Consider the following 69,866-nt stretch of genomic DNA (forward strand, 5'->3'; position numbering starts at 1 on the left):
GGGTTCTTTCTCTCTTGTTCCACAATATCAACATGCGCTTCTGCCTCATAGCCCAACATGGCTACTTGAGCTCCAAGTATCACATCTATATTCCAGCCAGTAGTGTGGAGGAAAGCAGAAGAGCGATGGTCCTTTCTTCTAAGAACATTTTTTCTCGTGTTTTATTCTTTTAACTTTATCTCTTTTTCACTTCATTCCTCATTTTTCTCTACCCTGGGGCAAGCTGTCTCATTCCTCTCCATTTTCCACTTTTTATCACAATCTTCTGCAATCTCCCTCTGATCTTGAGAATGGAAACAGGAACAGAAGAAGCACGGTAAAGAGCAATTTTGCATTCCAATAAGCAAGATATTTAGCAGTTTGCAAGAGATTTAGTCGTAATTGGAGCAGAATAAGAACAAATAATTTCCACTTCAACAGTTTGCTTATGCTCCCTCTTATCCTTACCTTCTTTTTCTTCTTTTTTTAAAAAATTATTTATTGGGGCGCCTGGGTGGCTCAGTCGTTAAGTGTCTGCCTTTGGCTCAGGTCATGATCTCAGGGTCCTGGGATTGAGCCCCGCATCAGGCTCCCTGCTCAGCGGGAAGCCTGCTTCTCCCTCTCCCACTCCCCCTGCTTGTGTTCCCTCTCTCGCTGTGTCTCTCTCTGTCAAATAAATAAATAAAAATCTTTAAAAAAAATTATTTATTTATTTGAGAGAGAGAAAGAGAACACATGCACACAAGCAGCAGGAGAAGCAGAGGGAGGGGGAAAGAGAGAATCTCAAGCAGACTCCCTGCTGAGCGTGGAGCCTGAGGCGGGGTTCAATCTCACTCACAATCCGGAGTTCAGAACCTGAGCCGAAATCAAGAGTTAGATGTTCAACTAACTGAGCCACACAGGCGCCCCCTTATCCTTCCTTCTTTCCAAATCCCTCAAAAGCCACATCTCTACGTGTTTGCAGCTGAATCTCACGCAAAAAAGTTTCGGGCATTTCAGTTGACCAGTTGACCCATGAGAAGGCAGCTCTGAATCTGGGAGTTCTTGCTACTCCCAGAGATAAATTACATGTGTGGGTTGCTTCTCTTGGGCACACACTTCTCTGCTCAGATTCAGGTACACCACAGCTCAGGCTGGAATAGGCTTTCCGGCAGTTAACAATCCTAAGTAAAATAACCTCCTTCTAATTGTGAGTCTATTATATCTGTTGAAATCATCAAATATCTTCAAATGTTTTATTATTTTTTTTCCTTATCTAATGGCAACCTGACACTTACTCGTTCTTCCCCCATTCTAAACAGCCAGACTGGTTCTTCCAACCTGGGCAGGTTTGAGGCACCATCTTGCTGAGACTGTGGGAAGCTATGAATCATGGAGATTGGGAGGGAAGTCAAAACTGGAAGAGAAGCTGGGGTACCTGGGTGGCTCAGTTAGTTAAGCATCTGCCTTGTGCTCGAGTCATGATCGAGCCCCATGTCAGGTTCCCTGCTTAGTGGGGAGTCTGCTTGTCTGTCCCTCTCCCTTTACCCTTCCCCCCCCCCACTCATGCTCTCTCTCTCACCCAAATAAATAAATAAATAAAATATTTAAAGAAATAAAAAACTGGAAGAGAAGCGAGTGAGTAGTCTAGGCCCAGGGAACACCCAGAAGTCAGCAGTCAACCTAGACCCTAACATTAGAAGCCAGGCAAAACAGTCAGGGAGCTAATGATGATCAAATACACTAAGGCAAGAGGGCAGAAATGCAAGGAGGTGCCAGAGCTGAAATGGGCAATTTGTCTCCCTTCTGCTGCTTTGCTGAACACAGTTCTCTAGACCAAAAAGGCAACAGAAATGCAATGCAAGTCCTACGTGCAATTTAAAATTTTCTAGTAGCCACGTTTTTTAAAAAGTAAAAAGAAAAAGGTGAATTAAAATTTAGCAATACATTTTACGTAATCAAAGAGACCCAAAATATTGTCATTTCATAATGCCCATCAGTATTTTTTAAAAACTGATTCATGTGACTTTTTACATACTAAGTCTTCAAAATCTGGTATGTATTTTACATTTATGTCAAGTCTCTCTTTGGACCAGCCTCATTTCAAAAACTCAGTAGCCACACGTGGCCAACGGCTGCTATGTCGGACAGCACACATCCAGACCCTCCGCTCTGAGTGGGGTCCCGGAACCAGCAGCGTCAGCATCGCCTGGGAGCTTGTGAAAACTGCCGCATCTCTCAGGCAGTTCCATGGAATTAGAACCTGCCTTTTAACCAGATCTTCAGGTGACAGGCACATTCGAGTTCGAGAAATGCTACCATAGGCTAAGGCAGCAGTCCTTTAGAAGTAAATGTCATGTGGGGCGCCTGGGTGGCTCAGTCGTTAAGCATCTGCCTTCGGCTCAGGTCATGGTCCCAGGGTCCTAGGATCGAGCCCCGCGTCGGGCTCCCTGCTCAGCGGGGAGCCTGCTTCTCCCTCTCCCACTCCCCCTGATTGTGTTCCCTCTCTCGCTGTTTCTCTCTCTGTCAAATAAATAAATAAAATCTTAAAAAAAAAAAAAAAAAGGAGGTAAATGTCATGTGGTGAGTGTTTCCCCGAGGTATTAGCATCACCATAGAAGTGGCAGGGAGGGGGTGCAAAATTTCCTCACTCTTCTGGTTGGTGGCTCAGACAAAAATAATTTAACTAAATAGCATTACAGTTGAAGAACAAATAGCTCCAAGTGCAGTGGTCTAAAGAACCAAAGACTTCTCTCATTGTCTCTTCAGCTGAAGACCTTGCCGTCCAGTATGGACGCCATTTTATGGGCTCAGCCTCATAAAATGGCTTAAACACTCTAGCCCTTTGTCCAAGGCAGAAACGATGGACAGAATCACAGGGAATATGTAGAACAGAATCACTGTCACCCCCAAAATTACCCCCTTCATGGCCTGCCGAGGTGGCTAAAATCCTTACCATTTGACTTAGACCTTTGGATCAAGGCGTTACTTTGGAAACCTGAGACAACGTGCAAAGCTCATCTTTGGAAAGAGGTGCCCCATAGACATCTACCTACACCCTAGTGAGAATTAGTTTGTGGCACACAGGCAGGAGGAGAGGAATAGGAAGCCGATCTTTGGACAGGAACAGGGAAAGTACTGAGGTATTAAGTGCACAAACATTGGCCCCAAGGGAGGACGGAGGGCACATAAAGGGACAGCAGTAAGGAATCAGATGCAAATTCCACAAACCATCTTGCTTCAGTTTGCTTCATTGTAAACCACCTACATGATTGCCATGAACAAATCCATGCTAATCCCACCAGTGCAGAGGTCACTGGGCAAGCAGGGAAGCTTCTAGTCCCTCGGAGGGGGGGGGGGGTAGTGAGGAGGGGCAGGGGGTGTTCAGTTCATGTGTGTGGAATCCAGTGATAATGCTGGTGCTGGGAAGCAGAGATGGAGACAGACACAGAGGCAGAAGGAGATCTAGGGAACAGGGAGCAGAAAAAGTCAGGCGAGGCCACAAAGAAGACATGACGTGGACGTGTCATAGCTCCTGCTATGTCCGGAGGGAGAGGGGGAGGCTGTGTGGACCCACGGCCAGGTGGGCACAGGAAGCCGGGTTGCCCTTCAGGCCCTTGGCCATCATTAAAGGTGAGGACCCTGGAAGGGCAAGAACGGACTTCCCCTAGCACACATTTGTTAGCAGTGGCCAGGAGGAGAATCAAACAAACACCACTGCGAGTAAATCAGTCACTGTTTGAGCAGGTGCCCTTTTCCGAAGGAAATTGCGTGTGTTATTTTTAATATCGCTTGTCCATCTGCTCTGGTTGTTTCCTCTGGCCCAAATTGGAAGGCTCCGTCGCATTACCTGGATGGAGATTTGACCATGCAGTCACCTTCGCAGAGCTGCAGGGACGTGCTTGGCTTCTCTAATACACAAACCCCAGGAAGTATAAATAGAAATGTTGCTTTTATTTGTAGACTTAATGCTTATGGGGAAGCTGGCTCAGAGGCATAAAAGCTTACCTCTTCCAATTCACTGAACTTTGGGCCCATAATTCTTGCAGTTCAGAAAATTAAATAGAGGTCAGCAATTTATGCCTAAGGTACCGGAGGTGGAGAGCCAAAGCAGGGCTATTAAACCCAGCAAATGTGCTTACGTGCTTTCAATTTTCTCGTGTTGTTCTGCCGGGGTCTTCCACAACCAAATTGCTGCTGGTTTATGGATTGAAAAACCTCAGAGTGAGAGACAGCTTTTCTTCAGCACCTCTGCCAAATGTCAGGGCCAGTTGAGAGCCCGGGAAGCCCTCAGCCGGGACGTCTCTAGGGAGCCCAGGTCCCGAGATACAGATGGGCTGCCATTAGCATTGACTTCAGTCAGCGCCCAAATGCACCCGAGGGCCGGCTTGGGTCCAGCAGGAGTTCCATAAAATACTAAAGACTGGGCGCCTGGGTGGCTCAGTTGGTTAAGCGACTGCCTTCGGCTCAGGTCATGATCCTGGAGTCCCGGGATCGAGTCCCGCATCGGGCTCCCTGCTCGGCAGGGAGCCTGCTTCTCCCTCTGACCCTTCCCCCTCTCATGTGCTCTCTGTCTCTCTCATTCTCTCTGTCTCAAATAAATAAATAAAATCTTAAAAAAAAAAATCTTTAAAAAAAAATACTAAAGACTACCCACTCGGTTTTATACTTGTAGATTTTTTATGACTGACTTGTGTACTAGCCATACTCCAGTTGGAAATAAAGTCCTGGGAATTGGTATAAAGAGAAACATTGATGCCTAAAACCTCTAATCAATGTCAGATATCGGTCGGTTGTTAGTGACCTTAGCACATCCTTGTAAGGAGCTCCCAGAAGTGCTAGAAAGGAAAGCTCCTCAGTCTCTCCTATTAAGGCAGAAGAGTGACCAGTGTGCTTGAGAAAATTAACTGGAAATCTAGATTTTGTGGGACAACTTGGAAAAGGCAAATACTACTCGAAGAAACATCCTCGGTGCCATATTCCCAGCACGTAGGATAGGTTCTCAGTAAATACTGACGGACCCCAAGACTATAATTCCAGGCTTACAGCTGTCTTTATACCATGCTTATGAACATCTTAAATATCCTAACACCCAGACAGAGCCTTTTTTTAGATTCCATCCTTATTCAGAAAGTCATGCATCTGGCAGCCTTGGCCTTTGACACAACACACTGAAAACCAATGATGGTGAACCTTGAACATCCCACAGGGTCAAGTTGGACTAACTTACATCAACAGTAATGCAGAGCTACTGGAAGTAGGCAGGATCCAAGTTGGACCTGGCCTGCTTGCCTGCTGCTAGGAGCCATGTTGTTGCAAACACTCCTGTTTACATCAAAAGAGCTCCATATTTGCTTGGCAAATAATTCAATACAAATTAGAACATTCAGTTCCAGTTTGGCCTGGTAGCCTCATGTAGACAGAGCTAAAACTTCAGTTGCCTTTTATGAACTACCAAAGTGGCCTAAGGTACTGGGCTTGATGAGACTTTCATGTGGTCACGGAATTGATTCTCCCGGTTGGAAGCAAGAAGTAGAGATGCAAGAAACTGGAGAGAAGAAAAGTGGGAAAAGAGCTTCCCTAGCCCAAGAAAGTTCTGGATTCCAGCTCTTGAGGCCCGGTTTCTCATACCAGCCCAACCCCAGCATCTGAGAGAAGTCCATGAAATATACACCCGTAATATAGACTCATGCATTTTTCCAACTCTTAGAATTTACAAACAAAGAAATTAAGATCCAGAGATTTGAAGTGACTTGTCCAAGACCCAAAGCTATTTGGTAGAAGTCTTTGTTTCTCAGTCTCAGCCTCTTTCTACCACAGGATAATTTGAGGGGAAAAGGAGAATCTCCTACAGCCCTCTAAAGACATATCTGGGTCTTAGGCTTCACAGATTTCACAGCTCCTGACTTGAGACAGAGGTCAACACGCAAGGAAAGAGTAAGGTTTCACTTCCCTCAGTTGAAGTTACGATTCCTCGGTCTGGCCATCTCCAATCATCAGGGGCATCTTGTCTCCCAGAACTGCGGGAAGCAGCAGGGACCTGGGCCCAACTGATCTATATGCTAAGAGCAGGTAGCTCACCGACCCCTGAATAGGGCTGAATTGTGAGCCTTATCTTCTTTTGCAGTGCATGTGACATGCCCACTTACAAAAATGAAAGAGAGAAATTTCCAGAATGTGTGTGAAGTCATGTTGTTGAGATTTTTAGCCAGTTCCTGTGCATCAAGCATTGGAATCTCTCCAGGCCATTGGTATTACTTCTCCTGGCATTAAAGAAGGGATGAGAGAAGAAAAACTCTAAAGAAATATGGCACAGATGGCAAAAATCAGGGAAAAAAAAAAAGAAAACTTGGCCTCAAGAGAAAGTAAGTAGCAACGTGGATGCGAACATGCTGGTAAAAAAGGCAAGTGGCTATCTTGCAGGGTTAAAAAAAAAAAAAAAAAAAAAAAAGCCTGGTGATGGATCACCATGCTGGCAAATGTTCCACGGTATTGAAAACAGAGCTAGCCACAAAATCATTTTTTCTCCAGGTTTTTTGTTTGGGTTGGAGGATGCAACATCAAGGGCACATTTGGAGGAGATGTGTGCGGTGAGGGAAAGCAAAGCACTAGCTCCTGTAGCAGTTCTCCAGGCTGAGAGCTGCTCTCCTTCCCTCCTCCCCACACCATCCCCCTCCCCTCTCCCCAGGATCTAAGACAGTGCCTTACTAACCCCGGGTAACTGAAATGCCCAGCACTTCCAAGCACAGACCTGGGGGAATTCAGCAGAGCAGATCCAGAGTCCTCTGATTGTCTGCCTCCCCTGGTTAACTGCAGGCTGGAAGGAGAGCCTCCGAATGGGGCTTTCACACACAGGAAGCTGTGTTCTGACACTTGGATGAAGCTGACTTCTGATCATTCTGACTGATCAGAGAGATCAGTCTCTGGCTCTTTCTGAGACTTTCAGGGGCACTCTTAGAACGAAAGGGGCTCCTGGGCCCACTCTCACTTTTCCTACCAGATTTTCCCACCATAAACACACTCCATCAAATTAGCTTTTGTCCCAATTCTAAGTCACAAACTAGGGAAAACTTAAACATGTGTTTCTTTCTTTAATCCTCTGCACTGCATTTCAACAAATACTTATAGAGTGCCTACTATGTGCTAGGTTATCTTGGAGGCTATAAAAAATGCACGGCATGTGTCCTGCCCTCAAGGAACCCTCCCGTAAGCAGAATGAGTTATTACAGCAGTAACTGAATGCAGGGGGCACTTAACTGCAGGAGATCAAAAAGGATGGATCAAGGATGTCTTCCCGAGTACTTGAAGGGAGGGTGGGAGAAGGGCATCCCAGGAAGTAGGCACAGCAGCAATCGGGTGCTCAGAGGCGGGAAAGCATGGGGAAGCCCTGCTTGGCTAAAGCACAGGGTACATGCAAGAAGGTATGGGCTATCAGCCAGAAGAGGTGGATTAGGGCTAAAAGCAGAAGTCTTGACTGTCAGACTGAGAAATCTGTACTGGAAGGAAAGGAAACTGGTGCTGCAGGCTAAATCAAATCAATCAGACAAAACAAAGAAATAGTTGTGTCCAAAAGTTCATTTGAATGGACAATTGTTGTTTTCCTTTTCACTCAGTGTCTGGGGCCACTGTGCCCCTGAAGGTACCATACAATGGAAAGAAAACCACCATGTGGGCCAGACACACTGTATTCAAATAGTGATTCTGTGATGATTTAGCTCTGGACCTTTGGACTACTCTTTGCAGCCGGTATGAATTAGCTCACCTCCTTAGGTAGAAGAAGCATCATATTGCTCTCTTTTTCCAAGTCAAATTAAATCTGCCTCTGGATCTTAGCAGGCAAGAAATGTATTCTCTGTAATATCTGGGGTTGGGGGAAGGTCAGGGGATGAGCTGCCCTTCCATGGAAATGTTCAGAATCTCAGAAGATATGTGTGTCCAGAGAACATGGGAAAGGGCCTCTGTTCTTTAGTCTGTCTCAGGCACCCTGAGTTCTTAAAGTCTGAGCCCTGAGGGTCTGTTTGAAGATGGAAGGCTCCATTTTCTCCATGCCAAGCCTGTCATGATGATGTTTCATTATAGATCCCCAGCCATGGCAGTCGAGGGTGACCAACTGTCCCGTTTTACTGAAGCAGTTTGCAGGAAGCAAGTCTTTCAGTATTAAAACCTGGAAAACTAGGATGAATTGGGCACCCTGCCTGGCACTCAATGCCCAAACCAATGGCATTCACATGCCACCCCACGAGAGCCCTGGTCCACCCAGAGCTCTGTCAGGGAGCATGATAGGACTTATTACTACCCTATCTCTCTCAAAGCCAGTTCTACTTCTTTAAATCAAAGCGTCAACCTGAGGAGGCATTTCTTCTGAATACCTGGCAACTTCTTTTTTTGGCTTCAAAACAAAAAATCATCAAACAACTCCAGAAGCATGGGAGTCCAGAAGCCTGAACATACAGGCCTGACCATTCTATCCCTAGGTATGAGGAGGAAGGTGTGGGGATAAAAGCAAAGGAACAAATCACTCATTTATTCTTCTAAGAGATTAGTCCATCATCCTGCCAAATCTACGCATTGAGCGTATACTCTGTGTTAGGCCTTGGGCTAGATGCTTGGCATATGGTGGGGAAGAGATAGACAATAGCCCTCCCGTCATTGAATTTACATTTCTATCATTATTCTGAAACAAGAAAGAAGCAGGAAGAAATACCTCAATTATCCAGCTGCACACTTGATCTAGATAAGCCTTATCTCCAAAGTGGTGATTATACTACCTACGCCATCGCCATCGAGTTGTCACTATGGTGCCAAATGTGATAATGCATGGAAAGTACTCGCCACAGAGCTGCCTGGAAGGATACTGAGCAGGAGAGCCACAGCGGTGAGCTGGGCTGTCTAGACTTGCTACTGGGAGCTCCAAACTGCTTCTCTTTGATACTTTCTTCAATTTCTGCTACAGCCTTGCTACATTTCTGAAGTCTTTAGATTATGAGCTCCATTGCCAGATTCTCTTTCAGGTTATCTCTTGTAATTCCCATTTCACAGGACGCTCTGGCAAGGTACACAATTTGTTTAGGTCGCACAGTTAGGCAGAAAGTGAGAACCTGAACCCACATCTTCCAACTCCAAGCCTGTACTTACACACCCTGTCACATGGCCCTCCTGGCAGCTCCTTTGAAAGACCTCTTCCCTGAGCCCCCTGGTTTGGAGCTCTCCTGTTAGGGGCTGGGGTGACAATGGCAGAGGCTGTGGATCAAAGGCTGGGTAGCTGTATTAGTCAGGGGAGGGTCACTGCTGTAACAAGTCTCCCCAAAACCTCAGTGTTGTAACTCAGGAAAAGTTTATTGCTCCCATAGGACTCTCTGATGAGGATTCATACAATCATTCAGGGCTTTTTCTGAATCTTCTAGAGCTTGTCTGTCTGCTGCATTCAGCCTGCAGATGGGAAAAGAAAAGGGGCCCAAAGGATTATACCGGGATTCTTAATGGACTAAGCTCAGAAGTGGACCCATATTCTGTTAGCCAGAACTCAGTCACAGGGTCACACCTAACTGCAAGGAATGCTGGGAAATGTAGTGTAGCTGTGTGTCCCTGAGGAAAAGGCAACGGGGTTTAGTGAACACCCAGAAGTCTTTGCCAGGGTGGGCAATAGGATTTGAATGGCAGCAATGTCCTAAAGATGATCAGCTCTTGGAACACTCCATCCACAAAATGGAAGCCTCCAGAGACCGGTTCCTTTGCAGGATTGTTGTGAGGACTAGAGATGTGCACAGAGCTCCAGGGCCAGAGCCCCTGAAGAGACAAAGCAAGGTGTGGTGACACTGACATGACCTCAGGCTCCCCTCACCAGCTCTAGGTCTGATGATCTCTGTGACCATGGAACTACATCTCAAAAGTATGGATGCCAGTAGTCTCCCTCTCCTCATGAGAATAACAAGGAAGGTTATTTGAAATGAGTGCTGTCTCAGGGCACCTGAGTGGCTCAGTCAGTTAAGCGTCTGCCTTCAAACTCAGGTCATAGTCCCGGAGTCCTGGGATTGAGCTCCTCATCGGGCTCCCTGCTCGGCAGGGAGCCTGCTTCTCCCTCTCCCACTCCCCCTGCTCGTTCTCACTCTCTCTCTCTCAAATAAAAATTTTTTTAAAAATGAGTGCTATCTCAAAATCCCAAGATAAATGGGTACCTATTTGCATTCAGAGAAAGAGACTTTGAAGACACAACAAGTATATTGTTGGGAGAAGAGCAGAAGAGCACTAGGTGAATGCCTACAGAGAGACCATTCTTCCCTTCCCAAAGCTGCCTGTGTGGACTCTCAATGGGCCTCTACTAAGTGATCCATTTCTGAAAAACGCCAACAGCTAGGATTTTTGAAATTATAACCTTATTTTAAAGATTAAGGCAGTGGTTCTCAAACCTGGCAATATATCAGGATCATCTGAAGAAATTTTCAAAAATACAGACGGAAGGTCCTGAAATCTGAATTGCTTGATGTTTCCTGGATAATTCTGAGGCAGTCAGACTGGCAGTGTTCCATTAACCTCATTAAGAACCACTATCCTGGGCGCCTGGGTGGCTCAGTTGGTTAAGCGACTGCCTTTGGCTCAGGTCGTGATCCTGGAGTCCCTGGATCGGGTCCCGCATCGGGCTCCCTGCTCGGCGGGGAGTCTGCTTCTCCCTCTGACCCTCCCCCCTCTTGTGTGTTCGCTCTCTCTCATTCTCTCTGTCTCAAATAAATAAATAAAATCTTAAAAAAAAAAAAAAAAAAGAACCACTGTCCTAACGTATTAAAAGAAATCCTAAACATCTTTTTGACATACCTATTTATCTACTTTATAATTTGTTAAATAAAGCGGAACACTGCCCTCGTGTATAATACTTTTCAGAGTGTTGAACTATAAAAGCAAAAGCACTGGAATGTTAAGTATAGACACTTCACATTTGACAGATAAATGCTTGAACGTAGACATGGGGCCTGTCAGAACCAAAACAGTTCTATCAGGTGAGTGATTGGACATTCACTCATTCAGCCAATAGCTGACAAATTATTATTGAGCCATTTGCCAGGTACTGTGCTGGGCTCTAAGCATATAAATAGGAATAGGAAATAGTTCCTGTATTTCGGGAAGACAAAGACAAAAAAGCAACAGCCAGACTCACTTCCTGTGAGTACCCAGCACAATGACTCCTGAAATTGTAAGCTCGTAACATTTTATTGTGAGCAAATGCAGCTCCATAAGGAAGGGCCATACTTCTGCTCTCTTAATCACATTTCATTCCCCTGGAGTTAATGTGTTTATTCCATGGTGAATAGTCTCATTATTCATTGCAAAGAATATAATGCCATATCAAAGGCTGCCTTCTCCAGGAAGCCTCTCCTGATCACCAGAGCCAAAAATAATAGTTTCCTATGTGTTTTATTTACTCTAGGGTCACACCTTATCCTTGTATATGTATTTTAATGTCATCTCCCTTCCCTTATAGTGTTGACTCATTGTAATGCTGTTTTCTTTCAAATATTTTCAGGAAAAAAAAAAATCCATTGAAGTATGCTAGACATAGAGCTCTCTTTCCCCAGACCCGAGAACCAACCCACGAGAGCTAGCATGGCAGCCTGATGCCTGCACCCTCGGCCACCATGTGTTGCTGCACCACATTGCAAATGCTGGCCACTGGGAAAGGGTGCTACCATGCAACCTTGAGCTGAGCACATCCTGCAGTGGGTGTGGCTTATCCCACGTACACTTTATCTCCACCACTATAAACACTTTATGTTTATAGATCAACAGTTTTGACACATAATGACTGAGAAAATGTCTGCAAATTGTAGCACTGGAAAGAAGTACGCAAAGAGTAATATGATGTACACTGAAATTTAAATCTGGGGGCAGCTTGAGAATTCTTTAAGGAAATGGCCATGGATGAGAAAACAGAGTCAAAATCAGCAGGCTATTAAAGATTCGTGGGAGTTTTTTGACCTAATGAGGGGCCTAAAACATCCCTATTGCCTGAGAGGGCCATGAATGGACCTGCAGGAATGCTGCAGGTCATGACTTAGGAGAATTGGGAGGGGAGAGAGAATGGGATTCCACAGGATGGTGCCATGAATAACCCATACAGCTCTGACCCCGTTAGAGCTCCCCATTCCAAGAGGGCATCAACCCTGCCAAACTGGATAGGTATGATTATCTTATTTTTCCTACTGAATTGTAAATTCTTTTTTTTTTTTTTAAGATTTTTATTTATTTATTTGACAGAGACACAGCGAGAGAGGGAACACAAGCAGGGGGAGTGGGAGAGAGAGAAGCAGGCTCCCCGCGAAGTAGGGAGCCCGATGCGGAGCTTGATCCCAGGACCCTGGGATCATGACCTGAGCCGAAGGCAGACGCTTAACAACTGAGCCACTCAGGCACCCCTGTAAATTCTTTTAACACAAGATTCTATGGCTCATTCATACTTGACTTCCTATGGAATCTACTATGGAGTCATGCCATGAAAATGAATGAATGAATGAATTTCTCAATGAAACTGTATACTCACCTTCTCTGACATGTCACTTAGAAAAACAAACAAACAAACAAAACCTCACAAGTTCTGAGCACAGATAATTTTTGTCAGCAATTTTCTAAGTGTCAAGCCCTCCTCAAAGGAGACCAGTAAGACAAAGAATGTTGAGCTGGTGCTGAATCAGGCTCAGGATGGAGACAGAGGCTCAAGCTCCTCACAGTCTGACTTTCAGGGAGCAGAGATAACCTGACAGTCTCTGGGTTCCCAGTTAGGCCCCATATTCAGTTGAATGAATGAGACAAATTAGGGGAAATGTAGGGCTCCTCCAAGGGAGTAGTTTTGTCCAGGCCAGAGAACAGACTGCTCTGGAAGTTCTGAGGAGATGGTGGGGGTGGGGGTGCGGGAAGGAGGAAGGAGTTGCTGCCAGTTAATACACATCAGATGGGTTTAGACATCACAAAAAGACCCTAGTAGGTCTCATCAGCCCATTCCACAGCTCTGCAAGCACAAAATCATTTGTATTTGGTTTGGATAAGGTGTCCTAGAAAACCAGGCTGGAGATTCAGCCCACATTACCCATGGAGAAGTAAGAACACCCACACACACAGAAGGGTATGTCCTGAAGTCGTGCACATCCAGGGTGTCAGGGAAAATTCAGCACGATGACAAGGGATTCTTCATGTCAAGGCAGGACGTTGCCATGTTTGCTCCGAAGAGGCTGTTTCCCCATGCCCAAGTTTGCAAAGCCTGCAAGGCTGTTCTGCCTGTCTGTCCCTAGTCTAGGGGGGAGGCTGATGTGGGATGGGAGAGACCCTGTACCAAGAAACCCAGAAAAGAGATTCATAAACTCTTCCCTCCTCACCTGGGCAATGTAGGGGGGTTACAAAGAAAGCACCACCCCACAGGACCCTTAACGGGGCATTATCCCCACCCTCCAAGAGGAAGGAAAAAGAGGAAAGGCAGTGAGTCTGGTCTGGTCCAGGTTTATTATGTTTGATTTTCCTCTCACTCAACACATACACACACACACACACACACATACAGTGAGAGGGAGGGGAGGAAAGAGACCAACATTGGGCATCTTTGCAGGAAACTCTGTGATTTTAGTAGGGTATAAAGTGGAAGAGTGAAATGTTATTACTATAACAACTGACATCATAGCTGCTCTTTGGAGGGCAACCGTCTTTACTCAGTAAATACCCTGATAAGCAGCTTAGGACAGAGAGTGAGACATTGAGCAGAAATAGATAACTGTTCTACATGAGAAGATGAAAGGAATTTGTGTTTCCAGGCAAAAGATGGATGATGGAAGAAACTATGACACAGAATGAGGCTCGGCCAGTGTTCGGAATGACAGTGCTTGTGAAGCCCCCGTGCCCGGCACCCAAAGACATTTTTTTTTTAAAGATTTTATTTATTTATTTGAGACAGAGAGAATGAGAGAGAGAGAGCACATGAGGGGGGGGAGGGTCAGAGGGAGAATCAAGCTCCTTGCTGAGCAGGGAGCCCGATGCGGGACTCGATCCAGGGACTCCAGGATCATGACCTGAGCCGAAAGCAGTCGCTTAACCAACTGAGCCACTCAGGTGCCCCACCCAAAGACATTTTAAGGAGGACAGTCTCAGGTTCAATTTCAAGTTTGTCCTGCTACAATTTAAAATCCTCCTTTATATTCCCAAACTCCTTATTAAAATCTACTAATCACAAAAATTGCTTTGATAAGTAGAAATTGCGGCATCGAAGGGAAGGCTTACATTTCATGCTTAGGTTGACATTTTGTGAATTGAATTTTGTGTTTAGGTTGATATTATGTGAAACAGAAACAGCATAAAAGGGACAGTGAGATGACCCATAAATGGAGGAAGCAAGAGTTTGGAGCCAGTGGGAAAGAGGAGAAAGTAATCCCCTTCGAAATTCACAGTAATCCTGCGGAGCCTTTTGACCTTTCATAGCATGTGAAATTGGAGATTTGATCCAATCTCATCTAGATCTCAAGGAGAAGAGAGGACCCAGCTGACATCAAGGTTATGGACTAATAACAAAAGTCTGCATAGGCTGGGGTTCTCTGGTTCAAGTCTACTCACTATTGTGTAAACTCTAGGTCTCACCTTCACTTCCATCAAGGTCTCCCCAAATCTTTCTAGAAGTTCCTCAGGTGCATGTTGCCCACGTATGTCAGAATAAGGACTACCTGCCTTTCCTTAGTGACCCTTACTTTTCCTCCTTCCCTGTTTGTCCTGTGGGAGTGCCTTCCCACTGGCAGCTGGCTTAGGTCTTACCACAGCTGTTGCTTCCAGTTGCTGTCCACCCCCCTCCCCTAACTAAGCTGCATTCCAGGGAAGTCAATCATCTCTCTGAAGTGTGGCAATTCCACATGTTTGATTATCTATTTCTGTGTAACAAGGCACCCCAAAACATAGCGGCTTAAAAAAATAACAACTTATTATTTCTCGTGATCCCATGAATTGATTGAGCATTTCTTCTGTTTCACATGTCAGGTGGGGCACTAGGATGACTGGATGATCAAAAATGGCCTCATTCCCAATGGCTGGATATGAGTGCTGGCTGTAGGCTGGGAGTTCAGCTAGGGCTGGGGGCTGGTGGCTTTGGTTTCTCTCCAATTGGTTTCACCACATGGTTTCTTGGGATTCCTCACAGTATGGTAGCTGAGTTCCAGGAAAGGTGAGAGAAAAAGCTATAGATCTTTTAAGGTCTGGCCTCATAGCACCATCTCTGTCATGTTCTATTGGTAAAGTCCAAGAGGAAGTAAAATATGCTCCACTTCTTGTTGGGAAGAATAGAATGGCAAAGGGAGGAAGGAAGAAAGTTGTAGTCAGCTTTAACCTACCATGCCACCCTATACTCATGCTCTCTCTCCCTCCCTCTCTCTCTCTCTCTCTCACACACACGTCCTTATATTAAATCTCAGAGGCACCCTCTACTTCCAACCTCATGCAGAGTCTGTATGAGAACCACTTGGTCTATTTCTATTGGCAGCTCCCTAATCCTTAGAAACAAGTCCAGGAGAGCCTGGTAACAGGACCAGTTTACTGAATTAATCCTTCCCCAGCAAGCAGTCTCCTCCCCAAACTCCCTTGCCTTTTTGGTCACCCACCCTTCCTCCTGTGACCAGCCCATTTATCACAGGGCTTGTGTGTTCTTTTGAAGCGTTCATTTCATTGGCTTACTCAAAAAACTGAGTTCACCTTAATCAGAAAGATATGCATGTGCCATCTCTGATAAGAGGCTAACTGTGAAATGTCTCTGCTACTTATCCAGCATTGGCACAGAGATGACAAGATCTTCAAAGTGTCATGATAGCTGTAAATCACTGGAAGTTTCCCAACTCCGACTCAGTGCAGCAATTCTGCTCTCTCAAAGCGTGGCTTAACTGTCTGAACCTCAGCTACTTTCAAAAGACTCCAGATGAGTCAAGTTCCTGAACTCAATTGAATTGGTGTACTTCCAGAATTTCTGGTAGTTCTGGGAAGCTAAGAGGGTGAAAAAATCACCCCCCCCCCCAAAAAAAATCCCCAGCATGGGTACTTTCTCTGACCAGCCTTGTGTCTAGACCCAAGACCAACAAGATGGGTAGGGAAAAAAGACAAACAGAAAAAAGATAGGAGATGGGATTAGTCGAGGAGGAAGAAGAGGAGTATAATATTTCTAATTCCACCTTGTCCCTTGTCTAGAGAAAGGCTAATGCTGCTCAGGCTGCAAAGGGATGACTTTCCTCCAATTCTCCCTACAGGCAGTTAAGACTTTGGCCTTGGCCAACTGCTAAGAATGGCCTCAAGGACAGTTAAGGATTAAGCAAATTAACCCAGAGATAAGGTGCAGTCTTTTCCCAGACCAAGCTTCTCCATTCAAACTGCTCTGCTCCCCACTCACCCTAGAGAAGAACCATAGTCAAGAACACTTGACCACAGCTGGAGGGACAATGACAGAGTTTCTTTCCATTGTAGTCTCCAGCCAACTACTGACTTTAGTTTCACTGATGGGTTATGAATATTAAAAACAAAAAGATACTATCAGCAAGTACGGGGAGTTTGTGATAAATCACCATGTTTGGTTTATATTAATTGCAATTCATTGTGCAGGCAGATGATGGACATCCATGGTGTTTCCATTTTCTGGAGATTATCAGCAGCCAAATCTTCCAGGTGGAAAAACAGGAGCAACTCAGGACAGTGAATGGTGGGTTGTTGATTGCTCTATTTCATTAGTTCTTCCTATCATCCCATAGAGAGGCAAATTTCTAATTCACATGGATGTGGACCTTCATCTGGAGACAGGAACAGCAAAATAGGTTTTCCTCTAATGAGAAAAATTGTGTAGAGCAAAGCACACAGTGTTTTATGCTGTGCACCTTTGCTACTGCTATTAGGTCTCAAGGTCATGGTTTTCCCCTTCCTATCCCCCTCTATTCCTCTACCTTCTTCTTCACCCATCCAACTCAGACTCTATCTTCTCCAAAAGCCTCTTCCTACCACCTATATGAGGCAGGCACTGTTCTTTTGTGCTTCTTTGTTCCCTTGCACACCCCCACTACTGCACTTATGCCAAAGTGTTTAAGTTACTTGTTCATGTGTCTCTTGAGAAGATCAGGCTGATAAAGCACTTTGTCTTATTCTGTTTTGCATCATATATCCTAATCCTCTGTCTGTCACATAGAAAGTACTGCATCTAGGGGCGCCTAGGTGGCTCAGTTGGTTAAGCGACTGCCTTCGGCTCAGGTCATGATCCTGGAGTCCCGGGATCGAGTCCCGCATCGGGCTCCCTGCTCAGCAGGGGGGTCTGCTTCTCCCTCTGACCCTCCCCCATCTCATGCTCTCTCTCTCTCTCATTCTCTCTATCAAATAAATAAATAAATAAAATCTTTAAAAAAAAAAAGAAAGTACTGCATCTACATTGAACTGAATGGACATCTAACATGTTGTGTAACTTTCACCATCCTCTTCCTTCTCCTCAATGTTACCAAATAAGTCCTATTACTATGTCTCATAGTCATGAGGCAAAATTGAATGCATCTCAAAGAAGTTTTGAGCCTGCCTAAACTTTGCTCTCTAGATAAATGTGTGTGAACATTTATATCATTGCAATAGAATAGCAGTACTTTCCTATTAATCTCGACTTAATCTTTGAGTTGCTTTTTTTTTTTAATTTTATGTTATTATGTTATGTTAATTACCATACATTACATCATTAGTTTTTGATGTGGTGATCCACGACTCATTGTTTCCGTATAACCCCCAGTGCTCCATGCAGTACGTGCCCTCCTTAATACCCATCACCAGGCTAACCCATCCCCCCACTCCCCTCCCCTCTAAAACCCTCAATTTGTTTCTCAGAGTCCATAGGCTCTCATGGTTCATCTCTCCCTCCAATTCCCCCCCTTCATTTTTCCCTTCCTTCTCCTAATGTCCTCCATGCTATTCCTTATGTTCCACAAATAAGTGAAACCATATGATAATTGACTTTCTCTGCTTGACTTATTTCACTTAGCATAATCACCTCCAGTCCCATCCATGTTGATGTAAAAGTTGGGTATTCATTCTTTCTGATGGCTGAGTAATATTCCATTGTAAATATGGACCACATCTTCTTTATCCATTCTTCTGTTGAAGGGCATCTCAGCTCTTTCCACAGTTTGGCTATTGCGGACATTGCTGCTATGAACACTGGGGTGCATATGGCCCTTCTTTTCACTACATTTGTGTCTTTGGGGTAAATATCCAGTAGTGCAATTGCTGGGTCATAGGGTGGCTCTATTCTTAATTTTCTGAGGCACCTCCACACTGTTTTCCAAAGTGGCTGTACCAACTTGCATTCACCAACAGTGTAAGGTTACCCTTTCTCCACAACCTCTCCAACACTTGTTGTTTCTTGCCTTGTCAATTTTTGCCATTCTAACTGGTATAAGGTGGCATCTCAGTATGGTTTTGATTTGAATTTCCCTGATGGCTAATGATGATGAATATTTTTTCATATGTCTGTTAGCCATTTATATGTCTGCTCATGTCTTCTGCCCATTTTTTAAGTTGATTATTTGTTTTTTGGGTGTTGAGTTTGAGAAGTTCTTTATAGATCTTGGATACCAGCCCTTTATCTGTAGTGTCATTTGCAAATATCTTCTCCCATTCTGTGGGTTGCCTCTTTGTTTTGTTGACTGTTTCCTTTGCTGTGCAGAAGCTTTTTATCTTGATGAAGTCCCAAAAGTTCATTTTTGCTTTTGTTTCACCAGCCTTTGGAGATGTATCTTGAAAGAAGTTGCTGTGGCTGATGTCAAAGAGCTTACTGCCTATGTTCTCCTCTAGGATTTTGATGGATTCCTGTCTTACACTGAAGTCTTTCATCCATTTTGAGTTTATCTTTTTGTAGGGTGTTAGAGAATGTTCGAGTTTCATTCTTCTGCATGTGGCTGTCCAATTTTCCCAGCACCATTTATTGAAGAGACTGTCTTTTTTCCATTGCATATTTTTTCCCTGCTTTGTCGAAGATCATTTGACCATAGAGTTGCTTTTCCTGTAGGAAGTCATCCACAGACTCTCCTGAGTTCCTATTGAACTGAAGGCAGATGCTGTGAGATAGATGTATGTCCATTCTGGGAATGCTGTGCCCTTGCTCTATGAGATTAACTTAGGACTTGCCCTCATCAACCCTCTACATACCCACTTCCACTCACACACAGGCTCATAAACAGAAGTGTGCCCCTTTACAAATAATTTCTGATTTTTCTTTGAAAAGCCCACCTAAAGCTTTTCAAAATCATAAGGAACCTCAATTGGATTTCAAATGCATGGAGTTGTTTTTTAATTGCACTCAAAAAAATTATTCTCTGCTTAGCTTCCTTTCAAAGTTGGCTAATGCCAAACTTCAAGGTGCTAGAGTTTTCAGGTATCTTCTGGTGAGTTTCTTTTTTCACCTGTCAAGCTTTCCAAAATCAAGGGTGATTCCATAAAGGCTCTGCAGTCTTTCTGTTGACATTCCAATAGATTGAGATGGACCTTAGAGATTCCCTGCATTTGGGTTAAATTATCATGGCCATGTATATGAAGATTTTCAGATTATGTAAAATGTGCATATATTTTTCTAGAAGGACTAGTATATTAACACATAAATAGGTAAGGAGGTACATAGGTCGATAAATAAATAGGATTTCCCTACTAACTAGCATTCTGAGATGACTCATTCCTCCCCTCTGGGCCTATTTCTAGTTCTCTGCAATTGAGGGGGGTTGGACTAGTTGGTCACTAAACTCTGCTCAAGGCCTCTGAGTCTATGAGGTAATCAGCGACCAGCTCTGAAGTAATCTGTGATCAGCCTGATGAGGGAGCAGAAGGCTAGCTAAACTGACACCCTGCAACGCCCCAACCACACACTCCTGGGTGGGATGTGTTTGACATTCCTCCAGGAAGCTGCCAATTGTCTTAATGTTAATGTCTTACTAGAGGGAAAAACAACCTTAACTTGACAATGGCAAAAGCCTCCAGTATTTCGTAGGTCCTCTTTAGCATATGAAAGTTCTTTGAAAACCTCCCTTTTTCCCTACCCCCAACTCCCAAGTACATAATCAGCCAGCCCTCACAACCCTGGGGCAGCAGCTCTTTCTGCCCACGGGTTCTGTCCCCATGCTTTAATAAAACCACCATTTTGCACCAAAGACGTCTCAAGAATTCTTTCTTGGTCGTCGGCTCCCAACCTCACCCCACCAAACCTCACCTATATTCCAAAACTACATCAAGCCTGCCTTCCCATCCCACTGTCCCATTCTCACCACCGTTGTATCTGTATTTCCTTCTGACTTCCTTCATGGATATTCCCAAGGGAATTCTAGATCTTCTGACATCTGCTTTCTCAAATTTCATTTCTTTATTGCCCTGGAATTCTAGCACTTCTCAGTTCATGGCCCCTTCCCCTGACAGGGGCTGATCACCCTTCCATCAGTAAATGCTTTCTTCGCATTCACAAGTACAAAGACCCCGACTTCCTTGTTTCCTGTGGCAAATCATTCTGAAGTGCCCTGACAAGTTAATGTAACTTCCTTACTTGCCTCCTAGCTCACCGACCTACAGAAAAGCAGAGCCTCTGGCTCAGCCTGGCTCCCAGTCATCTGTTTCTAATTGCATCGGTCCCCATATTAGCCATAGGCTTCAGTTTCACAGCCTGGGATGAGCTGTCTAGGGAGACTGCCTTCTCCACCTTCCCCAAATGCCTCCAGCCTGAGAGTGGCTGTCATGGATATCCCCTCACACTGATAGTTTTCCTTTTAATATTTATAAACAGGAAAGTATTTTTCTCTCCCCCACTTGAAATGTATATATTCATTCATTAAAAGGCACTGACATTGCTGAGGTAATGGCCTTGCCAACAGATTTACAACAGGAACTAGCTCACTGCCTGCAGGCCTATACATTTTAATATAATTAAAAGGCTTCTGTTTGGAATCTTGGCTAATTAATATTCATGCTTTCCCCCTTCCACCTGCCATTCCCAATTTGCTGTCTTTTAGGAGATTGATCATGGCCCAATTAATCCTACCACCAGTCAAAGCAAGCAGGCAGAGGAAGAAAGGAAAAAATGCCATTGCAGTGTTGGCTTCTTAATGAGAAAAAAGCATTTTAACTAATGGAAATATTCTCTTGGTTTATGAGGAAAGTTTAGGAAGAGTCGCCTTAAACATGGGAATTTGGTAGGACTGGAAGAGTTGACCAGGGATTGTAGATAAATTGCTCACACTGGAGTGAGTTCAATTTGTGAATCTTTAAGAGCTTTCACAAGTTTCATTTGTGCCAGAAATCACAGAACAGGAACTTGAAGAGGCAGGTAATAGATTTTTTTTTCCTTAAGTAAAATAAAGTGAAAATGGTGATGAAAGTTGTCACTATTCAGTACCTGAGAAGACCATCCACACAAATAAAAGTGGTTCACCTTCAGGGACCTTTGAGAACCAATCAGATTCCTAGACATAATCACACGGTCACTTGCTTTTCTTTGCTTCTGCCATCCTTCAACACCAAAGCTTACAAATGGGAACAGTTTTGCCTTAAAAAAAAAAAAATAGGAGCACCTGGGTGGCTCTGTCATTTAAGCACTAACTCTTGATCTCAGCTCAGGTCTTGATCTCAGAGTCATGAGTTCAAGCCCTGCACTGGGCTCCATGCTGGGTGTGGAGCCTGCTTAAAAAAAATATAGAGAGACTAGAGAAGGGGCCTTGATAAGTGATGAAGATAAGGGTATTAATGGTTAAACTTTCCTCAGATATGTGAAAGCAGAGGAGAGAATTAAGCTTTCTCTACATGACTTCAAAGCATAGAAATGGAGATCTTAGCAGCACTTGTGAGGAAAAGTTCGAACACCATGGACCTGAGCTTGAGGGAGATATGAAAAAAGAAATGGCTTTAGGGCTTTGCCTTCCCCACACAGTGCTCTTCCCAATCCTGAGTGTCTCAGGCACATGTGGTCTAGTGATGAGAGTGAACCCAAGAAAAAGTCTCTCAAGCAGAGCACCTCACATTCAGGCTGACTGATATTGGCCAGTGGCTTCACCACTGAGTCTCAACCATAAAATGGAAAAACAAGGTCACCTTCAGAGGATTGTTGTGAGGACTAAGTGAGAAAAAGCCTTGAAAGTGGCCCGTGTAACAGGCTCAGTAAAGAGTAATTCGGTTGTGTATCTACTCTGGAACAAAGTTTAGAAGTGACAGCTCTCCATATTATAGTGAAGACCACTTTTCCAGAAGGAATAAAGTAAGATGGGGCAAAGACGAATGCACTCTCTTGGCCACAAAAATGTATAACAAGTGCAAAAAGCCACAGTGGAGTTCATCATATTTAAGCCTGTCTCACCAGTACATTGGGTATTAATAATGGAACAAAGAGGGGTTAGGGAAACAAGATAAAAATAAACCAAAAGCACTGGGTTTATGCAACAGGTACATGTAGTTTGTTCTCTTGATGAGTCACCGGTCTGAGAAATCTGTTTAGGTTCAGCAGGAGGTCCATGAACAGGCTGCAGCTTAACTGTCCTTCCACCACAGTTGCTCCCATAGTGAGCTTGTGGCTTTTACCTTTTAAAAGTCTGAGCGATCACATCCTTCTGGATGAGATCGTGTAGGGACTGTATTGCTGACCCTATCCAACCAGAATGCCCTCTTAACAGTTCCCAGCTATCAAACTCTCACTCATGCTTCAGGGCAGTTAAAGTGTCCCCTCCTCTGAAAAGCCATCCCCCCTAACCTGGTCAGAACTAATCCCTCCTTACTTGGGATCCCCAAAGAATACTCCTGCTCCATTCACATCTACCACTAAAGTCTCTATACCTCAATTAATGATGAGAATACTTGCTAACGTTTATAGGAGATGTTCCAAGTACCAAACACTGTGCTCAGTGTTTTATGGGCATTAGCTCTGTTAATCCTTGAAGGTATATTTTTTTATTCTCTCCATTTTGTTGATGAGGAAACTAAAGTTTAGTGAATATCATGAATATCTTGTCCATGGTCACAGAGCTGCTAAAACAAGATTAGGACCAAGGCAGTTGGGACTCCAGAGCCCCCAGGTTCTTATTCATTGTCGTCTCTTTAGCAATGCTTAATAAACATTAAGAGTTCAACAAAGATTAGTACACAGAATAAGGATCCTTTTGATGGGATGTGGAAGCAAATCTGACCCATGGGTCCAGTCTGAAATGGGCAAAACCTACTACAGACATGCATCAGAGGAAGAAGCTTTCTGTGGTCTGTCATCTTTGCCACAATATTCCCACAGAGCCTCCTTTTTGGTTCTAGCCACACCTAAGATTTTATGCAAAGTCCAAACTTTCCTTGAAACAGATTCAACCCGTGAAGAAGGCTGTGGAAAAAATAAGTTTATACATCTTTTTTTCAGTCTTATATTTTGTCAAAATGTTATTTTTGGTGATGAGCCTAAACTGCAGCGAAACAGAGGTTGAGTCCAAATGATTGGAAGCCTGAGGGGGTTTCTCACTGAGGTTTTGATTTATGCCAAATCCCTAAGGTGAAGGGAAAGACCTCAGAGGCTGACCTGGGTTAAGGTCTGAAGGATCAAGGCGTATCTTGTGGTTTAAGACAGACATCCATAAAACTGTGGTAATGAACCTTTCTTGCCCATTCCTGTGGAGATCCATGTGCATGAGAGCCCTTAGTGCGAGTATGCCGTGCTTTTTGGAGAAAGTTGTTACGGCTGTGTCTCCTCCAAGATGTGCTCATTTCAGTTGCCTATCTTTAATTGAGCCTTGGGAAGATGCTTGAAATGCATCCTCTTCCTCCTCCTGCACTGCCAGCAAGAAGTGGACAGCTATCTATCAGAGGATGCAGTATGTAAATGAGAAGGGAGTAATTGTAAGGTTTCTAATAGGTCTTTCAGGAAGAACTATGACAGGCAAAATAGCTTATAGATGGTTCACCTTTCTCCTTTTGGAGATGAGGAAGCCGAGGTCAGAGTCAGGGAGTTTGTGGAATGAGGGACTGGCCAACTGTACCAACATAACATGGCTCTCCTAGAAGAGATGGGAACTCAGATCTTCCAACTTCTCTTGATATTTTGCTGTGATTTCTTTTCTCAAAAGTTAGGTTGTGTTTTTCACTTCAATAAATGTTTCATTGAGTAAGAAGTGGAGGGGGAGAACTTGTGAGGGTAAGAGAAAAGATGTAAATCTTCCCTTTGAAACAGCTGAAGAGCCAGGGAAACACTTTGTTGCTGGTAGTTAAAAAAAAAAAAAAGGCCAGAGGGGCAGTAAAAAAAATTTTATTTGAAAATTTAGAAAAATATAAGCAAATAATAATTTATCCAACAAGCTATAGAATATGAGGGAAAAATAAGATCGTTCATAATCCATAGAAGGATTGGGTTATGCCTAAATTTTGAAACTGTGAAAATTCATCAGCCTCCCGAAAAACATCTGGTGATATTGGTACTCAGTCTGGTGCCCAGAAGCACTGTTCTTATGACTCAGCGTTGCACCTCTTATGCTGCTCTTATTCATCTGTACAGAGGCTGAAATGTCAAAGTTCCATTATGTTTTAATAAGGTTTTTTAAACTACTTTGATCAATTTTATTGAAAAATTTCCATAAACTAAAATGCCCATTTTAAGTGTATAGTTTAATGAGTTTGACAAATACGTGTGTGTGTATATATCAGCATAATCAGCACTATAATAAAAACATCGAATATTTCCATCTCGCTAACAATTTCCTTCATGTTCCTTTGTAGCCTTTATAATCAAGTCCTCCACCCCTTGTTCCATCCAACCAATGACCTATTTTCTACTCCTTTAGATTGGTTTTATCTATTCTTCAACTTCTCATAATTGGAATGATAGCATAAGTACTATTTTGTATCTGGCTTCTTTCACTTAGCATGTTTTTGAGATTCATCTATGTTGTTGCACATATTAGTAGTCACATCCTTTTGTTGCTGAGTGGTGTTCACTGTATGGACATATCACAATTTGCCACCCAATGATAGATATTTGGGTTATTCCCAGTTTGAGACTTATGATTTGAGACTTATGATTTGGGTTGCTATGAATATTCATGTGCCATTCTTCATGTGGACATGTTTTCATTTCTCTTGAAATGGGATTATTGAATCATGTGATAAGTATATGTTAAACTTCACAAGAAACTGCAAAACTGTTTTCCAAATTGTAACCTTTTGCATTCCCATCAACAATGTATGAAAGCTCCAGTTATTCTATAGTCTCCCCAACACTTAATGTGGTCATTTTTTACAATTTCAGTCCTAGAAGAGTTGTAGTGGTATGTCATTGTGGTTTTAACTGCTTTTCTTTCTTTTTTTTTTAAGATTTTATTTATTTATTTGACAGAAAGAGACACAGTGAGAGAGGGAACACAAGCAGGGAGAGTGAGAGAGGGAGAAGCAGGCTTCCCGGCGAGCAGAGAGCCTAATGCGAGGCTTGATCCCAGGACCCTGGGATCATGACCTGAGCCCACGGCAGATGCTTAACGACTGAGCCACCCAGGCGCCCCTAATTGCTTTTCTTGATGAGAAATTATATTGAGTATATTTTCATGTGCTATTGACCTATGTATGTATTGTTTCTTATGAAGTGATATGAAATATTTTGCTACTTTTAATGGAGCCATCTTTATTCTTGTTATCAAGTTATAAGTGTCCTTTATATATACTGGATTCAAGTACTTTCCTGAGATACTGTGAGCATTTTTACTCAGTGCTCAATGCTCAAAGCAATATTTTACTTTCACCTTTTAAAGAAAAGATTTTAATTTTAATTTTTAAAAATTTTAAATGTAATTCATAATTTATGTTTTATGCTTTGTATGTCAAAAAAACATTTTTATCTCAAGGTTGTAGAGATGTTTCTCCTGTTTTTCTCTGGAAGTTTTAAGTTTTATCTCTTAGATTAAGTTCTATGATCCATTTCAACTACATTAATGTTTATTATATAAAGTAAATATCTATTATATGTATATATTTATTATATTTATATATACTACATTATATAAAGTATATAAATGCTGACTTTTTTCCATGTGAATATTAGTTCCAACATAATTTGTTTAAAAGATCATCCTTTCTCCCATTCAATTTCTTTGGTTCCTTTGTCAAAATTAATTGACTATATACGCGGTAGATCTTTATCTGGACTCTATTTTGTTTCATGAACTGTCCTTACATGAATACCACACTATCTTAAATTCTGTAGTTGTGTAGTTATAATTGAAATTAGGTAATGCAAGTCTTTTCCTACTTTGTTTTACTTTTTCAAACTTTTTTTTGGCTATTCTAGGCCTTTTACATTTCCATATAAATTGTAGAAGGACTATGTCAATTTATACAGAAGAGAAGAACCATGATTGGGATTGTATTGAATCTGCAGATGAAAGTAGGGGAGATGTGATTTACAAATACTGAGACTTTTGATTCATAAACATGATATACCTCTCAATTTATTCTTTAATTTCTCTCATCAATGCTTTGTAGTTTTTATTGAACAAATACTGAAAATATTTTGTTAAATTATTCTTAAGTATTTTATGATTTTATGGTTTTTTTGTTGCTATGGTAGTGGTATTGCATTTTGAGTCCACTTTTCCAATCTGTAGCTCATATGAATAAACACAGTTGATTTTGTTATCAATCTTGTATCCTGTGACCTTGCTAAATTTACTTACTTGTTCTAATAACTTTTTTTTTTTCCAGATAACCTAGGACTTACGGTTTGCTAGGTCTATTATAACAAATACCACACACTGGGTGGCTTAAATAACAGAAATTTATTTCTCATAGTTCTGGAGATCTGTTGTCTTCAGGGACTCTCGCCTTGGTTTAGAGATGGCACCTTTCTGCTTTGTCTTCACATGGTGTTTTCTTTGTGTATAAGCTACTGACGTCTCTCTGTGTCCAAGTTTCCTCTTCTTAAAGGGCACTGGTCAGATTGGATTGTGGTCCACCTTAATGGTCTCATTTTAACTTAATCACTCTTTAAAGACCCTATCTCCAAATACAGTCACATTCTGAGGTGCTGGGAGGTGAGGGCTTCAACACACAAATTTTGAGGGACACAATTCAGCCCATAACAACCATCAGGTTATCCACTAATAAAAACATTTTCTTCCTCCAGCCCATAACAACCATCAGGTTATCCAGAAATAAAAACATTTTCTTCCTCCTTTCTAATTGTGTGCCTTCTATTTCTTTTTCCTGCCTTACTGTACTAGCTAGGGACCATCAATAACATGTTAGATAGAAGTGTTGAGAACAAACTTCCTTGACCTGTTCACAATCTTGGGTGGAAAAGTACTCAATTGCTCCCCAATTAAATATAATGTTCACTGTAGTTTTTTGTAAATGTCCCATTAAGTCAAGTTAAGAAAATATACTTCTATTCCTAGTTTGTTGGGGGTTTTGATCATGAATGGGGGTTGCATTTTTTCAATTGCTTTTTCTGTATCATAACCCTGGTAACACACCTTGTTCTGAAATCTACTTCTTCTGATATTAATATAGCAGTTGGAGCTTTCTTTGATTAGTGTCTTTATGGTATATCTTTTTCATCCTTTTATATTTAATCTGTGACTATATTTAATGTAGACTTTTTGTAGATAACATAAAAAGAACAAGAACAATTAGTTCTTGTTGTTTTATCCATTCTGACAATGTCACTCTTTTAACTGAAGTGTTTAGAGTTCACATCTAATATGATTGTTGATATGGTTAGGCTTTAATTGACTATCTTGATAGTGTTTTCTATTTGTGCCATTAATTCTTTCTTTTTTGCCCTGTTGTTCTGCCTTCTTTTGGATTAAATATCTTTTCTGATTAGATTTTACCACTATCATTGGCTTATTAGCTCTACCACTATGCTTTTTAGTTTTTGGTTTGTGCATATGCACGTGTGCTGCTTCTTGGGTTTAAAACATACATTTTTAACTTACCACAGTCTATACCTTCAAATGCTATTACACCCCTTATGTCAGTATGCTTCCATTTCCTCCTTCCCATCCTTTGTGCTATTATATATTTTACTTCTGCATAAATGATAAACCTCAAAATGTAATATTATTTTTGCTTTACTTGATTATCTTTTTTTTTTTTAGTTTTTATTTAAATTCCAGTTAGTTAACATACAGTGTAATGTTAGTTTCAGGTGTACAATATAGTGATTCAACACTTCATACAACACCCGGTGACTCATCTCAGCAAATGCATTCCTTAATCCCCATCACCTATTTCACCCATCCTCCCACCTACCTCCTCTCTGGTGACCATCTGTTTGTTTTCTATAGTTAAGAGACTGTTACTTGGTTTGCCTTTCTTTTCCCCCATGATTGTTTATAGCAGCATTATCAACAATAGCCAAATTCTGGAAAGAGCCCAAATGTCCATCGACTGATGAATGGATATAGATGTGGTATGTATATACAATGGAATATTATTCAGCCATAAAAAAGAATAAAATCTTGCCATTCACAATGACATGGATGGAGCTAGAGAGTATTACGCTAAGCAAAATAAGTCAGAGAAAGACAAATACCATATGATTTCACTCATATATGGAATTTAAGAAATAAAACAAATGACCCTAGTTGATTATCTTTTAAAGAAATCTTAAAATAAAAATATCTGCTAAATTTACCCATATACTTGCAATTTGTAGGGCTCTTTATTTCTATATATAGTTCTAAATTTCTGCCTCAAGAATATCTTTTTAACAATCCTTATAGTTCAGTTCTGGATACAAGTTCTTTTAACTTTTGTTTGCCTGAAGAATTATTATCTCACCTCCATTTTTAAGTGTTTCCATTCTAGTTTGACAGGTACTGTTGTTTGCTTTTCTTGTTCTGTTTTTGGTTTTGGTTTTGGTTTTGATTTCAGCACTTTCAAGATGCTGTTCCATTATCTTCTTGTTCGCACAGTTTCAGATCAGAAAAGTATGGTAATTGTTATCTTCATTCCTCTATCCATGTTATTTTTCTCCTCCACCAGCTTTTTAAGATTTTATCACTGGTTTTTACCAATTTGATCATGTGATATATCTTAAAGTGTGTGTGTGTGTGTGTGTTCAGCATATATGAAATTCCTTAAGCTTTTTAGATCTGTGGGCTTACAAGTTTCATCAAAATTAGAGTATTTCAAGCCATTATTTATTTAAATATTTTTCTGTCCTCCCCTATCCTTCTGGAACACAGTTACATATATGCTAGACTACTTGAAATTTTTTCTGAAATTACTGAGGATCTCTCTGTTCATTTTTGTTTTGTTTTGTTTTGTTTTAATCTATATGCTTCATTTTGGATACTTTTTATTTTTATGTTTTCAAATTCACTATTTTTTTCTTCTGCAAAGTCTAATCTGCTATGAATTCCACCAAGTGATTTTTCATTTCAGATGTTTTGTTTTTCAAAACTGAAGTTTCTTTCTATTTTTCATTTTTCTCATCATGTTCAATTTTTCTTCAACTGCTTATGTATATGTATAATAGCTATTTAAATATTCTTATTTACTAATTCATCTCTGTCATTTCCTGATATGTTTCTTTCAACTTATTTTTTTACTGAGTATGGATCATACTTCCCTGTTTTCACATGACTGTAGTTTTTTATCAAATGCTGAACTTTGTTATTTTTATGTTGTTGAATGCTGGATTTGGTGGTCTTCCTTTTAAAGAGTGTTGGACATTGTTCTGACAGAATTACATTACTTAAAGATCAGCTGGATCTTTTGACAATTGTTTTTAAGCTTTGAGTAGTCTTTACTCCATGGCTTGTTTAGCCCCACTATTAAGGCACGACCCCTCTAAGGTCTCCACCAAATGGCCCAAGTTTTCAACAAGGACTCTCTGCTCTGGATGCTCAGAATATGAATATCTTCCAGCCTAGCTTTGGAGGCACTTCTCCCTATACATGCACAGTGAAGTCTTCAAACACAGACCCAACGGAATCCCTATGAAATTTTTGAAACTGCCTGTGCAACCTCCTCCTTTCCAATAGTCTGTCCTGATAGTTCCAGTAACCTCAGCCTTCCCAATCTCTAATATGTATCTCTGCAACTCAGCAATTCTGCAATGCTCTGCTTAGGATCCCCCTCTTGGAACCAGAGTGAGGAAAGGGTCTCCAGGCATGAAGTTGGGCAATCTTAGATCCATCTCATTTGTTTCTCTACTTTCAGAAGTCACAGTCCTGCACTACCTGTTTTCCAATATCCAAAACAGTTGTCTCATGTATTCTGCCCAGTTTTTTAAGTTATTTTTGGTGGAAAGGGAAGTCTGGATCCAGTGACTCCATCATGGCCAAAAGCAGACATTTGTTCTCAATATGTTTTTGTTGTTTTTAAAGCACAAAAATATTGATTACTTAAATCTGGGGACAAAATAGCCTAAAAGTGGTTGAAATAGAATGAAAATGTAATAAAATGAATAAATAGAATGAAAATGTTATACATGTCAATGAATATTGTGTTATATTATTAGTGGGTTTTTTGGTGATTTGATTTAATGAATTGGGGAGGAAGGAATTAGGAAAGACAGGGTCATTGGAAAGCCATTTCACAATCAGAAGAACTATTTTATTACAAATTGTCACATTCTTTGACTGTTCCTTAGGTTGCTCCCTATATCAGGCAGAATAGGCTAGGTCATTCTGTAGTTCCAAGTGACCTCCCAATAGCAGTTACTTAAGATAACAGTTTTATTTTTCACTCATGCCAACCATCCATTCTGAATAGGTTATAGGTTATAGCTCTGGTTCATGTCATCTTCATTCCATAACCTAGCAGAAGGATTAACATCCATCTGGGACATACACAGCTTTTATGGAAGAGGAAAAAGATTTATAGCATTCTATAAGATGGCCCTTACAACTTCTGCCTTGAAATGTCACACTTCTGACACTGCATTGGCCAAAGCAAATCACACGGCCATGTATTACTTTAACAAGCCAAGGATATAAAATCCTTCAACAGGGAAGGCACCATAGGGAAAATTAAGATATTTTATGATTAATATAACCTACCATACTCCTACACACAGCATCTTTGTCTTGGATTAGCTCTTAGAAAATAGCTAGACAGCATCAGGAAATGTAGCTAAGCATTTAAATGTGGTTTCCATCCTGGAAATGCACAAAGTCTAGGCTTAAATGACTACTATGAGCTATTAAAAGAGTAAAGGGAATCTATATCTGCTGATATGTGAAGATCTCCAAACTATATAAAGTGAACAAAAATAAGATACAAACTAGTGTTTATTATATACTTTCATTTGTGTAAAGAGAAGCATATATTTATATATCTGCATGCGTATGTATGCATGGAAACATTCTAAAAGAATGCACAAGAAACAGATGCTTCTAAAGTAATATGCAGGAAAATGTTTCTCTGGAACAGAACATAGGAGTCTATACTGGGAGAGCTATTCCTATCACATACCCTTTTGTACCACTTAATTTTTTTTCAGTGTATTTATTATTTCCCTAATGACTCCTTAAAAATTCATGTACACTGAAGATTTTATCAGTCAACCAATTTCCCCAGCAATGTTCCAGAGCATCATAAAGGGTCAATGCAGAATGACCATAACAGAGATCAGAGATCAAAAATTAACTCTCACTCCTTCACAATTTCCAGAGATCGGCCTAATAAAAAGGAAAATGTGAAATGAAACTTTCAAGTTACCTCCTTACATCCTGACATTGATACTGTGGGTTTTCAGCCCATGCAGATGAGAGAGATTTAGCTCATGATCCTAAAAATCAAACAGAGTTTAATGCTAATTTGTGCAACTCCTTTCTTGCCATGTTTTTCTCCCTCAAGAACTGCCACTGACAAGCTACTCCTGCTTCTGGCCTTCTGCAGGAAGAGTAGACACACAGGATTAGGGAGTCAGAGAGCTCACCCCAAATCTGTAGGGGATGCCATGGAACCCCAAAAGATGTACAACAACCATGGGTTTCTCTACCACTTCTCAAGTGCTCATTTGTCTCTTCCTACTTTTAAAAGCAGTAGATGTTGGGGTGCCTGGGCGGCTCAGTTGGTTAAGCATCTGCCATCGCCTCAGGTCATGATCCTGGGGTCCTGGGATCGAGCCCCGCATTGGGCTCTCTGCTCAGTGGGGAGGCTGCTTCTCCCTCTCCCTCTGCCTGCTGCTCTGCCTGCTTGTGCTCTCTGTCAGATAAATAAATAAAATCTTAAAAAAAGAAAAAATTCTTCTCAATAATGAAGCCACATAATTAACTTCAAGAACTCCAAGAATGGATCATGCTTCAATTGGATGTGAAATAAGTTGCATATAAGAAAGACAACTTAGTCATACCATGCACAAGCCTTCTACAGGACTTATCTACTTTTTATCTGGTGAGATTGCACTGTTGCCCTAGTACTTTATCCACCCTATGCAAAACATAACTAGGAATTTTTTTTTTTTTACCTGAAAAGTTGACCAGATGCAGTATCTATTTCATCAAGGGTGAAACAGGGCAGAGGTGGAGACTATTAAGAATAATATACAGAACATTATTTAGCATAACTCAACAACAAAAAATTTTTCCAAGAAAAAAAATGATCAATAATTGATCATATCAATTGTATTAACCATTTCAGGGAAAGAGTAAGTGCATAGGAATGGCTGAGAATACAACTAATCCAACTCTGTCCTTATAGCTATGTGATAGATGCTTGTACCATATCAAAAATCACTTTCACTAATATCATTTAAATGTAAAGAAATATGGACAAGAACCTTGTCTGAGGTGTCATCACTTTATCTTAATGCTCTCAAACCATTCTTCTGAAAGAATGGTGTGGACAGCTAGCATGTCTTGAATTAGATGTTGGAAGGAAAGTGGATAATAAAACTCACATTTTTTTGTTGTTGTTGCTTAATAGATCATCCCTACATTTAACAGTAAGTGTTAGCCCTGCTTATTTTTTAAAATAGCTACATCCAGACTTAAAACAGAACTTACACCAGAAGTGATTCGTTATGCTAGTCTATGTTCATCACTTTTTACTCATTTATTCAAAAGGTTGTCTTTTATTAGCAACTGTGAAGCTGCAGTGCATTAAATTTATAAATGAGATGTTGGTGTTACTATCACAAAAGGTTCAGAGGAAAGCTGAAGAGTATGGCATTACCGTGGTGACCTGCTGTGATGGTGACCTCCCCAGGGGCAATGGGCCACAGAAAAACCATTAGGAAGCTCTCCTTCAGGGACATGTTGTTGTTTCTTACTTAACCACTTAAAGAATGATCACAGCCACAAAGTCAAGGAAGCAATCACTCTTCTCTATTTCAAAGAATGAAATGGAAGTCTCTGGGCTCTTCTACAACCATTTGTACGTAACCTTGAGAAAGGCTTCCCCATGTCTGGTTGGAAAATTACATTAGCAAGAGAGAAAAGGTTTTACAAATGCCAAGGGGTACAGCAGTTCATTATTAGCTTGTTTGCTCCCATTTTAAGTTCCTGTAGTTTTGTGTTTCATCCATTTGGAAATAGAGGAGAATCTGATTTGGGGGAGTTAGAGAAGAGTGGCCTGAGGGATGGGGATGGGGAAGGAAGGGACAGGGTAGCTTCACACAGAAGAATTCTGGAGCAATAATAGATTTTCTCACAAACCTCTACCATTCCTCTTCCAAAGCTCTGTTTGTAATTGCCATTCAAACTAAAAGAAACAAGTAAGGGGATCACTAAAAATATAGGAAGATAAATTTGTTAGAACCACATTAAAACTATCTTTTAAGAGATAATAGAACTGTGAGAAAAGACTTTTCCATCAACTCTGGGAATTTGCTTTGCTGCCACTTCTGTGCTTTTAGCTTTTGGATTCAGTCTTACGAGTGGGCATTTATTTATTTCCTTTATATTTTATAATATATGTGTGCATGTTGTCTGAGGCATCAAACATTTTATGATTATTATTTAGAAATGAGTACAGTTGACAATAGCCAGTTAATGCTAGCCCAGCAGGCTTCCAAGTACTAATATACTATAATAGAAAACCAATTTGTTCAGACTATTAGCAAAGTAAAGCATGTATTCGTCAATATTTTAAGTGAGCTGCTACAGGATGATTTCTCAAGGACATTAGCCAATTAATATTGCTGACGTCAACAGTAACCATGGTTTAAATTTATGCTATCACGTACATAGGTTAGGGGAAATTGGTATTGAGTCATTATCAAAAGTTAACCCCAGCAAGAACTGGTTATATTTGATTTATTGCATGGCTACAGAATGTATTTCTAATCTAAGCCAGAAATTTTCCAAATTCATGTTGCTGGTCAAAAGAAATTTGAGATAAATAGACATACATTGCAATTACTAATGTATGACAGTTTAAAGCTAATAAATCAGGCATGAACTAAGTCAACTGGTTATGTCTATATGAACACATATTTAGAGGTATAAATTTTCTTTAAAAATCAACTTATGGTGAAAAAAATTTTGGAAATAAACTACATAAGGAAACTGAATTTTTTTCATTTTGTCTCCTTTCAGATCTAGAGTCACTTTTTTCTTTTGTTTAGGAATGTAGAACTATACTACGTTTAATTTGGTTTGTCCCTAATACCAGTTTTTTCTTATTTTTGAAACATTAATACCTGGAAATGAAAAAACACATAGGAAATTTTTCTAATGGGGAGGGATTGGAGGGAAAAAAATCTGGTAAATTATCCTATTTTTACTAAGTTAACAAAACCTCACAACTTTCTGCATATATATACATATTTCTAAATGTGAAATTTTTCCAAGGTGTCACTTTTCCTTTGACTCGAGTACATTTATGCATGGGCAACTAAACACATACTCATTTATCTTAGGATTATTTTTTCTAATTAAATTGCAAAGTGGCAAACATTTCAAACCTAGAGCAGGGTGTTCTCATTTATTATTGAAAGAACATGGTGATCTCCAAATACATCCATACATACACACAGAGAGACACATCATGGACTCAGACCCAGGGAAAGGTTGCAAGTATTTGCTCAGTTACCATGAGCTAAGAGAGGGACAGTAACTTACTTACAGTCTTCAAAGATTATCATCCACAAAATAAATTAAGGCATGGGTTGGCTGACTACCCAGAAAGGATGGATTGTGACAAGGCCAATGGTAGACAATTCTCCTCTTTACAGTGGGTCTTTTCAGCTTCAGAACTCCTTTTTGTGAATTGGAGAGGAGAGCAGTACGAAAGAGAGCTGATGGAAGGAACTGTCCACCATTGTCTCCCCTCCCCAGGTGGAAGCAAGATCTGGGCTCACAGTCAGATTTGAGGGATCATAACATTCATAGAGATCAGAACATTCAAGCCAATTCTGTCCTTTTATACACTAGATTTGTTTAAATATACATCTCCTAGCCCAAGGATAAGCTCAAAACCACTAGCCTAAAATGTGTCTTGCAGAGTTTTGCAGTCCTCAGAATAAGTATGAGGCAGAATCCTGAATATGCAAAGATTAAGTTATTATCTATTCTGGGATCATGGCATGACTAGCCATATACTCTGAAATTCTAATCAATTAATCTGAACCATTATTTATTATTAATTTACTATTCTTTAAATACAAGGATTAATAAGATATAATTAAAGTCAATTTAGTACATAATTATGTCCCCAAAATATGTGGTCCCAAAGAGATTGCTGTGAACTAGAAATCACAGGAAATCCATGGTCCACCTTAGCAAGAAACCAGTTTTTCATTCAGCCAAGCAGTCATTTGTTCATTCATACAGTCATATCACCTGTGAGTCAGCCAATATGCCAGAGAAGATGTTCTAGCTTGGTTGCCAGCTAGAGAAAGGTAATTTAAATTAGCATAAGACTCTTTAGAAGCAGAAACAACACAGAGGAGACACAAGTGGTCTGAGAGCACAGCCACCATCACCATGAGCCTACCCAAGAAACCCAAGAGCAAGATGACCCTGGAGGAGCTGCAAAAGTGGGAGGAGGAAGAGTTTAACACAAATCCATTCTCCGTGCTCACACAGTCAGTCAGGAACAACACCTACCTAAGGGCTCATGAACTGTGGCAATAACAAGGAGCTCCTGTGCTGTGTGAAAGCCACTGACAAGCACTGCAACACAGTGCTGGAGAATGTGAAGGTGATTCAGACCAAGGTCCCCAAGAACAACAAAGGTAAGAAGTCCAAGCCAGTCAACATGGACCCCTAAATCTCCAAGATGCTCCTGTGAAGAGACTCAATCATCATGGTCCTCCAGAACCCACTCACTGATGGCAGGTAGGGGCCTCCACCCTGCTGTCAGAAATTAGTCTGCCATCCTGCAAAGGCCTGTCCTTAGCAATGGAAATAATACACTCCTGTGTTTTTTTTCTTTATAAATACACAAATAAATAAAGTTTTGAAGGAAGAAAAGATGGAAGGAGAGAGAAAAGGGAGGAAGGGAGACATGAAGAGAGGGAAAGAAGGAAAAAGAATACACTGGCTTAAAAAACCAAAATGTGGAAAGGACAGCCTTAGAGGAGCTTGGTACCAGGGACTTCAGTGATGCTTCCTGGTATTTCTTCTTGTGATTCTTCTCTCTGCTTCTCTGTGTGTGCTGGTTTCTTTCTGACCAGCATTTCCAACATGAAGGCTGGCCACCTGTAGCTTCAGACTTATATCCTTATAATCTCAGAAACCAAAATTTCAAGCTCTGGTTAGAAAAATCCCAGGAAAAATCTTCTTGTCCTGACTCGTAACAGTTGCTCTCTCTGGGATGAATCTCTGTGGTCAAAGTCTCATAAGCAGTTAGCAACTCCCAGAGTAGAGCATGGCAAGGAGGAGGTCCAAGAGAAGAGAAGAATACTATCTCCAAGAGGAAAGAAGGATACTGTGCAAACAAAACAGAAAATGTCCACTCTTCCAACACAACCTATAATGTCCACCAGATTGTGAAGACACCTTTAACTTGAGAATTAGAAAGAATAATGGAAGTCCATGGCTCCAGCTTTTCACCACTGTGTTCAGTTCTGGTACAGTGTTCTGTTTGTTTGTTTGATTGATTGACTGATGAGAGAGAGAGAGAAAGAGAGAGAACACACAAGCAAGGGGGGAAGGCAGATGGAGAGGGAGAGAGAGAATCCCAAGCAGGCTCATGCTCAGTGTGGAGCCCAACACAGGGCTCAATCTCACAACCCTGAGATCACGACCTGAGCTGACAGCAAGAGTCAGACACTTAACCAACAGCCACCCAGGTGCCCTCCTGGGTACCATGTCTTAAAGGAGGCCTGGACAAATTAAAGGAGTCTCCAGAGGAGTAATAGCATTCGAAGCTGTACCTTACAAGGTTTGGTTAAAGGAATTGAAACTTAATATTTTGCAAAAGGAGGACAAAAGAAATTCAGGGGGGCAAAAGGCATCTCTTTCATGCAGAGGAAGGAGCATATTTATTCTATGCTGCCTAATTATAGGGGTCATAAATATATCTACAGGATTCAGAAAGGTAACATAAGGGCATGAAACTAGCCAGATATCTGAAAAACAATAGTGCATGTGTGATAATTAATGGCAAGTGACAGCCATAGGATGTGGAAATCCATAGGGAGTGGAGGGCTGTGGACAACTGCAGAACTTATGCCCCATCTAAAGGAAGCAGCCCCCACTCAAGTCCATATCATTGTTGCCCTGTAGGAATGTGGGTGCAATACTGCAAGATCTTTCTTTTTCAATAAGAGCCAGAAAACCTGATTTTTATGTAAAATCTCTCAGTGTCTTCAATGTTGGGTCATTATTTTTAAAAACACCATGTGGGCCAAACAAAATACAATGTTGAAAGGGATCTCCCTTGCAGCCTCAGTTTGAAATATCTGCTCTATAGGGTAGAACTAGAACTAGTGGATCAAAGTTCTTAAGAGACAAGTATTTAGTCTTTATAACTTATATGTAGTTTAGTAACAAGAACTCGCCAATCATGATGTAGTAGATGCTTTGTGATGTAGTAAGCACATACTAAATAGAAGCTGATGACCATTATTAAGGAATATTGTAGAAATGAATCCTGGTCTGACTACTCATAATAAATTCTACAGATTGACTCTGAAATTTTTGAAATGAGATCAGAAAACATTCTCTGAAAGAGATCCTAAAGAAGTAGAAGACAACATTTGAGGACTATATAATCTACTTTGGATTTAAATGCACTGCTGAGATAGCAGCAACTCTGAAAAGAAAAGTGACCACTTTCTGGAAGGTAGGACATGAGAAGAAGTGAATCCGAGGTGATATTCTGGAAGACAGACGGCGGGGGAGGGGCCTTCATCAGCCACTACCCGCAAGTGATAGAGCCGTGGAGCACAAAATCAGAACTTTTAGAAGTCGGCTCCGCTGAGGGACGTCGCTCCAGTGGCTAAGCTGGGGGGGGGGGGGGGGCGGGGTGGAACCCTCACTGGGACAGTGTGGTCTCAGGATCCTTGGGGTCACAGAAAGACCGGGGATGCCTGAGTGCGGCAGAGCTCCCAGGTATCGGAGCAGGGAAGCCAGCTGCAGAGACAGAGCCAAGGAGTGGGCTCTCACCTCGGGGTTGCCATAAACTGGGATCCGTGGCACAGTCGGGCCACTGCTCCTCCAGCAGGGACCCAACAAGTGGCAGATCCAGGGAGACTCCCCTTCCTGCCCCAGGAGGAGTGGCGCAGGCATGCACTGCAGGGATCTGCTGGGTTTGGAGACTCCACACGGGGTCAGGTGCTAGAGATAGAAACGCTCGGTCACAGGCCGGGTGAGAACAGAGTGCGGCAGGAGACCAGGGAGACAGGAGTGATTGACTGCTTTTCTCTGGGGGCTCATTGAGGAGTGGGGCCCCGAGTTCTAGGCTCCTCCCTGGCGGAGACTGGGAGGCCACCATCTTCACTCTCACCCTCCAAAGCTGTAAGCAAAGCTTGCAGGGAACTAAAGCTCCCAAGAGCAAACCTGAGCAGATTACTTAGCCCAGACCGGCAAGGGTGGGGCAATTCCACTTCCGGCAAAGACATTTGGAAACCAAGGCAACAGGCCCCTCCCTCAGAAGATCAGTGAGAACAGCCAGCCAAGACCAAATTTACCAGTCAATGAGAACAGCAGAACTCCAGCGCTAGGGAAATACTGCACATAGAATTCATGGCTTTTTCCCATGATTCTTTAGTCTTTCAAAGTTAATTTTTTTAATTTTCTTTTTTTTTTTGAATTTTTCTTTTTCCCTTTTTCAACCAACATCTTATCAATTCCTTTTTTAAAAAATCTTTTTTATTTTTCATTTTTAGAGTCATATTCTATCCCTTCATAGTAGTTAACCTTATTTTTGGGATATACATATATAGAGAGAGAGAGAGTGAGCTCACTTTAAAATTTTGGGATACAGTTTCTTCTAACAGACCAAAATATACCCTAAATCTCTAGTGTATGGCTTTGTTCTATTCTCCTGCCTGATCACATTCTCTCCCTTTTTTTTTTAATCCTCTTCTTTCTTTTTTCAACCAACTTCTTATCTTATCAATACCTTTTATAAAATCTTTTATAATTTTCATCTTTACAATCATATTCCATCCCTTCACCATATTTACCCTTATTTTTGTACATATATAGGCTTTTTGTTCTTTAAAATTTTGGGAGGCACTTTCTTCTAACAGACCAAAATACACCTAAAATCTACTCTGTGGCACTGATCCATGCACCAGTCTAATCATATTTGATCATATTCTGGTTTTTTTGTTTGTTTGTTTTTTATCTTTCTCTCTTTTTTTTTTTCTTTCCCTTTCTTTTCACCCAGTTTCAGGTCTCTTCTGATTTGTTTAGTGTATATTTTTCTGGGGCTCTTCTTACCCTGTTAGCATTTTGTTCTCTCATTCATCGATTCTCCTCTGGACAAAATGACAAGATAGAAAAAATCACCTCAAAAAAAAGAACAAGAGGCAGTACCGACTGCCAGGGACCTAGTCAATACGGACATTAGTAAGATGTCGGAACTAGAGTTCAGAATGATGATATTAAAGATACTAGCTGGGCTTGAAAAAAGCATGGAAGGTATTAGAGAAACCCTTTCCGGAGAAACAAAAGAACTAAAATCTAACCAAGCTGAAATAAAAAAGGCTATTAATGAGGTGCAATCAAAAATGGAGACTCTAACTGCTAGGATAAAGTAGGCAGAAGGAATGTTGAGAAAGGAAAGTAAAGCTGGCATCATCACAATTCTGGACTTCAAGCTCTATTACAAAGCTGTCATCATCAAGACAGTATGGTACTGGCACAAAAACAGACACATAGATCAATGGAACAGAATAGAGAGCCCAGAAATGGACCCTCAACTCTATGGTCAACTCATCTTTGACAAAGCAGGAAAGAATGTCCAATGGAAACAAGACAGTCTCTTCAACAAATGGTGTTGGGAAAATTGGACAGCCACATGCAGAAGAATGAAATTGGACCATTTCCTTACATCACACACAAAAATAGACCCAAAATGGTTGACAGACCTAAATGTGAGACAGGAGCCCATCAAAATCCTAAAGGACAACACAGGCAGCAACCTCTTTGACCTCAGTTGCAGCAAATTCTTCCTAGAAACATTGCCAAAGGCAAGAGAAGCAAGGGCAAAAATGAACTACTGGGACTTCATCAAGATAAAAAGCTTTTACAAAGCAAAGGAAACAGTCAACAAAACCAAAAGACAACCAACAGAATGGGAGAAGATATTTGCAAATGACATATCAGATAAAGGGCTAGTATCCAAAATCTATAAAGAACTTCTTAAACTCAACACCCAAAGAACAAATGATCCAATCAAGAAATGGGCACAAGACATGAACAGACATTTTTCCAAAGAAGATATCCAAATGGCCAACAGACACATGAAAAAGTGCTCAATATCGCTCGGCATCAGGGAAATCCAAATCAAAACTTCAATGAGATACCACCTCACACCAATCAGAATGGCTAAAATTAACAAGTCAGGAAATGACAGATGTTGGCGGCGATGCGGAGAAAGGGGAACCCTCCTACACTGTTGGTGGGAATGCAAGCTGGTGCAGCCACTCTGGAAAACAGTATGGAGGCTCCTCAAAAAGTTGAAAATAGAGCTACCATACGATCCAGCAATTGCCCTACTGGGTATTTGCCCCAAAGGTACAAATGTAGGGATGCTAAGGGGTACGTGCCCCCTGATGTTTATAGCAGCAATGTCCACAATAGCCAAACTATGGAAAGAGCCAAGATTTCCAACAACAGATGAATGGATAAAGAAGAGGTGGTATATATATACAATGGAATATTATGCAGCCATCAAAAGGAATGAAATCTTGCCATTTGCAATGATGTGGATGAAACTGGAGGGTATTATGCTAAGCGAAATAAGTCAATCAGAGAAAGACATGTATCATATGATCTCACTGATATGAGGAATTCTTAATCTCAGGAAATAAACTGAGGGTTGCTGGAGTGGTGGGGGAGAGTTAGAGGGATGGGGTGGCTGGGTGATAGACACTGAGGAGGGTATATGCTATGGTGAGCGCTGTGAATTGTGTAAGACTGTTGAATCACAGACCTGTACCTCTGAAACAAATAATACATTATATGTTAAAAAAAAAAAAAGATAGCTGTAAGGGAAAAATGAATGGGGGGAAATCGGAGGGGGAGATGAACCATGAGAGACAATGGACTCTGAGAAACAAACTGAGGGTTCTAGAGGGGAGGGAAGGTGGAGGGATGGGGTTAGCCTGGTGATGGGTATTAAATAGGGCATGTACTGAATGGAGCAGTGGGTGTTATATGCAAACAATGAATCATGGAACACTACATCAAAAACTAATGATGTAATGGTGATTAATATAACATAATAAAATAAGATAAAATAAAAAAAAAACACACTGATGAAAAAGACAGTGGAGAAAACCAACATAACACAATATTTCTAAGTGTAGGCAAGAAAGACCACACTGAAGATACATATATAATACATGTCCTGGCAATGGGATAGGATTTTAATGGACATAAATCCAAATCTCTTTCTGTGTAGTTCCAAGAAGAAAAGGAAAAAAAAAAAAAGGTTTCCTAGACCTGTGACATGTTTTAGGATGTTTGGACTGAGGGAAGTGTGGTTTTGGGGGTTACGTGTTCTGGATTTTTATCCTCGGTCTGTTACTCATGAGTCATATCACCATGGACAAGTAACATCCCCCACTCTCCAAACAACTTGAATGATTTGCCATCATTTCAAATTCAATATTGCTAAAATAGTATTCCCACTTTTTTTTCTTCTCAAACTCCCTTTCTTGATTTCCTCATGTCAAGGGAAGCAGCAAAATCTGAACTCTTCCTAGACTTCACTGGCCTATCATTTGCTCACTATCATGAAGGGAGGTCTCTGAGATGACAGCATGAGCAATAAGCTAAAGAGGAAATTCAAGTTCTTGGTATAGTGGACAAGGTAAGGAATTTCCACTTGAAACCAAAAACAATGAGGTGCCTACAATAAGGAAGGTCAATTGCCGAGCCACAGGACTAGTAAAGGTATACTCTGGGCATTATAAAAACCAAACGAAAGCTCAGAAATTACATCTACAGAGTCCAGATAAGTTCTAAGACAGCGCCCACTTCTTCCAATTTTTGCCTGTAGGATTTTGGGCAAGGGAGAAGCTTCCATCTTGTAGTGGTAGCCATGTCCCTCAAACTTCAATGTAAAGTATGTATCTAACAAACTCAATGATAACTTTAGATGTATTTTTTTTTAAGATTTATTTATTTTATGAGGGGGAGAGGGGTAAAGGGAGAGAGAGAATCCCAAGCAGACTCCCCACTAAGCACAAAGCCCGACACTGGGCTCGATCTCACGACCTTGAGATCATGACCCGAGCTGAAACCAAGAGTCAGATGCTTAACCAACTGAGCCACCCAGGTGCCACTTTAGATATATTCTTAAGAGGGAAAAAGATGACCCTTATTTAAAATGCAGCTATGTGACTCCTAACACTACCAATGCATAGCCTGGATATATTTATTTTTTTAAGTGACTGCAGAAAAATTAGTTGAAGGGGATAATGGTCAATGTCACCTTAACATCTGTTTAAAAGTGGTACACATAAATTTGTGTTCAAAATTTACTGCAAGATTAATTTCCCTTGGGCTTGGGAGCAAGATGGCGGAGGAGTAGGAGACCTGGATTTAGTCTCCTCTCAGGAATTCAGCTGGATAGGGATCAAACCATTCTGAACACCTACAAACCCAACAGGAGATCGAAGAAAAGAAGAGCAACAACTCTCTCATCAGAAAAGCGACCACTTTCTGGAAGGTAGGACGTGCGGAGAAGTGAATCTGAGGCGATATTCGGGAGGATAGACGGCGGGGGAGGGGCCTCCGTCGGCCGCTTCTGGCAAGTGATAGAGCTACAGAGCACAAAATCGGAACTTTTAAAAGTCTGCTCCACCGAGGGACGTCACTCTGGTGGCTAAGCGGGGGCTGGAACCCTCCGGGACAGTGTGGTCTCAGGACCCTCGGGGTCACAGAAAGACCGGGGGTGCCTGAGTGCGGCAGAGCTCCCAGGTATCGGAGCAGGGAAGCCGGCTGCAGAGGCGGAGCCCAGGCGCGGGCCCTCAGCTCGGGGTGGCCATAAACCGTGATCCGCGGCCCAGTCGGGCCCCTGCTCCTCCGGCAGGGACCCAACAAGCGGCAGATCCGGGGAGACTCCCCTTCCTTCTCTGGGAGGAGCCGCACGGAGCGCACCGCAGGGATCTGCTGGGTTTGGAGACTCCAGACCGGGTCGGGTACCGGAGATAGAAACGCGTGGTCACAGGCCGGTTGAGCACGGAGTGCAGCTGCAGACCGGGGAGACGGGAGTGACTGGCGGCTTTTCTCTGGGGGCTCACTGAGGAGCGGGCCCTGAGTTCTCGGCTCCTCCGGGGCGGAGATTGGGAGGCCGCCATTTTCACTCTCCGCCTCCAAAGCTGTACGGAAAGCTTGCAGGGAACAAAAGCCCCGGAGACCAAACCCGAGCAGATTACTTAGCCAGGAGGGGGCAAGGGCGGAGCAATTCCGCCTCCGGCAGAGACATTTGGGAACCACGGCAACAGGCCCCTCCCCCAGAAGATCAGCGAGAACAGCCGGCCAAGACCAAGTTTACCAATCAATGAGAACAGCAGAACTCCAGCGCTAAGGGACTACTGCACATAGAATTCATGGCTTTTTTACCATGATTCCTTAGTCTTTTAAAGTTAATTTTTTTTTTAACTGTCTTTTTGTCTTTTTATTTCTTTTTGAATTTTTCTTTTTCCCTTTTTCAAACAACATCTTATCAATCCCTTTTTAAAAAAAAAACATTTCTATTTTTCATTTTTAGAGTCATATTCTATCCCTTCATAGTAGTTTCCCGTATTTTTGGCTTATATATATAAGTTGTTCTCTCTTTAAAATTTTGAGATAGTTTCTTCTAACAGATTAAAATATACCCTAAATCTCTAGTATATGGTGTTTTCTATTCCCCTGCCTGATCCATCCTCTCCCTTTTTTCTTCTTTTTCTTTTTTCTTTTTTTAAATCCTCTTCTTTCTTTTTTCAAACAACTTCTTATCAATTCCTTTTATAAAATTTTTTATAATTTCCATTTTTACAGTCATTTTCCATCCCTTCATCATATCAACCCTTATTTTTGTACATATATAAGTTTTTCTTTCTTTAAAATTTTGGGAGACACTTTCTTCTAAAAGACCAAAATACACCCCAAATCTAGTGTGTGGCACTGATCTATATACCATATAGATCATATTTGATCACATTCTGGTTTTTCTTTTGTTGTTGTTGTTTTGTTTTGTTTGTTTTTGTTTTTATCTTTATCTTTTTCTTTTTTTTTTTCTTTTTCTTTTTTCTCTCTTTCCCCTTCTTATCCCACTGCTTCAGGTCTTTTCTGATTTGTTTAGAGTATATTTTCTGGGGACGTGGTTACTCTGCTAGCATTTTGTTCTCTCATTAATCTATTCTCCTCTGCACAAAATGACAAGACGGAAAAAATCACCTCAACAAAAAGAACAAGAGGCAGTACCGACTGCCAGGGACCTACTCAATACGGACATTAGTACGATGTCAGATCTAGAGTTCAGAATCATCACTTTAAAGATACTAGCTGGGCTTGAAAAAAATATGGAAGTTATTAGAGAAACTCTTTCTGGAGAAGTAAAAGAGCTAAAATCCAACCAAGTAGAAATCAAAAAGGCTATTAATGAGGTGCAATCAAAAATGGGGGCGCTAACTGCTAGAATAAATGAGGCAGAAGAGAGAATCAGTAATATAGAAGATGAAATGATGGAAAATAAAGAAGCTGAGAAAAAGAGAGATAAACAACTACTGGATCATGAGGGCAGAATTCGAGAGATAAGCGATACCATAAGACGAAACAACATTAGAATAATTGGGATCCCAGAAGAAGAAGAAAGAGAGAGAGGGGCAGAAGGTATAATGGAGCAAATTATAGCAGAGAACTTCCCTAATTTGGGGAAAGAAACAGGCATGAAAATCCAGGAAGCACAGAGAACCCCTCTCAAAATCAATAAAAATAGGTCAACTCCCCGACATCTAATAGTAAAACTTACGAGTCTCACAGACAAAGAGAAAATCCTGAAAGCAGCTCGGGAGAAGAGATATGTAACCTACAATGGTAGAAACATTAGATTGGCAACAGACCTATCCACAGAGACCTGGCAGGCCAGAAAGGACTGGCAGGATATATTCAGAGCACTAAATGAGAAAAATATGCAGCCAAGAATACTCTATCCAGCTAGGCTGTCATTGAAAATTGAAGGAGAGATAAAAAGCTTCCAGGACAAACAAAAACTAAAGGAATTTGCAAACACAAAACCAGCCCTACAGGAAATCTTGAAAGGGGTCCTCTAAGCAAAGAGAGACCCTAAAAGCAACATAGACCAGAAAGGAACACAGACAATATACGGTAACAGTCACCTTACAGGCAATACAATGGCACTAAATTCCTATCTTTCAATAGTTACCTTGAATGTAAATGGGCTAAATGCCCCAATCAAAAGACACAGGCTAACAGACTGGATTAAAAAACAAGATCCATCGATATGCTGTCTGCAAGAGACTCATTTTAGACCCAAAGACACCCCCAGATTGAAAGTGAGGGGGTGGAAAACCATTTACCATGCTAATGGACACCAAAAGAAAGCTGGGGTGGCAATCCTTATATCAGACAAATTAGATTTTAAACCAAAGACTGTAATAAGAGATGAGGAAGGACACTATATCATACTTAAAGGATCTATCCAACAAGAAGATCTAACAATTGTAAATATCTATGCCCCTAACATGGGAGCAGCCAATTATATAAGGCAATTAATAACAAAAGCAAAGAAACACATCGACAACAATACAATAATAGTGGGGGACTTTAACATCCCCCTCACTGAAATGGACAGATCATCTAAGCAAAAGATCAACAAGGAAATAAAGACTTTAAATGACACACTGGACCAAATGGACTTCACAGACATATTCAGAACATTCCACCCCAAAGCAACGGAATACACATTCTTCTCTAGTTCCCATGGAACATTCTCCAGAATCGATCACATCCTAGGTCATAAATCAGGTCTCAACCGGTACCAAAAGATTGGGATCATTCCCTGCCTATTTTCAGACCACAATGCTTTGAAACTAGAACTCAATCACAAGAGGAAAGTCGGAAAGAACTCAAATACATGGAGGCTAAAGAGCATCCTACTGAAGAATGAATGGGTCAACCAGGAAATTAAAGAAGAATTAAAAAAATACATGGAAACCAATGAAAATGAAAACACAACTGTTCAAAATCTTTGGGATGCAGCAAAGGCAGTCCTAAGAGGAAAGTATATAGCAATACAAGCCTTTCTCAAGAAACAAGAAAGGTCTCAAGTACACAACCTAACCCTACACCTAAAGGAGCTGGAGAAAGAACAGCAAATAAAGCCTAAACCCAGCAGGAGAAGAGAAATCATAAAGATCAGAGCAGAAATCAATGAAATAGAAACTAAAAGAACAGTAGAACAGATCAACGAAACTAGGAGCTGGTTCTTTGAAAGAATTAACAAGATTGATAAACCCCTGGCCAGACTTATCAAAAAGAGAAGAGAAATGACCCAAATCAACAAAATCATGAATGAAAGAGGAGAGATCACAACCAACACCAAAGAAATACAAACAATTATAAGAACATATTATGAGCAACTCTATGCCAGCAAATTAGATAACCTGGAAGAGATGGATGCATTCCTAGAGATGTATCAACTACCAAAACTGAACCAGGAAGAAATAGAAAACCTGAACAGACCTATAACCACTAAGGAAATTGAAGCAGTCATCAAAAATCTCCCAAAAAACAAAAGCCCAGGGCCAGATGGCTTCCCAGGGGAATTCTACCAAACATTTCAAGAAGAATTAATACCTATTCTTCTGAAACTGTTCCAAAAAATAGAAATGGAAGGAAAACTTCCAAACTCATTTTATGAGGCCAGCATTACCTTGATCCCAAAACCAGACAAAGACCCCATCAAAAAGGAGAATTACAGACCAATATCCCTGATGAACATGGATGCAAAAATCCTCACCAAAATACTAGCCAATAGGATCCAACAGTACATTAAAAGGATTATTCACCATGACCAAGTGGGATTTATCCCTGGGCTGCAAGGTTGGTTCAACATCCGCAAATCAATCAATGTGATACAGTACATTAACAAAGGAAAGAACAAGAATCATATGATCCTCTCAATAGATGCAGAAAAAGCATTTGACAAAGTACAGCATCCTTTCTTGATCAAAACTCTTCAGAGTATAGGGATAGAGGGTACATACCTCAATATCATAAAAGCCATCTATGAAAAACCTACAGCAAATATTATTCTCAATGGGGAAAAACTGAGAGCTTTCCCCCTAAGGTCAGGAACGCGGCAGGGATGTCCACTATCACCACTGCTATTCAACATAGTATTGGAAGTCCTAGCCACAGCAATCAGACAACAAAAAGAAATCAAAGGCATCCAAATTGGAAAAGAAGAAGTCAAACTCTCACTCTTTGCAGATGATATGATACTTTATGTGGAAAACCCAAAAGACTCCACCCCAAAACTGCTAGAACTCATACAGGAATTCAGTCAAGTGGCAGGATATAAAATCAATGCACAGAAGTCAGTGGCATTCCTATACACCAACAACAAGACAGAAGAAAGAGAAATTAAGGAGTCGATCCCATTTACAATTGCACCCAAAACCATAAGATACCTAGGAATAAATCTAACCAAAGAGACAAAGGATCTGTACTCAGAAAACTATAAAATACTCATGAAAGAAATGGAGGAAGACACAAAGAAATGGAAAAACGTTCCATGCTCATGGATTGGAAGAACAAATATGGTGAAGATGTCAATGCTACCTAGAGCAATCTACACATTCAATGCAATCCCCATCAAAATACCATCCACTTTTTTCAAAGAAATGGAACAAATAATCCTAAAATTTGTATGGAACCAGAAAAGACCCCGCATAGCCAGAGGAATATTGAAAAAGAAAAGCAAAGCCGGTGGCATCACAATTCCGGACTTCAAGCTCTATTACAAAGCTGTCATCATCAAGACAGCATGGTACTGGCACAAAAACAGACACATAGATCAATGGAACAGAATAGAGAGCCCAGAAATGGACCCTCAACTCTATGGTCAACTAATCTTCGACAAAGCAGGAAAGAATGTCCAATGGAACAAAGACAGTCTCTTCAACAAATGGTGTTGGGAAAATTGGACAGCCACATGCAGAAGAATGAAACTGGACCACTTCCTTACACCACACACAAAAATAGACTCCAAATGGTTGAAAGACCTCAATGTGAGACAGGAGTCCATCAAAATCCTAAAGGAGAACACAGGCAGCAACCTCTTTGACCTCAGCCGAAGCAACTTCTTCCTAGAAACATCGCCAAAGGCAAGGGAAGCAAGGGCAAAAATGAACTATTGGGACTTCATCAAGATAAAAAGCTTTTGCAAAGCAAAGGAAACAGTTAACAAAACCAAAAGACAACCGACAGAATGGGAGAAGATATTTGCAAATGACATATCAGATAAAGGGCTAGTATCCAAAATCTATAAAGAACTCATCAAACTCAACACCCAAAGAACAAAGAATCCAATCAAGAAATGGGCAGAAGACATGAACAGACATTTTTCCAAAGAAGACATCCAAATGGCCAACAGACACATGAAAAAGTGCTCAATATCGCTCGGCATCAGGGAAATCCAAATCAAAACCTCCATGAGATACCACCTCACACCAGTCAGAATGGCTAAAATGAACAAGTCAGGAAACGACAGATGTTGGTGGGGATGCGGAGAAAGGGGAACCCTCCTACACTGTTGGTGGGAATGCAAACTGGTGCAGCCACTCTGGAAAACTGTATGGAGGTTCCTCAAAAAGTTGAAAATAGAGCTACCATATGATCCAGCAATTGCACTACTGGGTATTTACCCCAAAGATACAAAAGTAGGGATCCGAAGGGGTACATGCACCCCGATGTTTATAGCAGCAATGTCCACAATAGCCAAACTGTGGAAAGAGCCAAGATGTCCATCGACAGATGAATGGATAAAGAAGATGTGGTATATATACACAATGGAATATTATGCAGCCATCAAAAGGAATGAGATCTTGCCATTTGCAACGACGTGGATGGAACTGGAGGGTATTATGTTGAGTGAAATAAGTCAAACAGAGAAAGACATGTATCATATGATCTCACTGATATGAGGAATTCTTAATCGCAGGAAACAAACTGAGTGTTGTTGGAGTGGGGGTTGGGGTGGGAGGGATGGGGGGACTGGGTGATAGACACTGGGGAGGGTATGTGCTCTGGTAAGCGCTGTGAATTGTGCAAGACTGTTGAATCTCAGATCTGTACCTCTGAAACAAATAATGCAATATATGTTAAGGAAAAAAAAAAGAAGAAGAAGAAGGTAGCGGGAGGGGAAGAATGAAGCGGGGGAAATAGGAGGGGTAGACGAACCATGAGAGACGATGGACTCTGAAAAACAAACAGGGTTCTAGAGGGGAGGGGGGTGGGAGGATGGGTTAGCCTGGTGGTGGGTATTGAGGAGGGCACATTCTGCATGGAGCACTGGGTGTTATGCACAAACAATGAATCATGGAACACTTCATCTAAAACTAATGTTGTAATGTATGGGGATTAACATAAGAATAAAAAAATGAAAAAAAAAATTTTAAATGGTCAAACTTTAAAAAAAATTAGAAATTATCCAATTCGTAATCCAGCACAAAATCTACCAGTCAGTTGCTTTTAAATATAACCTTATGCAAATATTTCCAAATGAAGGTCTTTTTTCTTATAAAATACTTGCCTCTTATTGTAAAGATGAACACATCATCCTTGGCTTAGTAATTCTTTAAAGTAGCAGGTTCTTTATTTTTTTAATGTATAATGTATACTGAATGTTATATAATGAAATTATATTATCATATAGTAGTGAAATGGATTTCCACCAATGTATTTCAGTAGTGAATCTTAGAGATAAAGATTTTATGAATATAAAATGTAAGCAGAATAAAATATAATGAAAACTCTTAGAAGTGGCATCCTTAAATTTTGGCTTCACAGGTTGGAGTTAGGATGCTCATTAGTGCTTGAAAAAGGAAGAGAGCAGAGGGGAAGATGCACACACATAGATGCACACAGACACACAGATACACATACATACACACAGCAAGTGCTTTGGAAAAATCCATAAAATAATAAAATCATAGCATTTTAGAGATGTAAGGGGTCCTAAAAAGAACCTTAGTCTAAATCTTTTATTTCTGGATGAAGAACTAATATTTAGCATCATACTATTTTCAGAAATGGAAGCAACATTAAAGGACAGCATTGTCCCCAAAGGAAAAAAAAAAAAAAAAAAAAGATTAATTTCCCTTTTTGCTAAAACATAACAAAGATGCCATAAGACTAAAATGCTTAGTCTGAGAGGTTATACTATTGCTTCTAATATATAGGAAAGCTAAAACAAACAAACAAAAACTTTTTCAGACAATTAAGGTCACACATACAGTTGTTGACAAGCTCTTACTAGTAAAATGTTTCTGCCTTTCTCAGTACGATTGCCCAGCTACCATATACATGATTTGACTAATAACTAATAATACACAGTACCTGCATTTTAACTGAGAGGCAGTTTAGCAGAGTGGATTATAGCCTGGCCTCCCATAGCCAGGCTGCCTGAATTGAAATCGCAGCTCTACCACCTACTAGCTGGTAAGTCTCTTAACTTCTGTATAGTGTCCTCCTTTATAAAATAGTAAACCTACATGCGTAGTGAGAATTAAATAATATATATAAGATGGTGCCCAACACAGAGTTAGCGCGAGGTAACTGTGAGTTATTATTCTCTCTTGCCTCATAGAATCCATGTGTCCTATAGATATTCACTAGGCTCCTTCCTCCATCCCAGACACTGTACCAAGCACTGCACCAGGCACTGGTTTATGTGTAGTATTTTCTAAACTAGCAGCAGGAGTTTCATTAGTATAGGCAGTGCATTCTCAAGTACAAAAACTAAACAGTAAAGTGGAAAGAGGTGCAAGCCTCCTTCTATCTAATGCATAAATTAGATACTACACTGAGTATGTTTCAGTGGGAGGTCACCCATAATCTGTTTGCAAAATTTGCAGTAGACAGTGACCCACTCAGGTGGCTTTTGCAAAATCTACATTAAATTTGCATCTGGCTTAAATTTCTGTTTTAGATGATGCTTCTAATTTGTGTTTTGGGTTAAGGCCCAGCTCCCAATGTGTGGACAGAGAGCTACGAATGAGGAGGTCGAGTTATCAGAAGGCTGGAGGGCGGGGTGAGGAAAGGAGGGGAACAGAGTTTTGATGTGAGTATCATGTGCCAGTTCTCATATGCCTATAGCCCAGGCCAAAATCTGCCCTCAGTTATGCATGCACAGCTTTCATTGACGTCAGTAAGAACTGTGCTCATGTAACACGAGGCAGAAATTTGGCTCTTTGATTTTAATAGAATTAAATGCCAAAAGTTTTTCTGATGCAGGTTGCAAATTTAAACCCCAAAGGGTCAAGAAAATGCAACTGAACATTGTTCTGTTGGCAATCTCATCTTTTGCACAGGCCATGTAATTAAGCAAGACCCGAATTTCTCAAGCCTGACTTGGAAGACCCTGATACTATTATGCCTATGAGTTGTGTGTGGCCTCCAATTGCAGTAAGACCTTTAAGTATGATTCCAAGATTTTGTCTGTGGCTTCAGATAAAAGGCTAACACATAGCCCAAATTCATTGTCAGTCGCAGGATTCCATTCCCGGTCTGAGTTTTAACAATGCTGAAATCAGTTGGTGGTGCCGAACAGACTCCACTCCCCACCTTAGATGATTTGAGAATTATGTAATGAAATTTGGGGACTTAGCATTCTTAGAGTATTCAGTTTATGTTTCAGTCTAATTTATGTTCAGACATATCCATAGCTTTGTCTTAATATTTGTGTGGTTTTTAAAATTTAATTTAATTTTATGCAGTGATGTTAACAATTGGATCTCCCAGACCTGAGCATCTGGTAGTAAGTTTCTGAGTGGCAAAACATAATTCAAGAAAAATATAAGGCCAGGCCAATGACTACCCCCTTCAAAAAAAAAAAAAATCCCTTAACTAAGAGTGGAGATGTTTTTGGTTCCTTTAACCAACTACTCAGAGTTCTGTTTCCTGCTTTGGGTCCAGAGAAGCAGTCTTTCTCTTGAATGGTTATTGAGAACTTAAACAGATGTATGCCTAAGTGTGTCTCCCATGCTGTGAGTTTCCTTGTGGATGACATGACCTAGCAAAGCCTTCTTGGTCACTTACCACTTCTCATTCCCCCCTTTTCAGGGGAGGAACACATTATATGAATGGTAAATCTGGGAACAATAACAGAATATACCTAAGCTCTTTGGGATCTTCCTGCCTGCAGAGAGCATATATTCTGTTCTGTTCCCAAGCTAGATTTTGCCCCTGAGAAGGGAGGCTGTATTACCTGTGACTGAGGATGAAGTCTTATATTCAGGAGATTGATATCCATCATATATAAACCACATTCTCCAACACCTTCAGAAGCAACAGAGCTTCCATCTTGACATTTTAATGAAGGGGCATTGGTGGACAAGCACCAAGAAGTTACTAGCTAATGTCTGAAAACGACCATTTAAAAACTAACAGACTAAGAGTATTACTTAGAAATAAAGAAGCATGGGGATTAACATAAGAATAATAAATAAATAAATAAATAAATAAATAGCAAAAAAAAGAAAAAGAAATAAAGAAATAAAGAAGCAAACATGAAGGGGAAAAGAAGAGTCTGAAAGTGGCTGCCCTTGAAAATCAGATTGGGAGAAGTGACATGGGGTAGGGCAACAGGTCACTACCCTCAGTCTCCTTCAACATTCAACTTCATTTTGACATTTGGTAAACAGTTCATGATTCCATGCTTAATATATCATGGAACAATAACATATCAGAGTAGGAGAGACTCCAATAGATCTTGTCCAGGGTTTTTTAAATTGAGAGTCACAATTGGTTAGCATGTCATGAAATCAATTTGTTGGATTGTAACCAACATTTTGAAATCGGTGCAATGCAATGAAATAAATGGAATAGATCAGAGAGCACTGGGATCTGGATCACAATATAAAATACATTTTTATTGTGGATTATAATAAAAAGTGTTTGGAATCTATTCATTTTCCAACTTCCTACTTAACCCTCAGTGAGTTTTCTTAACTATAATACCCACTTTATAGACCAAGCCAAGCAGTTCTAAATGAGAGTATGCATATGAAAATGTTTGGAAACTATAAAGCTAAAACCACATTTAAGGTATTATTTTGATTATATCACCATCATTATCATCATGATCATCAACATCATCATCATTATTACTGTTATTACTATCAGTGGAGAGATGTCCAAGCTAGCTGACCTTTAATTTTGTACATCACTTCAACATGAAAGCAGCGATAGCACCAGCCCAGCCTATACCCACACTCTTCTAAGAAGCTACCAATGCCATGTAGGGTATCGGCCAGAGCCCCAGATTAGTCGGGGTAGCACTGATCTGATAGCATATTTAAGCTGCATGGAAGGGTAATGGTTATGACAGACCTTGGAATTATACAGACTGGGATCCAAATTTAGCTCTGCCGCTGATGAACTACACAACTTGAGATAAATCATTTAACTTCCCTGAGTCTCAGGATATCATCATCATTATCGTCAATGTCATCAAAACAATGACTTTTGTTTTATATTCTGGAAACACAGAGAAGAAATGTTCCTCACTCTCACTAGAGAAACTGCAGAGCCAATGAAGAGACATAGGTGCTGGTGTGCTGAGAGAGAGCAGGGAAAGGAGGAGAAAGAGCAAATCTAAGCCAACTCTGTAGCCACCTAAGCATGGCCTGTGCAAGGCGCCAGTGAGACCCACAGAGGGACTCTACCACCCATGCTGTGTAAGTACTACTGACTCTACTAGCTTTACAGACATTTCTTGTTCTCAAGTCTGTATCTTGCTATTTCCAATCTCATGCATTTGACCCACTAGCATGGTGACTTAGGATTCATGCTGCCATGTTCAAGAGCATCCTGTGGGTATCCACCCACACACTTGTCCAGAAAAGAAGAGTCTGGGGTCTGCTACATTTGACAAGCGCTACATGTAAGGGATGGAAGACTTTGGCTCATGTTCCAGTTCTGCCACTTTCTCATGTGACCTTTGGTAAGTCATTTCATCTCTCTGATCTTACTTTGCTGCTTCAATAAGATCAGATGAAACCAAGCAGAAAATCAAGACTCAAAGAGCAGTGAGTAAAAATTTGGGAATATTAATGATATTAATGGAAGCAAAATACATAACCACTGTGACATTTTTTATTTTAGAAATGTTTTTAGGGTTGCCTTGGTGGCTCAGTCAGTTAAGCATCTGCCTTTGGCTCAGGTCATGATCTCGGGGTCCTAGGATCCAGCCCTGAGTCAGGCTTCCTGCTCAGCAGGGAGTCTGCTTCTCCCTCTCCCTCTGCCCCTACCCACCCCCACTTGTGCGCTCTCTAATAAATAAAATCTTTTTTTAAAAAAGAATTTTAAGGTTTTATTTATTCATTTGACATAGAGAGAGACAGCACAAGTAGGCAGAGCACAGACAGAGGGAGAGGGAGAGGGAGAAGCAGGCTCCCCGCCAAGCAGAGAGCCCAACATGGGGCTCGATCTCAGGACCCTAAGATCATGACCTACAGCGAAGGCAGATGTTTAACCAACTGAGCCACTCCACTCTGGCGCCCCCAAAAAAGAAATGCTTTTAAGTAAATAAAAAAATACTGTTCTTTTGTTATGTTGATCTTTACTATTTAAAAAGAAACCTTGATTCCCCGCCACAAATACACTTCTTATCAATTCAAATAACTTCCTTTGACATTCATCACCTGTCACAATCTGGTTCTACCTACATTTTTTACTTCATTTTCCATCATTCCCCCTACTCTGTTCATCCTATGCTGAAGCTACACTCAGCCTTGGCTCTTCCCAAACATGTCAGACATATTCATAACTCCCTGTTTCTATTCATGCAAATGTCCTCTCTTCCCTAATTCCATGCTTGCATTCAAGCCCAGCGGAGTAGTCACCCTATCTGTGAAGGTAGCTCCCAACTCCTCCCCAAGCAAAACTAACTTTTTCTACTTCAGGATTCCCATAACACTTAATCCACACAGATAGTGTAGGGCATACCAAAGGATATCCTCACAGTTCTATTTCCACCACCACCCCCACTAGACCATCAGCACCTTGGGGGCAGGGACTATTCACCTATGTTTGACTATTTAGCCTTTCCATAGAGTCTGGCACTTACCTAGCATAGAGTAAATATCTCTTCAAAGAACAAAGTTATCTTAACTTTTCAAGATTCACAGCCTTTGATAAGGTTATGAAGGAGATTCTCATTCTTTCTCCTTCAGGCTGCAAAGCCAGAGGGGCCCAGCTCTTACAAGTTACAGGCAGAGCCAGCACTTGGGATCAGGTGGGGGAGACTAGCATATGGTCACCACACATTTTGTGGTAAGATAGTCTCTAGTTTGGACTAAGAAACATGGTAACAACAACAAAAAAATCCCTATTTTGGGTATGTTGGGAATCTTGGGGTTCAGGTGGACTATGAGACTCCTATTACAGCTATAGAATAACCATAAGGTAGAAGAGTCAAGTGGTTTGGGTCCTTTGACCCTACCCATCCTCCATCAAAGTGCAGGGCCCTCACTAAGAAATACTGAACCATGATCGAGCCAGCTAATTCCTGATGCCTGTATTGTCTACTTGGAGCCCCAGTCACTTCAGACAAACATAAACCCCAAGCAATGTGCATGGACTAATGGAGTCTTTCTGCATCCCTGGGGGGAGAAGATGAACACACACATGAAATGTTTGGAAGAAAATGAACAGCAATATATAACCAAGGACCAAAGTATGCCAAACAGACAATAGGTCTCCTAGTTTATGATTCTACATCTGTATCACACAAACATAAGCTGGTATGGTTTTACAGGCTAACAGAAAAGACAACCACTTTTGTGGTGGAGTTCCAACATAATAGGAAAATCCTTCCCACTCCCCCCAGCCCACTTCCCTATCCCAAAACACTTCCCTTATCAGGCTAACTGATAACTGAAGATCCCAATTAAAAGTCTTCAATTCCTTTGAATTGGTGTTTCTTATTTTTATTAAATGCTTCTGAAAGGATAATATATTCACCATAGGGTAGCAGTTTGTCAAATCCTTTCAGATATAGAAGATGGATCAGACAGGTCCCAGGCCCTCAACAGAAGAAAGGCCTATCATTAATGGAAAAAAGGAACCAAAGAAAAAAGAAAGGACACCTAAAAAAAAAAAAAACAAACTTTGCCTCTTTCCCAAACTTCCACAGGTACTTACCCTAAAGTAATACAGCCCAAGCAGCACATGTTCTGATGATGGGGACCCTCTTTTCCTGGAGTCTGGTCTAGCTAGAATAGATGAGATCAGGAAAAAGGCACTCCTGTCTGAAATTGTTTCACAGTTCAAGTAAGCCAATTTGTCAAATATTTATTGAGTATCTACTATCTCCTAGGCTCTTTGATATGATCTGGAGATAAATATAGCTGACTAAAAATCAGTCCTGGCTCTTAAGGAATTCATAGTTCAGTGGAGACACAGATATATAAGCTAATAAGTACCATATAGCACCATAAGTGCTATGATCAATATAAAGTTCAAATTTCAGGGGGTCATCAATGGACCTGAGCTCAAGCGTTTCATTTGTTTGCACTTAAAAAAAAAAAAAAGACATCATAAGGAGACTCAGCATACCTAGACTACAAAGAAAATAAGCCTAGCATGATAGCATGATCCTGGCATTCTGCGGGGAGAGTAGACACACAGGATTAGCAAGTCAGAGAGCTCAACCCAAATCTGTAGGGGATGACATGGAACCCCAAAAGATGTACAACAACCATGGGTTTCAGGCATTTACCTACCAACTATGACATGTCACCAGACTCTCCAAAGAGCCAAGAGGACCAATATCAGTAATGTCTCCAAGTATTTGTTTCTGGATGAGGGCTACTGTTTATGAAGAATTCAGAAAGGATATTTGACTCAGGGCCCTGGAGACTGCAGCCCTTGGGAAGCATCTAATTAGAACCCCATATATTAGGGTGAGGAGGGTGCTAAAACCAGGGTTGTTCAAACTCCAATCCCAACCACTGCTGGTCTTGAAATCAATTAGCTTGACCACAATATGCAACTGTTTAATGATATAGAACAGAACAAAATAGAAAATATCAGAGCTTATCACACACAATAATGGTAAGTATTGTTTTGTAAAACTTATGTTTCAGTTACATTCATGAGAGTGGAGGTTTGTTTGTGTGTGTGCATGCATGGACACATACTGAGTCATCATGTAAAATGTGGGTGGTGATCCATACATAGTTTGCGAAACACCACCCTAGACAGCATGAGGCCCAACCTCACAATCCAGATGAGGGTACTGAGATCCAGAGAAATGAAAATACTCGCCCAATTTGACAGTTTGTTAGTGACAGTATGAAAACTAGAACCCATTATCCTGACTCCCACCTCAGTGCTTCCCCATACCCTATCACAATGTACATGGGGTCTTGATGGGGAGGGCAGGGATGGTAGTAGGTAAGGGAAGACCAAAAGGGAGGATAAGGATGGAAGAGCTGAACCTTTGGGTCTCCTTTTACCAACTAGACACAAGCTGCCCTGGGCTTCTTTCACACCATGTTTGAGCAACCATGTTCCACCCACAAGAATAGAGATAATTGGTAGTATTTACCAAGTGCTTTCTATGGGCCTTGCACCATACTAAGTACCTTATATATCAACCATATATAGATAATTTTATCATCCCAATTATTCAGGTGAGAAACAACATCAGAGATTTGGGGTATTCGTCCAAGGCCATGCAGTATCTTGGTGGCAGAGCCAATACTCACACCCAAATCTAATTTCAAAGTCACTCCTTTAAACTCTCTACACCAAAACCTGTTTCCAGATATATTTCAACCCTATTTCCCATATTTTAACCACTCTCCCCCTCTATATGTACTTCTAAGTTAATTTTATATATTATATAAACTGATACATATATCTGTGTGTATATCTGTAGAGATATAAAATCTCCAACCCTCATTATACTCCACATTTTGATTCATATATTATAGGATAAAGTTAAAGCATTCCTAAGAAGTAATAGCCTATGACTCAACCAACTCTACCATTCATTCTTATTTTAAAAAAAGAAAAGATGCCTATAAAAGTTTATTCTGGAGAATGAGAAAGACCTGGGCCTATTTTCTATCCACACAGGACACCTGAAGAAGAAACAGTATCATACAGAGAGGAAATAATAGAATAGTAACTTGAGGGTTTAATACCTTCAAAGACAGTTTTATCAGGGTGCCTGGGTGGCTCAGTCAGTTAAGCATCTGACTCTTGATTTCAGCTCAGGTCATGATCTCGGGGTCATGAGATTGAGCCCCGTGTTGGGCTCCAAGCTGGACATGGAGCGTGCTTAAGGTTCTCTCTCTCCTGCTCCCTCTGCCTCTCTGCCCCCTCCCCACCACACACTCACTCACTCTCTCTTTCTCTCAAAACAAAAAAGATACTTTTGCTGCTCACCCTTAAAACAGGATGGAAAAGCATCCTTCTCTCCATTTTTCCTGTTCACCTGCCTAAAATCCCTGATAGGATTCCCACATCAACCCCATTGCTTGAGTTGGATTTAGACATGGCTTCTTAACACCAGCATTTCAGTTTGGAATCCAGAGCCTGGACACCATCATTGACCCAACTACGCTTCTTTTGATCCCCTCCTGTCCCCCTTATTGTCTCTCTTGGGTTAGTTATGCACATATCTGACCCCTACTTGATTCTGAAATCCTTTTGAACAGGAACTACATTTTATTTATCTTTGGCTCCACTGGGTCCCAGCAAGGACCTTGAATATACTCACATTCAATAAATGTGCTTATTTGAGTTAAAACAAGGAACGAACCTGACCGGTGGTGTGTGGAATGGGCTGTTTATGCTGTGACTACCAACCCCAGCTCTGGCCACTCCTTGGCTTGCCCGCCCCATTATGTCTCAGTGTGCTTTGTCTAAAACCAGGGTTACAGGGACTGTTAAAAGTAATGAACATCTAAAATAAGAATAAAAGCTTCCAGGTTATTTAGTTCCTCTAGGATTTCTCATAATTGGATTGCTAGTCATGGTTTAGAATTTTTGCTTTGGAAATTCACCAACTTGCTTTCCAATTAAGATTCTGACTACCTGGCCACAGTAGCCAAGGTCCATGTGGACTCCAGCTGAGGACAGCAGCTGGGCATCACCTCTTCCAGGAGTGAAGACGCCTTAGCAACAAGGTAGCCTTGAGGGTAGATACAGAGATTTTGAAGCTGCTGGCTTTCTGAATGCTGCTGGAGTTAGAGTATGTTTTCAAAGAGATACATGTTAGATTATGGCTATTGATCAAATGGCCTTGGCCAGAAAACCCAGACACTATTAACATTGAGGGCCATGTTTTTAGAATTGCTCGTGCTGATTCTCAATGATCCTCTACCTCTGTATTTTCTAAGGTATGTCTTTAAATGGTTGATAACAAATTATCTGGAGTGAGGGGTAGATTTTTTAATCTCTCCTCCTTAGGATCTGGGAAAGGTATTTTGGCCATTTCCTCCTGGCCTTTGATCTCACCCTTCTCTAGACTTGATTTCACCTTCTCTAGACTTGATTCCACTTCAAGTATTACTTCTTTCTTCAATCTATCCTCCTCACACTCCATATTAGCCCCTTTTCTTTTACCCATAAACATGATCAAGCTATCTGGAACCTTTCTTCAAAAACCCTCAGTGGCTCTCAAAGTACACTTTCCTTATCCTGACCTGCAAAGCCAACTACAATCTAGGCCCAATGTGTCTTTCCACTCTCCTCTCCCACTGCTGCTATCCCTACTCATAGAGATACCCAAAATGGACTGTTCACTCATTTCAAACCATACTCTGTGCTATTCCACTTCTAGGCTTTGCTTGTGATGGTTCCTCCATTTTAAAGCTTTCCATTTGCTCTCCATCCAGGAGAATTAAGATATTACTCAAATGCCACCTTCTTCATGAAGTCTTTCCTGATTCCCTAATTCAATATGATCTAAGTTTCAAATCCCAATAACCCTTGATACAAGAACTTTTCCTGTGGTATATATCCCATTCTACCCTGTACTATGGATATGTCTGTACCTGTTTAAGTATTCCTACTAGACTGTACATTCAGCAAGGACTATCTGCTATTACTTCTCAGTGACTTTCACACATATTACCAGAGTACACACCAGAGAAAAAAACAGTATGGTGTTTCCTCAAATATTTATAAAAATATATTTCTTGAATCTATATCTACTATAAGCCAGGCATTAAGATTAAATCAAAGAGCAATCTATTTTTGCTTTTGTTTGTCTTGCCTCAGGAGACCTATCTAGAAAGAATTTGCTATGGCTGATGTCAAAGAGGTTACTGCCTTCTCCTCTAGGATTTTTATGGTTTCAGGTCTCACATTTAGGTCTTTGAATCCATTTTAATTTATTTTTGTGTATGGTGTAAGAAAGTGGTCCAGTTTGAGGGTGCCTAGGTGGCTCAGTCAGTTAGGTGTCCAACTCTTGGTTGCAGCTCAGGTCATGATCTCAGGGTCATGGGATCAAGCTCTGTGTCAGGCTCCATGCTTAGCAGGAAGTCTACTTGAGATTCTTTGCCTCTCCCTATCCCTCTGTCCCTTCCCTACTCACTCTCTCTTTCTCTCTCTCTCTAAAAGTAAATAAATAAATAAATAAAATCTTGTAAAAAAGAAGAAGAAAGTGGTCCAGTTTCATTCTTTTATATGTTGCCATCAGTTTTCTCAATACCATTTGTTGAAGAGACTTTTTCCCATTGGATATTCTTTCCTGCTTTGTCAAAGATTAATTGACCATATAGTTGTGGGTTCATTTCTAGGTTTTCTTTTCTGTTCCATTGATCTATGTGTCTATTTTCCTGCCAATACCAAACTGTTTCAATTACTACAGCTTTGTAATATAACTTGAAGTCTGGAATTGTGATAATTCCAGCTTTGCTTTGCTTTTCAAATTTGCTTTGGCTATTCGGGGTCTTTTGTGGTACCACACAAATTTTAGGATTGTTTGTTCTAGCTCTGTGAAAAATGCTGTTGGTATTCTGATTGCATTAAATGTGTAGTATAGATATTTTAACAATATTTGTTCTTCCAATCCATGAGCATTGTCTATTTCTTTTTTTTTTTAAGGTTTTTTATTTTATTTATTTATTTGGAAGAGAGAGCAGGGGGAGGGGCAAAGGGAGAAGGAGAGAATCTCAAGCAGAAGCTGCACTGAGCACAGCCCAATGCAGGGTTCGATCTCATGACCTGAGCCGAAATCAAGAGTTGGTTGCTTAACCAACTGAGCCACCCAAGCACCCCTGTCTTTCTATTTCTTTGTGTCATCTTCAAATTTCTTTGATCGGTGTTTTATAGTTTTCAGAGTACAGGTCTTTCACCTCTTTGGTTAGGTTTATTCCTAGTTATCTTACTGACAAAATAAAAAGTTTCTGCACAGCAAAGGAAACAATCAACAAAACTAAAAGGCAACCTACAGAATGGGAGAAGATATTTGCAAATGACATATCCATAAAGGGTTAGTATCCAAATCTATATAGAACTTAGAGAACTCAACACCCAAAAAATGAATAATCCAATTAAAAAATAGGCAGAAGACATGAATAGACATTTTTTTCCAAAGACAGATGGCCAACAGACACATGAAAAGATGGTCAACACCACTGATCATCAGGGAAATACAAATCAAAACTACAATAAAATATCACCTCACATCTGTCAGAATAGCTAAAACTAACAACACAGGAAACAACAGATGTTAGTGAGGATGCAGAGAAAGGGGAACCCTGTCTTACAGTGTTGGTGGGAATGCAAACTGGTGCAGCCACTCTGAAAAACAGTATGGTGTTTCCTCAAAAAGTTAAAAATAGAACTATCCTACAATCCAGCAATTACACTACTAGGTATTTACCCAAAGGATACAAAAATACTGATTCAAAGGGACACATGCACTCTAATGTTTATAGGGCATTATCAAGAATAGCCAAATTATGGATACAGCCCCAGTGTCCATCAACTGATAAATGGATAAGGAAGATGTGATATATATATGTACAATGTAATATTACTCAGCCATTAAAAAATGAAAACTTGCTATTTGCAATGGCATGGATGGAGCTACAGAGGATTATGCTAAGTGAAATAAGCCAGAGAAAGAGAAATACTATATGATTTCACTCATATGTGGAAGTTAAGAAACAAAACAAATGTGCAAGGAGAAATAAAAAAGAGAGGCAAACCAAGAAACAGATTCCTTTTTTTTTTTTTTTTGAGAGAGAGAGAGAAAGAAAGAGCGTGTGCACACACGCAAGCATGAGCGAGGAGAGGGGCAGAGGGGGAGAGGAAGAAAATCTCAAGCCAACTCTGCGCTGAGCACAGAGCCCAATGCAGGGCTCATTCTCACTACCCTGAGATCATGACCTGAGCTGAAACCAGAGTCAGAGGCTCAACCGACTGAGCCACCCAGGCACCCCGAAACAGATTCTTAACTATAGAAAACAAAATGATGGTACCAGAGGGGAGGCGGGTGGGGGGATGGATGAAACAGGTGATGAGGATTAAGGAGCGTACTTGTGGTGATGAGCACTGGCTATTGTATGGAAATGTTGAATCACTATATTGTACACCTGAAACTCTATGTTAACTAACTGGAATTTAAATAAAAACTTAAATGAAAGATTATATCAATGATCAAACTAGACAAAAATCTCTGTTCTCATGGAACTTGTATTTATGTATTACAGTGGGGAAAGACAGATAATAAACAATACATATATTTAGATGTCAGAGGTGGTGAGTGCTTTGAAGAAAAGTAAAGTGTGGTAAAAATTTCTTTTTTTTCTTTTATTTATTTGAGTATAGTTGACACACAATGTTATATTAGTTTCAGGTGTACAACATAGTGATTCAATAAGCTGGTACATTTTGCTATGGTAACTACCATCTGTCACCATACAACGCTATTACAATACCATTGACTATATTCCTTATGCTGTACCTTTCATCCCTGTGACTTACTCATTCCATGGTTGGAAGCCTGTATAATTATAAGAAAATACTTCCCTGAGAAGGTAACATATAACAAGAAACTGAAGGAGGTAGGAGAGTGAACCATGTGGCTTCTAGACACAGGGAAGAACAAGTAGAAAGGGGCGCCTGGGTGGCTCAGTTGGTTAAGCGACTGCCTTCGGCTCAGGTCATGATCCTAGGGTCCTGGGATCGAGTCCCACATCGGGCTCCCTGCTCGGCGGGAAGCCTGCTTCTCCCTCTCCCACTCCCCCTGCTTGTGTTCCTGCTCTCGCTGTCTCTGTCTCTGTCAAATAAATAAATAAAATCTTAAAAAAAAAAAAAGAACAAGTAGAAAGATCTGAAAAATATATTCCCGGAGTTTGAGAAGTAGCAAGAAGGCCAGAATGGCTGGAATGGAGTGAGAGAGATAATGGGGAGACATATCATTTAGAGCCTCATAAGCCATTATAAGGACTTTGGGCTTTTATTCTGAGCAAAATGAAAGTGAGTGAAGGGTTTTGAGCAGGTGCCTGCTGTAATCTCTCTTTTATTTTTATAAGGTCATTCTAGCCATTCTGCTGAACAGAGATTGTGGTGACAAAAGGATCAAGGCAAGGAGTCTAGTTAGGAGGCAATGCGATTATCCAGGTGAGAGAGAGCTGTGACCCAGACCAGGGAGGTAGCAGTGGAGGTGGGCCAATTCTGGATACACTTTGTAGGTAGAACCAATAGGATTTGCTGAAAGGTTAAATTCAGTGTGTGAAAGGAAGTGAAGCTGGTTCCAGAACCTGAGCAACTGCAAGAGTAGAGTTGCCATTTGCCGAGAGATAGGTTTAGATTTTGTGCCATTTACTGAGAACTGGGTTGGGAGGTCTGGAAACCCTCACCTTAGTCCTCATGGACTAGCTGCAGCCCACACCATCCAGTTTCAGCTTATGGCCTCTGGCAAGTTTCATCCCCACTGCCAGGCTTTCTGTTCCCGGAGCAGCCACAAGCCCCTCAAAGAGCTCTGAATCTCAGCTCGGGGGCGGGTTTCTGCATTTGCTACTTGTTTATCCCTTAGCATCCTGTTTTCCTTCTTCTCTAACCCACTTTTTACTAGTGCATAAAACAAAACATTAATAAAAAAGAATCCTTTGTACTGTGTTTTTTATGTTCAAATCACTGGTGTGGTTTCTAATTGAGTCTTGACTGATACAGTCAGGGAGAGGAAAAAGAACCAGCAAAGGAGCAGTCAGTAAAGGACTCAGGTGGAGATGGGCAGGGCGTGGAATCCAAGTGAAGAAAACACTGTAAGAAAGCGGAATGAGGCGGGTGCCTGGGTGGCTCAGTCGGTTAAGTGTCTGCCTTCGGCTCAGGTCATGATCCTGGAGACTCAGGATCGAGCCTCATGTCAGGCTCCCTGCTCAGTGGGGAGTCTGCTTCTCTCTCTGACCCTCCTCCCTCTTGTGCTCACTCTCTCTCTCAAATAAATAAATAAAATCTTAAAAAAATAAAATAAAGCAGGAATGATCCGATATGCCAAATGGTGCTGATTATCCCGTAAGAAGAGGATGGAGAATTGACTATGGGACTCAACAATGTGGAGGACACTTGGTAACCTTAAAAATAGTATATATAAGTTTTACCTGCCCACACCTTCCCCCTAATTCATGATACAATACCAGTGCCCTGACTGTCCTTGGGAAACCGTCCATTCTCCTCTCCCATCACGTATGGTTTGAATAGGCTTAAATTCAGAGCTAGGCACGCAATCCAAGCCTGGCCAGAGTACTGAACCCCTTGATTATTGTGATTGGTTCAGGGATAAATATGTAACCCAAGTTGGTCCAATGAGATTTATACCCAAGACACACCAAGACCTGAGCTTCCAGGAAATAGGAATCCTTTTCCCACTGAACATGAAGCTAAAAAGACAGACTATAAACCCAGAGATGTTGGTAGTCATCTTGCCACACAAACTATACAGCCTGCCTGAAAATGGGGCCAACACAGAGAAAACAGAACCAAGAAAAACCAATTCTTACGCCATTCATGTGAGCCCTTGGATCTTGTTAGCCTGAAACCACCCCTGAGCTTTTTAGTTCCATGAGGTAATAAACTCCTTTTTTTCCATTCATGACAACTGGATTTTAATTTTCTTCACTTACAACCAAAATAAGTCATAAGGAAAATAATAACACTTAATCAGTGATTATAGGATAGAAAACAACTGATGAGTGAAGGGTCTTGCCCAAAGTCTCTGTGGCCAAGCTGAATCTATACGCCAGGTCTTCTCACTTGAAACAACAGTTCTTTCCATTATATTGAACTCCTCTGTAACGAATGCAGCATCATTCATGACTGCCATTATTCAGCTTCGGGAAGGAAGGGATTTGGACTAATAGATTTCAGTATGATTGAAAGATTTTTCTAAATTGTGTTGAACAGCTGTTCTTTTCCCCTTATGGCATGAGAATTTCTTATAGTGAAGAAAGGAGAATTTCAAAGTATCATAGTAGTGAGGCATTTTGGCCAAGGGAACTAGTAAAAACTCTTTATTTTGAAATTAATTGAAAATATGTAGAAATCGAGTCTTTTTTTTTTTTTAAAGAAATCTATCCTTTTTTGAACATCCATTTTTGTCCAGGGTCAGAGCAATATGAATCACAGCCTCAATTTTTCCTTTACTTCCAAATGCTATAACTGATTTGCTCCCATCATTAACTCAGCTACAGACAATAAGCTATTTTGACGACTGGTCCCCTTCAGCAATGGGTAGCTGAGGAAGTCAGCTTCCTCAGCGAGTCACAAATGTGTGTTAAACCACTGTTTGTCTTCTGGAAACCTTGCCCTGACCACACCAGGAGATATCCCTGGTTAGATACAAATTTAGATAGATGTCTGTTAGGTGGACAGATGACTCTGTCTCAATGCTGCCATATGGCATTGTCCCAGAGCTGTGTCTGAGCCCCAGGCACAGGAGGATGGCGTGATGGCCCTGTTGCCGAAAAGATGCTTTGTCTGTGTCTGTGTGTTTTAAAATCTCAGAGCTTAAATCAACCAATGAAATATTCATGGGGTTCTAAAGTAGTGGGCAAGCTAACAGCTTTCTTATGGGAATATCAATATTCTTGGAGCCAGTCTTAATCCAATATTCAGAAAGCTTCTCTTCCCCCATTCGTCACTTTGGGTTCAGACTTATTTTCAGAAAGCCTCTGCCCTTTCATAATCCTGCTGCATTAACAGGATGAGTGGTGGTGGGTGGGCCAACAGCACAGGGAGATAACATGAAGAAGGCACTGTGGGGTGTAGGTATAGGTGGAGGACAAGGAGGGGTGCTCTCCCACACGCAATCACAGGTACGTCCAGGAGAGACATTTAGTGTGGCTTCCCTGGGAAGCTGGAGAATGTGTGCATAGTCGGGTGAGTAGCTTTAGTGTTTTCGTCTGGTCTATGATTCCAGGTGTGTACATAGGATTTTCCTTCCTGGCGAGAGCCAGAGGGAGGGGTGGAGAGAGGGAGAAGGGGAGGTCCTAACCAGTGTCATGGAAGGAAATTACTGCTGGAGAAAGAAAATATTTTCCTTCATCCATTCTCTGTCATGTGTGGGTGCCCCTCCTGAGGGTAACAAGAGGTACAGGATGAGCATCTACAAGAATAGAGCTGGCCCAGCAGACAGCTCATGTGCTACACAACGACTTGTGCCTGTCCCCTTCCCCACCTGGCCCTTCAGGCTGGCCCACCTCCACTCCCCAGCAACCACATGCCTGCCCTTAAGGTGGGGTGGAATTCAACATTCTCCTTTTCCCTTCTTAGCCTCTCAGTTCAGACTGCCAAAAAAGGGGCCAGTTAGGATGGTGGTTTCCTGATGTGGGTACCTGTCCCTCAAGACTGGAATAAAGCCTGCCAACTCATTCCAGGTCTGCCCGCCCAAAAACCATGGAGCAGCCTTCTCCCCAGGCTGGTCTGTGTTACTGAGACTTCTCCAGCACTGCCCTTTCGGGTGCCCCAGTTGCTGGGGAGGCAGAGAGACTTCTTGGAGACTGGTGCCCAGAGCAGTACTGCCAAGCCAAGCTGGGAACTGAGGAGGCCCAGTTATAGGTGTGGTAGAGAGAGGTAGGTGGGAGTAGCAGGACTGTGGGGGGAGAAGGCTGCTCCCCACACACACCCTCTCTCCCACCAGCTGGCTTCTCTCCAGCAAGAGTAAGTGAGCTGCAGTGTTCCACATTAGGCCTCAAAGGTTGTCAGTCAGCTGGAAACCCTACCCCATGGCCAGGAGAAGGTGGAGAGGGGCCCCTAGCCATGAGCACTTCCCTGTGTATTTCTCTTCTGAAGGCTAATTCTTCAAATCCAAGCTTGAGAAAATAAATTTGTTTAGACTTCCTATGCTCTAAGGGTGATGTCCTATAAACTTGGGGAATAAAGCAACAGGAGTCACTTTTACAAATCAAGTCACGGTATTTGATCTTGCATGCAGAGGTTTCCTGACCACAGCGCTTGGGAAAGGGAAGCTCCTAGATGCAGTGAAGAAAGCAAGGTATTTGGATTCTCTCTAGAGAAGCCTGAACCTTATTAGGTACTAAATAACACAGGATGACCAGCAATAAAAAGAAAAGTACAAGGAATGGAGAGGCCATGAGAGGATACTCCCTTATTCATGACATTTCTATAAGTCAGCCCACTCTACAATTACCCAGCAAACACTGACAGGAATCCCTAAGGGTCCTCACAGCCTGCTAATCTTGCACTATACCACCTTCTCTCTAACACTTCTCCCTGTCTGGCAATAGCTAAGTCGGGGGTGCTATTTGTTTGGGACACCAGCTTATTAGCCTGGTATGCACAGACTCGGTAATGCGATTATCTCACAATTGCAAAGATCAAAGCATCACTACCTTCCCTTTTTTAAAAATGATTCTGCTGAGTCCTTATGAACTGCTAGCCCCCACCATCCATTCACTAGAACCTTCACAAGAAACAGCCAAAATCCCAAACAGCCCAAAGAAATGGTTCAAAATGCTGTTGAGGTATGCTCTCACAGAATCTGGCTTTGTGCTTTCATTTACTTGCTGTGTGGCCTTGGAGAAATTACTTTGCCTCTCCAGGCCCTTAGCTTCCTCATTTTCAAAGTAGAGATAATAATGGTACCTACCCCCTGGGTTGCTGTGATAATTGAATGATATAATATATGTAAAGATTTCTAGAACACAAAGAATGTGCTAAAGATGTGTTAGCTGATATTATTAATATAATAATTACTGATGCCCCCAAATGTTTGTTGAGTAGAATTCTTGTCAAGTTCCCGGGGAGAAAATGTCCTCATTGGTTGATTAATGTGGAGACACTGAAGCAGCTGGTCTGCCCTCAAAGCCCTATGTAACTTAGACCCCATCTCCACCCAGCTTGATTCAAGTTCACCAAATGGATAGCAAAGTTTAACTCTATGATATAAAGAGATGACTGTGATATCAGGGCTCCTGGGTGGGTCAGTCAGTTAAGCATTCAACTCTTGATCTCAGCTCAGGTCTTGATCTCAGGGTTGTGAGTTCAAGCCCTGCGTTGGGCAACATGCTGGGCATAGAACCTACTTTTTAAAAAATCTATAAATGTATGGAGAAGCTTCATCGGAGATGCAACAAGACTGCCCCCTATCTTTGAACACAGTATTGACAGGCTGAGCATGAGAAGCCAGGCCAAGTCTTGCTGGCCAATCCATCCTGCCTAACCAATTGCTCAAGAATATTGTGGCATAATACTGATAGCTTAGATAAGGTCCCTATCCACACATTCTCAAACTGAGGTCCACACATTCTAATGGAGGTAAAAATAAATCCACTATCTGAATCTACATCTGGCATTTGATGTGATGCAAATAACGCCATTAGGTTATGATCATTGCTGTGTAATGCATCCTGCTAACATTTTATGTTCTTTCATTTAATTCTCATAATATCCCTACCAGTAGGTAGATTCTACTTTTCTCCCCATTTTACTGATGAGGCAACTGAAACTCAGAGAGGTTAAGTAACTTGCCCAAGAACACAAAGCCAAGTAGCAGAGTCAGGGACCAAATCAAAGTTTACCCGACTCCTGAGCCTGGGATCTTAACTATTAGCCTTTACTCCTTCTTACATTTAAACCATTATTAAAAGGAATCTATTA

The 69,866-nt window shown here is 41.1% G+C and overlaps 1 pseudogene; it reads left to right on the forward strand.

Annotated features, from left to right (window-relative positions):
• The first annotated feature begins 35,846 nt into the window (after positions 1-35,846).
• On the forward strand, positions 35,847-36,204 carry LOC123845398 (small nuclear ribonucleoprotein Sm D2-like; annotated as a pseudogene).
• The last annotated feature ends 33,662 nt before the right edge of the window (positions 36,205-69,866 follow it).

This window comes from Mirounga angustirostris, unplaced genomic scaffold, assembly GCF_029215605.1.
Source record: "Mirounga angustirostris isolate CCGP_5_RB_7025 unplaced genomic scaffold, mMirAng1.0.hap1 SCAF_6, whole genome shotgun sequence".
NCBI lineage: Eukaryota > Metazoa > Chordata > Mammalia > Carnivora > Phocidae > Mirounga > Mirounga angustirostris.